Here is a 72089-nt window from a genome sequence, read left to right as displayed (position 1 = left end):
CAACTATGGAAGCAACTTTCAGCCTTCTGGTTTTCCAGTGGTTCGCCTCAGAGGTCTCCCTTTTGACTGCACTGATATTGACATACTTAAGTTCTTTGCCGGACTGGACATTGTGGATGTGCTATTGGTTGACAAGAGTGGGCGATTCTCGGGGGAGGCATTTGTGGTGCTTGCTTCAGCTGTGCAAGCTGACCTAGCCTTGAACAGAGACCGACAAAACATGGGCCGTAGATATGTGGAAGTTTTCCGGTGTAAGAAACAAGACTATTACAATGCTGTTGCTGGAAAAGTAAAGTATGAAGGAATGTATGACAATGACCGTCCAACCTCTCCTCCAGGTCGATCTAGGAGGTCTGTAGACAAGGATCAATTAGAGTACACTGAGATCCTAAGAATGCGTGGTCTCCCTTACTCTGTTACCAAGGCTGACATACTGAAATTCTTTGGAGATTTTAATGTGGCAGAGGATAAAGTACATATAGCAAGCCGAGCAGATGGAAAGGCTACTGGTGAGGCATATGTTGAATTTTCATCTTCTGATGAGGCTAAGAGTGCCATGTGCAAGGATAAGATGACTGTTGGTTCACGATATGTAGAGCTGTTTCCCGCTACACCAGAAGAAGCTAGGCGGGCTGAATCAAGATCAAGGCAATGAGGAGAATAATGTAGCTAACTGTTTCAGTTCTGTTGTTTTCAGTTGCTAGATTGAGTTTACTGTTTTTGTTTGCTGTTATTACATATAGAATTGTACTTGGCCAGTTTGTTAGAATAGACTTAAAATTGTCACCTACTTTAGGTTTTCCGCTTCATAATACAAGGGTTTAAATTTGAGGATTTGTGCATGCAGTTTATGGTTTGTTTTTCTTGTTAATTTTTCTGGTGGTGTCTAGCTCGAAGCTTAGACTGCAGCTGCAATTATACTTGTGTATTTTGTACAAGCAAAGGTACATGGGTAACTGTCTTTTGTCATGGCTATTATTCATCGTTGTATAGGTATTTGGGTATTTAGTAACATGAAAGAATGATGATGCTTATTCTGGTACTCCGTATTCATGTATGGTTGTTGGTTGTGCCATACATGTATCATTGGCTAAAAATTACAGAAATTATGAAGTTAACAATTCTTAGTATATATTAATTTCATAGTTCATACTTCTATTTGGAGTTCATGTTATAACTAGAACATTTCATAGCCTAGTTAGTTAAGCTCCAGTTGGAAATAACAACCACTGATACTGTGGGCTATCTTTGCTCTGAGTTTCATAATAGACATTGATGGTCATGGCGATGTAGAGATTGAGCCCTAGCGATTCCACAATTTTTGATTTTGCGTTGGAGTAGAGTATTTGTGCGCTCAATTGTTCATGACATGCATATATTAACTAATTTATTTGCTAGTATCTGAGGATGGAGAATGATGATACTTATTAAGTTACTCAGCTTGATTGTGTTGAAGATAATTATCCCTGCATCCCTTACAGATTGCATGTAACTATGTAAGTCCTCTTTTAAAAGAGGGAATAACGATTACACCCCTTTGGAAATGACAAATTAACAATCCAATTTTTCACTTTATTTTTTGCACACGGCTACTGACTAGTGAAGTAGTGAGACCGCACAACTTTGGTCTGCATAAATTACACTTTACAAACTTCCAAATTGCACTTTACCTTTATGACTTTTCAAACTACTCCCTTTGTAAACGTTCTTTACAATTCCTTTTATGTTACTTCCTCCATTCTTTATTAAATGACACAATTGTACTTTTGGCACTATTCATATAATATACTTTGACCATCAATTGTGATTTATACTTAACAAAAAATATAGTCATGTGGGGTCTTGTTATAATCGTCTCATCCTATAGATTTATAATATCAAACTTTTATAATTTTTAACCATTGATAATAAAAGGTATTAATGGTTGAAATATTGCATTGGCAAACGTGACAAAAAAATTGTGTCATTTAATAAAGAATGGAGAAAGTATTATATAAATGTTTTAATATTCTATCAAAATTTGTGTTCAATGATTATTTTAACCAATTAAATTCATTGGGTCATTTAATCTCTCACTTTTTTCTATTGGGACATTAATTTTTTTTTCTCATTTTTCAATATCAGAATTTTGATAAAAGTGAAAACATTATAAAATAAACATAATTTTTCTTGTTTAAATAAAAAACAGAGGAATCTCAATGCACATTAATTAATCGTTAATAAACGTGCAAAAGGCCAAACGTAAAGAACAAAAAGAGACGGAGGGAATAATTTTTTTCGTATAAACTTATACTACTCCGTAATACTACCTTCCTTCCTTAATACTCGCACCGCTTTCCTTTTCGGGTCGTCCCTTAATACCGCACCGCTTCTATAAATGAATTTTTTTTACCTATATTAGATTATTTATCACACTTACCTACTAACTCACCTACTCCGTACAAACAAATTATTTAAAAATTCGCATCCCCCACTCACCACTCCCAACCCCTTACACATTTTCCACTAACTATATTAAAAAAAATACCCCACTATCAACTAACACTCATTAAATTAATAAGTCAATTCAAGTGTTTTAAATATTAAAAGGCGTTTTTAGTGATCTGTGTGCCCCGTATATCTCTCTAATCACTAGAACATTGCTATGTCATTTCTTTAGCAAAGAATATGTACCGCATATAACACATATGTTAAAAATATTATCAATAAGATTGGGACATGGATCTGTCACCTGTTAGCCAATTTTGAGATACAATCATTATTGTACATAAATACATATAACTTGAAACATCTAAACATATACTCCCTCTGTCCCTTAATACTCGACCTGTTTTGACCGGACACGTTTGCCAATGCACAACTTTGACCACCAATTTCTTTAACTACATATTATAAAAACTTATAGAAATATTAATATTTTGAAAATATATATTAAGATGAAACCAACAATATATAATATATTAACATTTATTTTTATATACTATAAATAAAATAGGGTCAAAATGAATTATGTAAATAGTACAAAAAATCAAAATAGATCGAGTATTAAAGGACGGAGGAGTAATACAAAAATATAAACTAACATTTTACATAATAAATACTACAATATATAATGTTCAAAGTAGTAATTAGGGGAAACGTCCGGACCAAACATTAGTTTATGAGGGTAGAGTAGTACAATTATGCAATATGTGTCTTGCCACACAAATTATTATTCCGTGTGAAATACTCCCCTTCGTAATCATCAGCAACTTGTGCGCACCCACTTGTATGCTCTAGGTTGGCCATCGACTCTTTTTTCTTAAACTTTATTTCATTATCTATCAAAGTAGACTGCTCACAAGGGAAAAAAACAATACTCTAGCAATTTCACATGGCTAAATTATACAAGTACACAATATCAAAGTACTCCGTATCGTACAATACATGAAGTGTGTCAAATATTGGGCAATCTCGTATCATTCTCATTAATAACATACGTATATATAGTACAACTCAGTTACCTAAACCCTAGGTACACATTAGGTAACTCACCATAGTTAGGACTCTACAGAATATTCACAGAATAATATCTAATATCTTAACATATCTTAACATCCCCCCTCAAGGTGGAGCATGTAGATCTCGAATGCCCATCTTGTTCAAAAAAAACTCAAATTGCGCCTTCCCCAACGCTTTGGTGAAGATATCTGCTAACTGAACCTTCGTCGACACGTACGACGGACTGATGATCCCTTCCTTGATTGCATCTCGAATGAAATGACAATCTGACTCGATGTGTTTTGTCCTTTCATGGAACACCGGATTCTGTGCAATATGCAACGCAGACTGACTGTCGCAATACATCCTCATGCCTTGGTCGTGTGTCACCCCCAAGTCGCGTAGTAGTTGTTTCAACCACTTCAACTCACACGTCAGAGCTGCCATCGACCGATATTCTGCCTCAGCAGACGACCGAGAAACAGTATGCTGTTTCTTGGTCTTCCAAGAAACTGGCGACATACCAAGTGACACAAACCATCCAGTCACCGACCGACGCGTCATTGGACACCCTGCCCAATCCGAGTCGCACCACCCCTCCAACTGCAACGCACTGTCCGACCGAAGTAGTATACCTTGACCCGGACACTTCTTCAAATATCTCACTACTCGCAAAGCTGCTTCCCAATGTGCCTCCTTTGGTGCTTGCATAAATTGAGATAGGACATGTACAGAGTAGGCAACGTCTGGTCGCGTGACAGCCAAATAAACCAGACGTCCGATCAGACGCCTATACTGCTCACCGTCCGACAGGTCTGGCCCGTCTGCCAATGCCAACCTATGATTCTGTTCCATGGGAAAGTCCACAGGCTTTGCTCCCAACAATCCGGCCTCTGAGATGATGTCGAGGGCATATTTTCTCTGACATACATAGAACCCTTGACTACTTCGTGCCACCTCTAACCCAAGGAAGTACTTCAGAGCCCCGAGGTCTTTCATTTTAAAACACTCCTTCAAGTATGCCTTAAAACTCTCAAGCGCAAACTTGTTATTGCCCGCGATAATCATGTCGTCCACATAAATGAGCACACTCAGCTGCAACGTACCTTTAGACAGAGTAAAGAGCGAATAATCGGACAGCGACTGTCGAAATCCATAGTGCGTCAATGCCGTCGACAACTTCTGGAACCAACATCTAGGTGCTTGTTTCAACCCATACAACGACTTTCTCATTCGACACACTTTGTCAGAGTGATTCTTCTGGAATCCAGGAGGAATCTTCATATAGATCTCTTCCTCCAAGTCACCGTGCAAGAACGCATTGTGGACGTCCATCTGATGCACGTCCCACTGTTTGACAGCTGCGACAGCTAGGAAAGTTCGAACTGTCGCCATCTTCGTGAAGGAAATAATGCCCTTGGTCCAAGTATGCATTCTATGTTAAGTCTAATAAATGCGGTTCAGTATTAATTAACAAGTTAATAATTCAGTGAGATCAAGTGAGCTGAATGCCTAGCTAGAGGCCGCTTCAGTTCAAGTGGAATTAATGATATTAATCCACAGCTTACTCTTGACTGAACCCGTAGGGTCACACAAATAGTACGTAAACGGATCAAGTATTTAATGGCATTAAATACTCCATCTATGAATATTCGGAACCGACGGATCTTGGTTTCAGTGGGAGCTAAGATCGTCACAGGCAAGAAATGAATACTCCGGAAACGATGATATTGCCGGAAACGGAAATATGGATCGTATCGGAAATATGAATATTATCCAAGTCGTAGATGTTGCCGGAAACGGAAACATGGTACGAATCGGAAAATATTATTGGAAATGGAAATATTACCAGAATCGGAAATATTGCCGAAAACGGAAATATTGTCAGAATCGGAAATATTGCCGGAATCGGAAAATAATTCCGGAAACGGAAATATTAAATATTTGTTCGAAACGGAAATTAATTCCGGAATCGGAAATATTAAATATTGTTCGTATCGGAAATAGATTCCGGAAATGGAAATTTAATCGGAAGCGTATCGTACGAATTAGCATCGGACGAGGCTTGCCGGACGAAGGCCCAGCACGAAGCCGGGGCCATCGCCCAGCAAGCATGCGCGCCACAAAGCCCAGCCAAGGCAGCGGCCAGGCCTACCGCAAGGCAGGCCCAGCGCGCGCCAAGAAGCCACGGCTGCGTGGGCCGTGCTGCGCGGGCTGCTGCTCGCACGCATGGGCAGCCCTTGTGGCTGCCGTGTGTGTGTGAGTTTGTGCTCATGCATGATTCCTGAATCTGCAAGAGTCAGTGTATGATTAAATGTCTATTCCTAATTGGATAAATTAATTAAATAGAATTCATGGAGGATTCTAATTCCAATTAATTCGCATCCTACTAGGATTACGATTCCTTTTCCATAACTCTATAAATAAAGGCCTAGGGGTCATAATTTATACACAAGTTTCAAAGTATTCAAAAGTGAGTTTTTTTGAGAGAAAATTAAAACACATCTTGCTCATAAAAGTGCCGAATTTTCTAGTACCTTAAGGGCGGTTCTAGTTGGTCAATCTTAAGGCGGATCCGGACGTGCTGTGGACTATCTACGGAGGGACGACACTTGGAGTCCTAAAGACTTGTTCTTGTTCGGTTCGGGCGCAGCTAGGGAGGGCACGCAACAAAGAGTATGCATCTAAATTATGCTATATGATTATGTGTAAATAATATGTTTCCTGGGTTAATGGTTGTTTCCGCATGATCTATGTAAATGTCATATGTATCATAACCTAACAGTGGTATCACGAGCCCCTTATTATTTTCATAATCTAAATTGCATGAACATGGTTAAATATTACAAATTTGCAAAATTAAAAGGGGTGATTAATTTTCGTAATTGTTAATTAATTGCAAATTGCGTTTATTTAATTATATGTACGCAGTTTTTCGGCAGTTTCTTCATTACTCATCCGAATTGAGTGATTTTTGTGTCAATTCCGCATGTAAAAGGCATTCTAAAATTTTGACAAAAATAGTATTTTTCTGCCGAACCCAGAATTCTCAAATTCGAAGCCTAACTATGACTTTTCGAAGGTTTTAGTTTTTCGAATGCAAAATTTCGTAAATTTAAGATGTTAAATTAAATATTTGCGATTCCTGTTGATAAATCTTGAATTTTTGATTGACCTACTGCATATGTTTAACAAGTTTGAATGCCTAGTCTTGTTAATTATGCAATCTAATTTGTTATTATGATTAATTTGTTGAAAATTAGAATAATTTAGAATTAATTTGATTTTCATAATTAATTGTAATTTAATTAGAAACCTATGATTAAAAACCACCATAAAAATTGTAAATTTACGATAAATTTTAAATTTTTATGACCTAGACTTGAATCCATAACAATCGGAAATCAATTGGATAATAAATTTTCGATTTTTCGCCCTAAAATTATGAAATTAATAATATTTATTAATTTGTCATTAATTTTAAATATAAATTTTAAATTTTTATGCGATTCGTTCAAATAACTTGCACGCACGAAGCAATGGACGCTTCGTGTTACCCTTAAGGGGTGTTGTATAATGCGGGCATGCGACGACGAGCAAGGGAGCTCGTCGCCCGTGCGGCACGAATGCAATGAGCAAGGGCGTAGTGCACGAGCACAAGGCAGCAGCCCTGCCTTGTGTCGTGTGCCACGAGCAATGAACGAATGGGCATGGGCGAAGGGCGAGCCAAGGCAGTCGCGTGTGGGCAGCAAGCGAGCTGCGCCACAACGCGCGCTGCCTCGCACAAGTGCGCGCAGCCTCGCGCGCAGCGAGCGCAAGCTCGCGTGCCACGAGCGCTGCGCCCAGCACTGCTCGCGCGCGCAGCGCGCGATGTCGCTCGCCCAGCGAGCGATGTCGCGCACCAGCGAGCGATGGCTCGCGCCAGCGAGCGATGGCTCGCGCGCGCAGCGCGCGATGTCGCTCGCCCAGCGAGCGATGTCGCGCCCCAGCGAGCGATGGCTCACGCGCACAGCGAGCGAGCCAGCGCGCCCAGCGAGCGATCTCGCGCGCGCACTGCGAGCGATAGCTCGCGTGCGATGGGGCGCTGTGCGGAGGCTTGCGATGAGACAGCAGCAGCTATGCGACGAGCGCATGGGCTGCGCGCACATGGCCAGCAATGGCTGTGTGCGTACGGCCCATGGGCGTGCAACGCATAGGGTGTTTGCGTTACGATTAGATCGTTTTGAATGTTTAATTTGAAAATTTCAGTTCACGTAATTTTAATTAATTTTAAAATTAATAATTTGAATTAATTTCTTGGATTTTAATTTTGAATATTATAATTATAATAAATGGAATTTATTCTAATTATTTTACTAAAATTAAAAATCATGAATTAATTTAAATGCGACTGAAATTAAATTAAATTTTTGGATTCAATTATAAATTTATATGAGCTTTAAATTTTAATTAAATTTGTATGTTTCCGGTTGGACTAGAAATACATTTTTATGTTTAAAATTAGTAAAGCATATGAATTTATTGGTTTGAGTGGGAGCGCTTTTTAGTCATAAACTCTTGATTAGGTCTACAAATCCTTAAGGTTAAAACAACTCGATTAGAATTAATAAGGACTGAATAATTGGTAGATTATTGGTGCCCTTGATTAATTGCTGCAAATGTTTACGTGATGCATAATGTGTTTTACTAACCAGCTATGTGGGCCATTCATGATAATGAATGGGTGAATGGTATATATTGTATATGTACTGTTTTGCAGGTTATGAAGTGACTAGTATGGCCCAAATAGGATAGAAAATATGGTCTGCGTACCATTAATTTGAATGTAATTGGTCTAAAGCACCAAAGTTATTTTTCGATTCAAATATGGTCTGCGTACCATCAAATAGTTGTAATTAGTTATAGCTTATCCTATTTGAAGAAAATGGTGCCTCCCACGGAGATTTTCAAGACGGACTTTGAAGTCAAAGCTTCAAGATGAAGTCGGGCCATACTAGATCACAAATATCTTATGCATGTTTTAAGTTATTTATTGCTTTAAATATGTCTTAAAATGCATGAGATCAAAAGCTTGATTATGTTGCATGATTAAGGATTTTAGTTCACTTAAAATCTAACCAACATAGTAAGAGCCTTAAGTTCCAAACTTAAAAATTGAGTTAAAAGGTGCCATGCCAAAATATACACTTGCTTGGATATCCTTTACATCAATCTAGTAATAGTTTTCGCTCAGCGAGGTGTTACTTATTGGTCCTAAAGGGGCAAGGTACACAAATAATTGTGAGTACATGTTAGTTTTGGTGAAACTCAACGATATAAGTAAGGAGTCCTTTTATGTCGTGGCAAATTCGATAGGTTTACCTAATAAGTTCTTAGACGTACCTATCAACCAAGAATAGTTTCTAGACTATTAGCAAAAGGCTTTTGCTTACCTAAGATGTTCTAGGATTAAGTCGACAAACTGTGCTTAGTTCTTCAATGATTTTAGGATCTTGGAATCATTTTATTCACACCTGCCGGAACACATAACTTGAATAAAATGCTTAATAAACATTGAATTATGCATGTATGCTAGAATTTAAGTTTATTAAGAGAAACTGTGAATGGTTATTTATTTGTTTATTCTTTTCAATTGTAGTTTTTAATATGGCAAACAACAATTCATTCAACATTCGATCAATTCTCGAAAAGGAGAAGTTGAACGGGAAAAACTTCCTTGACTGGCAAAGGAACTTGCAAATAGTTTTTATGCAGGAAGAAAAGGAGTATGTCCTAGATGAGGCGATGCCCGAAGCTCCAGGCGACGGGATCACTCAGGCAGCCCTCAATCGTTGGATTGATGCCAACAAGGATGTGAAATGTCTAATGCTCGCCACCATGAGTGCAGATCTGCAGAAAACGTTCATCAACTCAGATGCTTTCACAATCATCAGTGAGTTGAAGAACATGTTCCAAGATCTGGCTCGAGTCGAAAGATTCGAGACTCATAGGCAAATTCTTGATACCAAGCTTAAGAAAGGCGAGCCCGTAAGTCCACATGTTCTCAAAATGATTGGACTCATTGAGAATAAGAGTCGGCTGGATCAGCAATTTTCTCAGGAAATGGCTATAGACACCATCCTCCATTCTCTTCATAGCGGGTATGATCAGTTCAAACTGAACTACAGTATGAATAGTCTGGACAAAACGCTCACTGAGCTTCACGGTATGCTGAAGACCGCTGAAAAGACGCTCAAAAGTGATAAGCAGGATGTGCTTATGGTGCGTGGGGGCAAGTTCAAGAAATCTGGAAAGAAGAGGAATGCTAAGAAAGGTGGCAACAAGGCCAGCCCAACTAAGCAAACTGGCGCCAAATCTGCAAAGAGGAAGGTCAGTCAACCCACTTCTGAATCCGAATGCTTCTACTGCAAGAAGAAGGGGCATTGGAAGAGAGATTGCTTGAAGCTAAAGGAAGATCAGAAGAACGGAACAGTCGTTCCATCTTCAGGTATTTTCGTTATAGACTGTATACTTGCTAATTCAACTTCTTGGGTATTAGATACAGGTTGTGGCTCACACTTATGTTCCAATCCACAGGGACTAAGAAGAAGTAGAAAGTTAAGCAAGGGAGAAGTCGACCTACGAGTGGGAAATGGAGCACGGATTGCTGCATTAGCCGTAGGAACTTACTATTTGTCGTTGCCCTCCGGGCTAGTTTTGGAACTGGAAGAATGTTTCCATGTTCCAAGTCTTACTAAAAACATCATTTCAGTTTCTTGCTTAGATGCTAAGGGATTTTCCTTTATAATAAAAGACAATAGTTGTTCGTTTTATTTTAAAGAGATGTTTTATGGATCTGCTAGATTAGTCAATGGACTTTATTTATTAGATCACGACAAACAAGTATATAACATAAATACCAAAAGGGCCAAAAAGGATGATTCAGATCTCACCTATCTGTGGCATTGTCGATTAGGCCATATAAACTTGAAACGCTTAGAAAGACTTCAAAGGGAAGGAATTCTAGAACCATTTGACTTAGAGGATTATGGTAAATGCGAATCATGTTTACTTGGCAAAATGACAAAGCAACCTTTCTCTAAAGTTGGAGAAAGAGCAAATGAACTATTGGGTTTAATCCATACAGATGTATGTGGACCAATGAGTACAAATGCTAGAGGTGGTTTCAGCTACTTTATCACTTTCACTGATGACTTCAGTAGGTATGGTTATGTCTACCTAATGAAGCATAAGTCTGAATCCTTTGACAAATTCAAGGAATTTCAGAGTGAAGTAGAGAATCAATTAGGCAAGAAGATTAAGGCACTACGGTCTGATAGAGGCGGTGAATATCTGAGCTATGAATTTGATGACCATCTGAAAGAATGTGGAATTCTATCAGAATTGACTCCTCCTGGAACACCACAATGGAACGGTGTGTCAGAACGGAGGAACAGAACCTTGCTAGACATGGTCAGGTCAATGATGGGTCAGGCCGAACTTCCATTAGAATTTTGGGGACATGCACTAAATACAGCTGCACTCACTATAAATAGAGCTCCGTCTAAAGCTGTCGAAAAGACTCCATACGAATTATGGTTTGGAAAACCTCCAAATGTGTCTTTTCTTAAGATTTGGGGATGTGAAGTATACGTCAAACGATTAATTTCAGACAAACTTCATCCAAAATCTGACAAATGTATCCTTGTGGGCTATCCAAAGGAAACAAAGGGGTATTACTTCTACAATACATCTGAGAACAAAGTGTTTGTTGCTCGAGATGGTGTCTTTTTGGAGAAGGATCACATTTCCAAAATGACAAGTGGGAGAAAAGTAGACCTCGAAAAAATTCGAGTCGAACAACAAACTCTAGAGAATGCTCAAGATGACATTCAGGATGAAACTCAGAGATCTTTAGAAGAATCTGGTGAGAATCATGGTCAATCTAGAAATGTTACCCCGCGTAGATCGCAAAGATATAGATCTCAACCGGAAAGGTACTTAGGTATTTTGACGAACGAGAGCTATGACGTTCTATTACTTGAAAGTGATGAACCTGCGACTTACAAGCAAGCTATGACGAGCCCTAGCTCCAAGCAATGGCAAGAAGCCATGCAATCTGAATTAGACTCCATGTCTGAAAACCAAGTATGGGATTTGGTCGATTTGCCAGATGGCTACCAAGCCATTGGAAGCAAATGGGTTTTCAAACTGAAAAAGGACAAGGATGGGAAACTTGAAGTTTTCAAAGCTAGATTGGTTGCAAAAGGTTACAGGCAAGTCCACGGTGTGGATTACGATGAAACCTTTTCACCAGTTGCAATGCTGAAGTCTATTCGAATAATGTTAGCAATCGCTGCATATTACGATTACGAAATATGGCAGATGGATGTCAAAACTGCTTTCTTAAACGGCGTTTTAACAGAAACTGTGTTTATGACACAGCCTGAAGGTTTTGAGGATCCAAAGAATGCTAAAAAGGTATGCAAGCTAAAGAAGTCAATCTACGGATTGAAGCAGGCATCCAGGAGCTGGAATATACGTTTTGATGAAGCAGTCAGTGACTTTGGTTTCATCAAGAACGCGGACGAATCTTGTGTATACAAGAAGGTCAGTGGGAGCAAAATTGCTTTCCTAGTATTATATGTCGACGACATATTGCTTATCGGAAATGACATTCCTATGTTGAACTCTGTCAAGATTTGGCTTGGGAAATGTTTTTCGATGAAGGATCTAGGAGAAGCACAGTACATATTGGGCATCAAGATTTACAGAGATAGATCTAAAAAGATGATTGGACTTAGTCAAAGCACTTATATCAATAAGGTGCTTGATAGGTTCAAGATGGCGGACTCCAAGCGAGGCTACCTACCCATGTCTCATGGAATAACTCTAAGCAAGACTCAGTGCCCAAAAACACTTGATGAGCGTAGACGAATGAATGGGATTCCATATGCATCATTGATTGGTTCAATAATGTATGCTATGATATGTACACGCCCGGATGTTGCGTACGCACTTAGTGCTACGAGCAGATACCAGTCAGACCCAGGAGAGGCGCATTGGACTGCTGCCAAGAACATTCTGAAGTACCTGAAAAGGCACAAAGATGACTTCCTGGTCTATGGTGGAGATGATGAATTAATTGTTAAAGGCTATACGGACGCAAGTTTCCAAACCGACAAAGATGATTTCAGATCACAGTCTGGGTTTGTCTTCTGCCTCAACGGAGGAGCAGTAAGCTGGAAAAGTGCTAAGCAAAGCACCATTGCGGATTCTACAACTGAAGCGGAGTACATTGCTGCACATGAAGCAGCAAAGGAAGCTATATGGCTAAGGAAGTTCATAGGAGAACTTGGTGTAGTCCCCTCCATTAAAGGACCAATAGCCCTGTATTGTGATAATAACGGAGCTATTGCACAGGCAAAAGAGCCTAGACACCACCAGAGAGTCAAGCATGTACTTCGTAGATTTCACCTTCTACGAGAGTTCGTTGAAAGAAAAGAAGTCGAGATAAGCAAAATTGGAACTGATGACAACATATCAGATCCATTAACTAAACCTCTGCCGCAAGCGAAGCACAACTCGCACACTGCAGCTATGGGAATCAAGCATATTGGAGAATGGCTTTGATGTCTCTGTTTAATCATTCACAATAAATGAAAGAAATTCATTTTTCCATTTAATTTGTGGTTTATTAAATGATGAGTCCCTTCAACTTGACGATATATTCAAGATAGACTGTCAGGACCAGTCCTGTGACTAAGAAATGTCTATCAAGTGAACTTGAATGTCAAAGGTTGAAAATGGTCCCTAATCGGAGTTTTCTATAAAATTGGACGCATAGAAAACGTTAGACGATTAGAATGCAAGATGACTAGTAGTTCTGTTTCTTGAACTATGTGGACATGGCAATGTCATAATCATTTGCATAGATACTTACTTTGGGAAGACTAGTATCGGACAAGACCTATGAAACTTTACTGTAAGAGATGAAAGTCTGTCATAAGTAAATTTCATTAAATTATTAGACACTAAATCCTCAATACCTGAGTGATTTGAGATTACTTGTTTGAGAACTGGTTGCTTTGACGTTGACCAACCGTCGCACCGTAAAAGGAGGCTATAAAGGCAACGCTCAGGTAATCACCTATCAAACGAAGTTTAATCTCAAGATCGCAAGATTGGGATTGTCCTCCCATAAATCGGGATGAGATGCTTAAAAGTTGTACAAGGCCACTCGGAGAGCTAGAAACTGTGAAATGCATGGCCGTGCTCGGATGAATCATAGGCTATGATTATCTGTTTATTTGATCAGTTGAACTCTGAAACCGAGGAACACCTCTGGACATAATAAGGATGACAACTCCTACCTTATGTTCAAGAGCAAGCATCGAGCGACAAAGGAATTAGGAAATGCACACTTGTCCCTAAGGACAAGTGGGAGACTGAAGGAAATAATGCCCTTGGTCCAAGTATGCATTCTATGTTAAGTCTAATAAATGCGGTTCAGTATTAATTAACAAGTTAATAATTCAGTGAGATCAAGTGAGCTGAATGCCTAGCTAGAGGCCGCTTCAGTTCAAGTGGAATTAATGATATTAATCCACAGCTTACTCTTGACTGAACCCGTAGGGTCACACAAATAGTACGTAAACGGATCAAGTATTTAATGGCATTAAATACTCCATCTATGAATATTCGGAACCGACGGATCTTGGTTTCAGTGGGAGCTAAGATCGTCACAGGCAAGAAATGAATACTCCGGAAACGATGATATTGCCGGAAACGGAAATATGGATCGTATCGGAAATATGAATATTATCCAAGTCGTAGATGTTGCCGGAAACGGAAACATGGTACGAATCGGAAAATATTATTGGAAATGGAAATATTACCAGAATCGGAAATATTGCCGAAAACGGAAATATTGTCAGAATCGGAAATATTGCCGGAATCGGAAAATAATTCCGGAAACGGAAATATTAAATATTTGTTCGAAACGGAAATTAATTCCGGAATCGGAAATATTAAATATTGTTCGTATCGGAAATAGATTCCGGAAATGGAAATTTAATCGGAAGCGTATCGTACGAATTAGCATCGGACGAGGCTTGCCGGACGAAGGCCCAGCACGAAGCCGGGGCCATCGCCCAGCAAGCATGCGCGCCACAAAGCCCAGCCAAGGCAGCGGCCAGGCCTACCGCAAGGCAGGCCCAGCGCGCGCCAAGAGGCCACGGCTGCGTGGGCCGTGCTGCGCGGGCTGCTGCTCGCACGCATGGGCAGCCCTTGTGGCTGCCGTGTGTGTGTGAGTTTGTGCTCATGCATGATTCCTGAATCTGCAAGAGTCAGTGTATGATTAAATGTCTATTCCTAATTGGATAAATTAATTAAATAGAATTCATGGAGGATTCTAATTCCAATTAATTCGCATCCTACTAGGATTACGATTCCTTTTCCATAACTCTATAAATAAAGGCCTAGGGGTCATAATTTATACACAAGTTTCAAAGTATTCAAAAGTGAGTTTTTTTGAGAGAAAATTAAAACACATCTTGCTCATAAAAGTGCCGAATTTTCTAGTACCTTAAGGGCGGTTCTAGTTGGTCAATCTTAAGGCGGATCCGGACGTGCTGTGGACTATCTACGGAGGGACGACACTTGGAGTCCTAAAGACTTGTTCTTGTTCGGTTCGGGCGCAGCTAGGGAGGGCACGCAACAAAGAGTATGCATCTAAATTATGCTATATGATTATGTGTAAATAATATGTTTCCTGGGTTAATGGTTGTTTCCGCATGATCTATGTAAATGTCATATGTATCATAACCTAACACTTCGCGACGGGAGCAAATGTCTCATTATAATCCAACCCTTCCTCCTGATGATTCCCTAAACATACCAATCGAGCCTTCAGTCTCAACAAATTCCCATCCTCATCACGCTTCTCAGTATACACCCATTTACTCCCCAGTGCTTTCTTCCCTTCCGGTAAATTTTCCAACGTCCATGTCCCCTGTTCCTCCAACGCGTCGATTTCAGCAGCCATTGCCTGACGCCACCCCTCATGCTGCATCGCTTGTTTAAAACTCTTAGGAACTTGCCCTTCTTGCAATGCTGCTATATAATGCCTGTGCTTTGACGAAAAACGCTCATAATTAACAAAATATGTGATAGGATAAGGAGTACCTGAGAGTGATGACGCCGTAGGTGTTTTGTCGGAAGTACTATATTTTTCCCGTATTGTATGTATCACACGGTCTTTCAGCTTTGTCGACGGAAACTTCACACGCTTCCCCCTTCCTAACTCCGTATCCTCCACACACTGCCTTGTCTCACTCTCGTCACTACCCGTCGTCTCCTCTACACCTGTCTGTGAGGAGACGACGTCTGAATCCACTCGACTAGGTGTTTCATGTTGTTGTTCCTCCCTCACAGGCGACGACACTCCCCTGTCGTCACCACTGGTCAATGACACCCCCTCATCAGCTCCCGGAAGCGACAACACTCCCTCAGTATCACCTGTAGGCGGCGACACCCCAGCAGTATCACCTGCAGGCGACGACACGGTCTCAGGACCCGTAGTCCCACTCTCATCCAAACTCCAATGGTCAAGCCCCCCATGACCATCATGCACCGGTGGAAACACATTCGATTCATCTACAAAAGGAAACGTCCCTTCATGAAACTTGACATCCCGTGAGACGAAGAACTCATGTGTCTCTAGATCATAAAGTTGCCATCCCTTCCTGCCAAACGGATAACCCAAAAACACACATCGGCGACTCCGAGACTCAAACTTATCCCCTTTACACCGGAGATTATATGCATAACACAGACACCCAAACACGCGGATAGGCACATACGATGGTGGTTTACCAAACAACATCTCATAAGGTGTTTTATTGTCAAGGATCGGGGTAGGTGTATGGTTTATCATGTAACAGGCGGCCAAAATACATTCCCCCCAAAATTTTATTGGAAGATTTCCTTGAAAACGTAACGCCCTCCCAACATTCAAAATATGTTGGTGTTTTCTCTCGACTCTCCCATTTTGTTGAGGCGTCCCAACACACGACGACTCAAACAGAATCCCATGTTGACGAAAATAATTTTGTAAGCAATTGAATTCAGTACCATTATCACTGCGTACTACTCGAAGGGATCTATTAAACTGACACTTAATCATGGCAACAAAATTAAGAAATGTCGATGCAACTTCCATTTTATTATTCAGTAAATAAATCCACACACCTCTAGAATAATCGTCAACAATGGTAAAAAAATACTTTGCCCCACAAGACGAGGGAGTCTTGTAGGGTCCCCATAAATCAAGATGAACCAATTCAAATGTGCGACTAGCACGACTAACACTAACTGGAAAACTCTCCCTACATTGTCTCGCCCGCGGACATACATCACAAATTGTTTTATTCTTCCTAATCTTATGACTCACATGAGGAAGTAACTGCAACACTTTTTCCGACGGATGCCCCATCCGTTGATGCCACAAGTCGACCACACACTCCACTGCTAGCACACGAACCTTTGGAGCCCCACGGAAAAAATATAGTCCTTCCTGTCGATCACCTACGCCAATCACCATCCTCGTCGAGCGGTCCTGAAGAACACACATTTTGTTAGTAAATTGAGCAGCACAATGTAATTCGTCACTTAATTGAGTTACAGAAATTAAATTGCAGTTCAATTTAGGCACAAATAGAACATTATCGAGCACGAAACCATCCTCCAAGACCACCGAACCATATTGGTTTGAATTTGCAGGTTGACCGTCCGGCAACACAACCTGTTGATTTCTTGATGTCTTGATATTTCTCAGGATTGAAATATCACCCGTCACATGACGTGATGCCCCACTGTCAACAATCCAACGTAAATCAAGATTACCTTGCAACTTGGTTGAAGGTCGTGACAAGATGTCAACTATTTGCTGGACTTGCTCCTTCGTCACCCCAACAAGCTCATGATTGGTTGTCGTCACTGCACCATGCGATCCTTCTCCACTCGTCACAATGGTTGTCGCCCCTCCTGTGGCATTGCTCACGGCATTGGCACGAGCGACACCACCGGTCGACGACGCTGCCCCGCGAGCTACTCTGCCTCCTCTAATCGACGTCCTGCCTCCTCGACCAGGCCCTCGTCCACCTCGTTTCTTCTCATCCCACCATTCAGGAAATCCAATCAGCTGATAACAAGTTTCTTCCTCATGACCCTCACGATTGCAATGACCACAAAATCTGCCACTGACATCTCCCGACCTCGACCGAGCCTTAGTCTCGACCTTGAACGCCATGACACTCTCCGGACCTCTCGCAGCCTTGGCGCGCATGGTCTCGGTATTCATAACCGTCTGGTACGCCTCGTCGAGTCCTGGCAACGGCGATCGTGCTAACAGTTGTGCACGAATGGCTTCATAGTGATCATCCAGGCCAATTAGGAAATAGTGCAGACGATCTTCATCGTGAATGTCCCCCACCTGCTTCGCTATATTACACGTACAACCCGCACATACACACCTGGGAACTCGTGCATACTGTACGTACTCCTTCCATACCTTCGACAAGCGGCCATAGTACTCCATGACGCCCTCAGACGTGCCCTGCTTGCAACCACTCAGAGCCATCTTAATATGGCAGACCCTGGTGCCCGACACGACGCAGTACCGCGTCCTCAAATGACTCCACAACTCGTGAGCAATATCAAAGTCCTCCAGATTCGAACGCAAACTCTCGTCAATGGTGTTTGTGATCCAAGACACCACCATCGAATTGACCGCAATCCAATGTTTCATCTTCGTCTCGTCCGTAATGGGCTCCTTCACAGACCCATCAAGAAAACCAAATTTGAATTTTGAAATCATCGAGCGACGAACGGCTTTGGCCCATTCATCGTAGTTCGATGCTCCTCTCAGTTTCACAGGGGTGATAACAATACCGGGGCCGTCGCCTGACCCGAGATAGTAGTCTAGGTCGACGGCGGCGGCGATGACCTTTGGTGGTGCCTCCTCATCGGAACTCATGGTGATACTTAAGGAATTGTTAACTCCTAATCTCAATACTCAACAAGCGAAGAAAGTCGCTGTTCTCAATACTCGGCTACACTCTCTCAAATTTCTTGCGGAAAAAAAAATCTAGGGTTTTTAACCTAGGCTCATGATACCATGTCAAATATTGGGCAATCTCGTATCATTCTCATTAATAACATACGTATATATAGTACAACTCAGTTACCTAAACCCTAGGTACACATTAGGTAACTCACCATAGTTAGGACTCTACAGAATATTCACAGAATAATATCTAATATCTTAACATATCTTAACATATCTTAACAAAGTGTCTTATTGGATCAGAACTCTGCATGGGTCAATCCGTCCGAGATAACAGGTTAGACACTTCGAGAGCAGAGGCGGAGATAGGGGGGGCGGCCGCCCCCCAACAATTTTAAAAATTCCTAATATATAGTAATAAATACTAAAATATATCACTAAATACTAATTGTCTCAATGGTTATTTGCCACTGTTTGCCACTAGGCCAAGGCATTGCTTGGTGTATAATATATGAACTTATTAGGCAATTGTATAACCAACACAAGTTGGTCAAGTTGGTGGAAACTTATCCCGTGGCTTGGAGGTTATACAGCCGACTTCTATACTAATTAAGACTGAGATTCTATGTACAATAAGTCTTAAGTTCGAATTTCCACCCTCATATGTAATTTGTATTTGTCTTGTACCTCATTCCCACACAAAACTTTAGATAGATTTTTATACGAGTTATGATTATGATGACCCGATGTGATACAGCATACGAAGTGTAATTTTAGTCATCGTAATCACACAGTGATAGTGAAAAGGACAAATATGCTAAAATTAATATTTCCTTGAAATTATAAAACGCCTAATACAAAATGGAGTTGACCGAAAAATAAAGGTGAGAGTATTTCAACCGTATATAGTCAGGAAATGGACAAACTTCACAGTTCACACCAATACTGTACCTGGGAGAGTCGGAGGTCGAAGAATTTTCAACATAGTTTCTCCATTTTCTCTCTCCTCCGTGATAGCCACCACCAATGTTGCTCAACTAAGATGACCAACGAGATTATATTTTGAAGCCAAATTCTTCAGAAAAAACATAAACGGGTTTAGAAATGGGTAATTTGATGGGCTGCTTTGGATTGTCCGCTACGCCTGATTTACTCCCTGAAGAAATTCTCACACCTACTTCTTCAGGTGCTCTTTTCTTTTTCTTCTGCAAAATGGTTTCATTTATTAGTGGGTGTGTAATAGTTGTTGCAATTTTAGTTTCTAAAACTTTTTTCCTTGGAATTTGAAGTTAATTGACTTAATTCCTTATATTTTTGTATGAATATCCAATTATCCAGGAATATCTGTTAGAAATTCATCAGGTAAAGGGTATTCATCAAGTAAAGGGTATTCAGAGAGCAGTAGTTCAGGAAACAGTGGGTTTTCCTTTGGAGATCAGCTGAGTTTTGGGGAAACATCTCCCAGTGGAGAATTACTGGAAAAACCCAATTTAAGGATTTTTAGTTTTGCGGAACTAAAGAATGCTACAAAGAATTTCAAGACTGAAACACTTCTGGGCGAAGGAGGATTTGGGAGGGTGTACAAGGGTTGGATCGATGAGAAGGCTAATGTGTATTCTAAGAGTGGGGTTAAAATTGCGGTGGCGATTAAGAAGTTGAACTCTGAGAGTATGCAGGGTTTTGAAGAATGGCAGGTAATCAATTGATTTCGTTCTGCATTTTATCGGTTTATGATATTTTCAAAGAATGGTACTTCGTATTAGTTTAGGAATTTATGACAAAATCACGTGTTTGATGGTGTTAATATGTTTTGCTGATGCTTAATATTTTAACTTTTAGCATTTTATGGTTGTATACATTAGTCAGTAGGAGTTTTAGATGCTTCCGTTGGGAATCAGCAAGCAGCCAAGCATTGTTGTTGAGGGTGTGTGACGGACCGCTAGGTTGTGATAATGCTTCAATGTTTTAATCTTTATATTTGATTCAAATCATTCAATAATTGTGTTTTAGCTAGCAATTGTTCAATTGTAAAAGGTTTTAAGAGGTGTAGGTTAAAAGTTGTAGTTAGGACTTCTATGCCAAATAGAAATTAGAAAGGTACCTCTTGGATAGTTGGTGGGTTAATGGAGAGGCAGTTAGTATTGTCCCACCCTCTTTTGTGACTTTGGTTCTTTATGCATGTTGTTGCTGTGGCTTGTTTTCTCAAGTTGCATTTTTATAAAACACTTAGTTGCATTTCTTAATCTTGACGACTTTGATTCAATTTCATTGTCGTCAGTAGTTGAACAAAAGCTAAGACCTTGGTATCACCATTTGGAAGGTGGGGACTGGGGAGTACCGGAACCTCTGATCAGGGTTAATGTTTGACAATTTCAAGATATTGAATGGCTAACGTCTTGCTGTTTAGTTACATATATGTCGTAAGTCTGTAAACTGATCATGAAAGTGACCATCCTTTACTACTGATAACTGTTCTTTTGAAATACTAAATAAACCAAGATGGTTGAGCTACTCTGATATGCCAATTTTGCCCAATTTTCACAATGGAGTAGAAGAGATCCGGAAAGACTTTCTGCTTTAAATCAACCATCATATAACTGAAATGTCTCATGTAGTATTTCAACTGATGCTGCTATTGTGCTACCTTTTGTCTGTCAATCTGGATTTAAAGAATGGAATAGAAAATTTTACAATTATATATTTTTTCATAAGCTCTGCATTAATCCTGCTGTTGAATAGACATGATCAGCAGGAACATCATCGTAATGCATTGGTCTTTCTTCATAGTTGAATTATCTGACAGGAAAACCTTCCTATTGGGGCCGTGTCTTATTTGCTGCTTCTGCTTATAAATGCAGTCAGAGGTGAACTTCTTGGGAAGGTTGTCCCACCCCAACCTTGTTAAGTTGTTGGGATATTGTTGGGAGGATAAAGAATTGCTTCTTGTGTATGAATACTTGCCGAAAGGAAGCTTGGAAAACCATCTATTCAGAAGTAAGTTTTTGAAATGATGATTGTCGACAATATTGCACTTTAAAAAAAAATGCTAAGCTATCTCTTAATATGTAGGGAATACCTCCATGGAACCACTCAGCTGGGACAGGCGTATGAGCATAGCTTTGGGAGTAGCTCGAGGCCTGGCTTTTCTGCATAATTCAGACAAGCAAGTGATATATAGAGATTTTAAGGCCTCAAATATACTTCTTGATGTGGTATTGTGAACGATAATATGCTGTTTTCTTGATTTTAGTCTGGCTTCTGTGGTAACATGTTTAGATGTTCGGTAGTAATTACTAGCAAATGACAACAAGGAAAGAAGCATGCAACTTATAGTTATGACCTCATTGCTTAGGCCGTCTTTCATTAGAAAACATCTTATCTTAAATCTCCTCTACTGATGAGAAAATTTGAAATATTTTGTTTTGAACTATATGCCATGGATTTCTGCACACAAATGATGTGACAACAAGGAAAGAAGCATGCAACTTATAGTTATGACCTCATTGCTTAGGCCGTCTTTCATTAGAAAACATCTTATCTTAAATCTCCTCTACTGATGAGAAAATTAGAAATATTTTGTTTTGAACTATATGCCATGGATTTCTGCACACAAATGATGTGAACTATATTGTCCAGTTACTTTTTTTTTTCTTCAGAAAATTGCTTGTCATGCTCTTTCATCTGTTCCCTTTTACCCTGAACACAGAATTATGATGCAAAGATATCAGATTTCGGTTTAGCTAAACTGGGACCATCTGGTGGAAACTCGCATGTGACAACCAGAGTCATGGGAACATTCGGGTATGCTGCTCCAGAGTATGTTGCAACAGGTAATGTTTTCACACATGACAAATGTTAGAAGCAATGAATGAATGAGGGTAAAGACTAAAGACCGGCTTATACTAAAACTTAGTTGTAAAAGTTGAGCTGAACAAAGCCTGATTGGTACCCAATGTTTTTCAGGTCACTTGTATGTGAATAGTGATGTATATGGATTCGGAGTTGTGCTGCTTGAAATGTTAACTGGATGTCGAGCAGTTGATTTGAACCGACCAAAAGGACAGCAAAATCTTGTAGAATGGACGGGGCCTTATCTTTCAAACAAGAAAAAGCTGAGAATCATCATGGATGCACGGCTTGAGGGTCAATATTCACTCAAGGCAGCGTTTGAGTTGGCTCAACTCACTGTAAAATGTCTCCGGGTAGATCATAAAGCCCGCCCCAACATGAAGGAGGCAGTACAAGTGCTACAAAAAGTTGAAGCCGTCAAGGTCAAGAAAGAAAACAGAGCACACAGTGGAGCAGCTAACAACAAAAACTCTGATAATTTTCGTCGTTCTCCTTACCATCCGCAGCACCATGACCCAAGGACAAGAATGGAATCTCAGTCACCACAGGTGCGGTAAAACTGCACAATATAATCTAAGGATTAAGACAGGTTTTTTTCATGAATTCCCAAAATACATGATGGTGATATCTTGTTTATGAGCGATTTTTGTTAATGATGGTGTCAAATTATGTTGTAAATTGTTCGGTATAATGAATATGTTGATTATCTATGTGATAAAGTCACTTGCCTTGCTTTATCTTCAAGCTTCATCTTAATTGATTGCTAGAAGTTTAGGTTATTTAATTTGGTTGTCTGTCTAGTTCAGCTTAATTTTCTATAAACGGTGGATATTTCAGTTGGACGACATTATTTGATACTGTAACCTCTATGGTCGTACCTATTGTAATTCATGTAAACTGGTTGATTAGTCGGGAGAAGAAAAAAAGTTAGAATTTTGTGGTTCTCTGTTTGCATAAAAATAGCATGACAGAGAAGAAAGCAAGGGCAACTGCCGCAACTTAAATGTTGATTACAATGATTGATGCAATTTAGATTCCAAAAGTGTTAAAACTTTGTGTAACCAACTATGATTATTTGAGTAGGGCTACGAGTTATAGTGACGTGCCGTTTAGAAAGAGCACCAAATTAATAACGTAAAGATTGGTGGTTGAGATTACATGCAACTAAAAGGAAGTAGTCCGTATTTATTTAGTCAATCTCCTTAACAACAGAATGTAGTATCTATGATATGAGTAGAGCAGTAATGTGTGTAGTTGGCAGTGATAATGATCGGTTGTATTAGCATGATCACTATAACTAGCTGCTGTATCATAGGAGGATCCATCTGTACGGTGTATCCATGAAAATGTGACTAGGACAGCAACCGGGTCATGTGCATACTTCAACTTATTCTATGGAGCGAGGGTATATACCTACGCGCGGATGGTGCATGGGCCTGCACGTAGATCTATGTGCACCTGCACCAAAACGCAAAAAATAACAAAAAGAACATAAGAAACTAAACAGAAAGAACATACTAGAGTAAACGAAAAGAATATTAACCAAAAGCTGAAAAGAACACTAATGTTAAAAAACTAAAGAAAATGTACAAAATTGAAAATAACATATTCTCTCTCCTAATACACTATAAAAAGAACAACTATTTTGCAAAAAGAACATCAAGTGAAAAATGCAACAGAAAAACAAAACGAAAATATTATCGATAATATTAAAAAAAAAATTAAAAAAAAGTAAAAAAAAAGTTAAAAAGAACACAAAATAATTAAAAAAAAGAACAACAAATTTTTTAGAAAACACAACAAAATCAAAAGAAAAATAAAATAACAAAAACTCAAAAAAATTTAAGAAAAAGACAACAAAAAAAAGAACAAGAGAACAAAACACATGAAAATGAACAACATTTTTTTTTTCCTTATCAAAAAAAAGAACAGAATGAAAGGGACGAAAAGAACAACAAATCTATGTTCTTTTATTAGTTGTATTTGTTCTTTTCAAACCACTTAGTGTTCTAATTAAAAAGACAAAAACGACGATATTTTGATGCACTTAAAACTAGATCTATATTTTTGTTTAAATGTATTTTTGTTCTTATCCAACACATCAGATTTATGTTCTTTTATTACGTGTTATTTGTTCTATTCAAACGATTTTATGATCTAATTAAAAAAAGACGAAACGACGATTTTTTGATGCACTTAAAACTAAATCTATATTTAAAAAAAAAAAAATTTGTTCTTTTACCACGAATTAGACTATGTTCTTTTTTAAGTGTTATGTGTTCTTTTCAAACCATTATATGTTCTTTTTTAACAATTTAATCTATGTACGTTGATATAAAAGAACAAACTATGTTGATTTAAAAGAACAAACTATGTTGATGCCACAGTAAAAGTAAAGTTGTGAAAAGAACATTACAATTTGAAAAGAACATTAGAGGAAAGAACAAGGAAACGTACCTAAACACTTGATCAACATTTATCAGGAGCATCAATATCTTTTAATAAATCTTCAAAAATTGATCTCAATCCTCGGAAAATATCACGCTCTCCAGATATTCTCTTGCTTCGAAAACTAGCCAAATTGAACTAGTGTTTTTCTTAATTCACTCATTTTTCGACAAAGGAGAAACATTCAGAAGGAATTTTAGAGAGAGAATAAGGAGAAAATATATTTTTTACTCTTTCACTCACCATCTCACTCTTTCTCTCTCAAAAAATCTCTCTTATGTTGAGAGAATATAAATCTTCTCCTCTTTCTCTCTCTAAAATGTATTTATAAAATGACTAATGGTTGTGATTCATAAGTACAATTATTATATATATAGTTGCTGAAAAATAGAAAATGAAAAAATAGGAAGTAGAATCAAAGAATAACAGAGAAGGAGAAAAGAAAAATTCTTAAAGAGTGCATAATGAGAACTATGCACGTGTTTTTATTTTGTTCTTTTAACTGAATATTATAAAAAGAACAAATGAAAAGACTAAAAGAACAAATAGAGAGACTAAAAGAACAAGTCAAGTACCTTGTTCAACAATAATATATGATTCGGAATCATCATTTTCATCATTCTGTTATGAATTATCAAGCACATTATTCATAATATCTGAAAAAATAATAGGTTAACATGTATAAAACCAAGAAAAAGAACGCAACCAAAAGAACAAAGGATAAATAAAAAGTAAGAAGAAAAATAACACAATAAAATAAAAAGAACAAGTTATGAAACCCAAATGAAATTGAAAATAATAAAAAAGAAGAACACAATAGAATGAAAGAACAAATTATGAAACGCAAATGGTCTATTTTTCTACTATAATGAAACTGTTCTTTTAATACGAGCATAAAGAAAATGTTCTTTTAATACGAGTATATGTTCTTTTAATACGTAAAACTGTTCTTTTCTGGAAAAAAATCGTAATTACATAATCCAAATCTTCAAAATCAGCGATTTCAACGAAATCAGCGTGTTGTTACATAATTTGATTCATAAAATCATCAAAACCATCAAAACTCGATTATTACAAAAACAAACTCATCAAAATAATCAAAATCATCAAACACACGATTATTAAAAAAATCAAAATCATCAAAACCTAGAATTTATTGTTTCAAAATTGGAAAATTACCTCCCAAAATCTGATTATCAGCTGCAAAATTCAGATTTGAAGAAGAAGAATCGATTTAATTTTATATTGAAGCAGAAAAATCAACGAATTTTTGGGAGTTTTCACTACTTTATCTCTCTAAGAACCATTTTAGAAAACCTAGTTCATATTTTCTCTCTCCTCTTCACAATTTGAGTTCAAAAAATAAAATCTAGAAGAATATATATCGCAAGAAGAAAGCAAATCGAATAAAAAACGCGAAAAACAGAGCTGAAAAGAACATAGCCTTTAATGTTCTTTTGTTCTAAGGTATTGTTCTTTTGTTCAAGGAAAATGTTATTTTATTCCCGGAATTTAATGAAACACGCGCGTTTTATGTGTTTTATATGTCGTTTTGTTTCTGGTGCACCTAGAACACGGTGCACACGCCTGCACCATCAAATTTGCGCTAGTATTTGATGATTTACCAAGAAAGGAGGGGAACTGCCACTGGAAAAGTGGAAAGTGACCAGGCACAAGTGGAAGTCTCAATTATACATACATGCACCAATTTCACATTCGTCCATGCTGATTAATTAGGGTACGGGTATATCTGTTGGTAAGGGACTAGGATTAGACCTCTCAAAAATCGAACCGACACGAACCCGACCCGACCCCAAAATACTGGGTCTTGAATAAGATTTTGTGACCCGTAACCCAATTTTATCCGAACTCGAGCAACCAGAAAAGTAATGGGTCAAAACCCGACCGAACCCGTTTTGGACCCGAGCGATTGAAAATCATTGTATTTATAGTTGAATTTATGAGAAAATTTATGCATAATAAACACGTTATTTTTAATATTGTTGTCTGTAATATGATTTTAATTTGAATTGTACACCATATTATGGTTGAATTTGACTAAATATAAACCTTTGTAGGAAAATTTGTTAATTTGTGCCTATATTTTGTATATTTATCACCTAAATTAATGAAAATATAACGCGCATCTTAAAATCTCTCAACCCATTGAGTCGACCCGAACCCGAACCGAAAGTTTTGGATTTTAAACAAGCATTTGTAAACCCGAACCTATTCAACCCGAACCCGAAAATAATTATTTACAACCCGATCTGACCTACCCGTTTGACAGGTCTAACCAGGACCATACCAAGATGGTAAAAACACCTACTCAAAGCTCAACTGGGCTTGGATTTCAAAGACAACACCATAAGATTAGCCAATCACCTTGATATATTTTGTCCTATATACAAAGTATAACTCTGGAGCTTGTTCACCCGATTCTACTCAAGTGGAGTCCGTTTGAATTTATGAAAACCCAATAATTAATGCAAGTATCAAAATATTTTCTCAACACCTAAAATCAACGATATGACTATATGAGTATTGGTTACTACAAGTGCATTGTTTGAGTTAATCATCATATTAACTACAAATGCGTTGACAACATGCTTATAGGCAGACACTAGTATAGAACCCGTGCAATTGCACGGTTTTATAAAGTTATACTGATATTTTAAATAAAATCATTCAAATGAGTGATGGTAAAAATCCGAATTGTGCATATCACACGTAGTAAATAATTAACAAATTATAGTTTTTATGACTATTTGCAACACACATTATTAATCTTTCACATTTTACTATTTCAAAGATCATATTTACTCTAATTTTTGTTTCGTATCACACATTATGTATAGGTTTTAATAGATTAGTTTGAAGATACAACCTCCACATTATGTTCCTGTAAAAAAAAGTGTATTAGAATCAAATTAAAAACAAAATCTTACTTTGAACGTAACGCATTATTTTGAGTATAGTTTTGTAAGTTATAGGAATTACCTCCACGGTAGGATTGACATCCATAAATAGGTTGATCAATTGCTCATCGTCACTAATTTTAAGCACAATGTATTTTTCCTAGTTTTTTTCAAGATTGTACTTAGAAATTTGAATCTTAAACAAAAAGCTTTCATTTAAGAGCATATTGAATTCTTCGGGAAATGAATCATTTTTATTATCCTAAAAAACAAAATATACAATGTAAGGGTATGTTAGTATAGGATGGGAAATTGGTACTTGGTTAGTAAATTATTTACAAGTACACGATAATATAAAGATGCTACCAAAAATATCTTACCCAAAACATGTCTTATTTTAAAATAAGAAATAAATTACCTTGCGCGACTTATTTTTTAAATCCATTGAAGATAATTGAAGTATTTCAAAAATTTCTCGATAAAAAATGATAAAGGTTGCAAATCTATTGTCGTCTTCCACTGTTACGGTGACCTTGTACCTGATACAACATCATTCAGTATTTGTTAAATACTAAAATAATTTGTGTTTCGTACAAAAACAATTACACACTAATTGTTTCTATAGAAAATATTCCTTGGTGGTGCAGATTTAACATGTGAATCACACTTTGAGCACCAAAACGTTCCACCTCCTTCACAATCAACTTTCTTGTTACAAAGTTTGCATGAATTATAATACTGTTTGGTTTCATTTTCTATAGAAATAATGGACGCAAGTACCACGCAATAACATTCCTGCAAAATTTATAAAAATAGTAACTACGCAATAACATTATTCCTATTCGGTAATATTCAAATATAAAGTAAATGGAATTGTTTGCAATAACATATATTGTAACACCCTAATAATTCCTTGCTTTTATAAAACCATTTTCCAACTTAAAATAAAGGAATCACTAAAGTATTACCGCCACCGTGATAACGGTTAAGGCTAGTACCAGAATTACGCAACGGAATTTAATGTCAATTAACTTTTAAAACATAATAAATGCAATATCGAGGCCTCCTACAATTTGGAACCATGACGGCCCAAAAACCAAAGTATAAAAAGTTCAACCATTTCAAACATAATTAAAATATCATTAAATAGTTCAAAATACGAAAACATGCAACTCTCTCGATCATCCCAAGCCACATGATTCCGATCTACCAACCTGCTATATTATTCTACTCCCCATCAATGCAAGTGCAAATGATAGATGATCATAGGGTCATTAAGGCAAAGGCCATGACCAAAACACACAAAGCACGTAGTCAGCAAAAACTGAGTACTTACAAGAATAGAGTGAAATTAAACTAAAGACATGCATCACTCACTAAGTACTAATCAACATGCAAAGGCCATATAATAATTAACAAACACATCATGAATACAAGACTCGACTCTTAACTCGACTCTTGACTCACAATTTAATTAGAATAAGCTTCGAACGGGCCAAAAGAATGTTCCATAAAGGAAAGGTGATTGGAGCCAACCATACACCAAATAATAAATAATAAAATCGGGCCATACCGAGTGTCGGGCCATACCGACGGAATTCCTGCGCATAATATAAATGAAACAACGTCTTGTATCATTAGTAGGAGTACGAGCTTTCAGGCAGACTCCCCCCATTGTTCATACTCAAGGTATATACGTTCCAAGAGTTTTGAAGCTTGTTCTGGTTGCACTTTACGTTTATTAATATTTTATTAAAGGTGAACTCAAGACTCAACAACGTACACACATACAATTAATAAACAACAACCAAAACAATCTTATTTTAAGTCTTAGGACTTGTGATCAACCAAGCAAGACTCTTGTGAAATTACTACCATGTTCCTCCTCACCAAAGTGAGATTCCACATCATGCCCATTAACATGAGGGTTGTGCCCTTGCACGACAAATGCTAATTCATTTCGTACAAAATATTCCCAACTGATCGAACCCTACATGTGCGGTGGCTTACGTGAGCTAACCCTTCACATGTGGGAACATAAATAGTACAACGAAGTACGAATAATTGGCTCGAAGTATGCTAGACATCCCGTACAATAGCATACAAATAAATAATCCACCAATTGCATGTGAAACAAACCATACATGCATAAATATTGAACAACATGATTGACAATGAAATCCATACTCATAATAATCTCAACATGCTTGTTCAATCAACAATTCAATAATTCCAATAATATTAATCCACATGATCGTTCACCAAAGCATATATGAATCCACATAATATAATTCACATCAACAACAATCATGTAATGTCCTTGACAAAAGTGTGGTCGCCCTAGACTTGTACGTACCTTGAATACCTAAGCGTAGGGGCCACTTTGCAATAACGAGCACTCACTCAGAAATCACCTCCTATCATCAAAATAATGAAACTTAAATTATTTCCATGTTCATTAAATTTCCAGCAACTTTATAAAATTTAAAACCTCATTTAAACTTTAGAATTCAATCGTTTTTCAATAATATAATTGTCTCAATTTGTAAAACCAACCCCTAGTACGAAAACATACTTTTTCCGCCTTTAAAATCAATAAAAATTAACACTTTAAGCCTTTATTCAAAACTGAAAATATAATTGATTATCGTAATTAAAATCATCACCTAATTATGCTAATCAATTGACTCATTAGGTCTAGGTTAAAACCCTAACTTGAAAATCCCATTAAAACCAATTTATCGTCATAAAAATCAATCCTTTATTAGATAAACAAATCTGAAAATTCATCCTTTAATAATTAAAACAACCCTAATGAATCACAACACGTAAATCCTCAAAGCACGGTGTTCACAACCGATTCCCAGCATTTTAATCATTCAAAACAATAATAATATTATAATTTAAAATACGAAATTGAAATATAATAGGTAAGGAAGAAGAGAATTATACCAATTCGGCCTATAGCACGGAACAATCACGAATTAGGGTGATTGGGCGAAAAAGAATTGAATAACAAACACGAACAACACACACACACACGTCCGTGTGTGTGCGCGCACAGCAAGGGGCGACGAACAAGAGGGGCAGCGCGCACGGCTGGGCGCAGCGTGCGAGCGAGAGAGGGACGAGGCAGGGGTGTGCGCTGAGAACACGAAGCAAGGGGGACGAGGCAGGGGTGTGCGCTGAGCACACGAAGAAACATCAGGGGCACAACCGCAGCGTAGGGCACGAGTGCTCGCTGCGGGCTGCGGGCAAGAGAGGAGAAGCGAGAGAGTGTGGGCGAGAGACGGGCGAGCACGAGGGCACGAGGCCGTGCTGGCGTGCGGGTGTGCGGACGGGCAAAGAGAGAGGAGAGGGAGTTGGAGTGAGGGGCAAGCAAAGCAAAAGAGGCTTTATGAAATTTTAGGGGTTCATTTAATGATGAGGAGTCCTATTTATAGGCTCCCTATTTTCAATGGGCTAGGCTTAGGAAAATAGAATTTGGCTTAGGGAATTAAATGATTGGGCTAGCTTATGACTTGAATTAAATTCTGAAGGAAATAATGCCCTTGGTCCAAGTATGCATTCTATGTTAAGTCTAATAAATGCGGTTCAGTATTAATTAACAAGTTAATAATTCAGTGAGATCAAGTGAGCTGAATGCCTAGCTAGAGGCCGCTTCAGTTCAAGAGGAATTAATGATATTAATCCACAGCTTACTCTTGACTGAACCCGTAGGGTCACACAAATAGTACGTAAACGGATCAAGTATTTAATGGCATTAAATACTCTATCTATGGATATTCGGAATCGACGGATCTTGGTTTCAGTGGGAGCTGAGATCGTCACTGGCAAGAAATGAATACTCCGGAAACGATGATATTACCGGAAACGGAAATATGGATCGTATCGGAAATATAAATATTATCCAAGTCGTAGATGTTGCCGGAAACGGAAACATGGTACGTATCGGAAAATATTATCGGAAATGGAAATATTACCAGAATCGGAAATATTGCCGGAAACGGAAATATTGTCAGAATCGGAAATATTACCGGAATCGGAAAATAATTCCGGAAACGGAAATATTAAATATTTGTTCGAAACGGAAATTAATTCCGGAATCGGAAATATTAAATATTGTTCGTATCGAAAATGAATTCCGGAATCGGAAATTTAATCGGAAGCGTATCGTACGAATAAGCATCGGACGAGGCCTGCCGGACGAGGGCCCAGCACGAAGCCAGGCCATCGCCCAGCAAGCCAAGCGCGCCACACAAACAGCCACGCCAGGCCCAACGCAAGGCCAGGCCCAGCAGGCCGTGGCAGCGCGCACAGCGCGCGCAGCGCGCGCGGGTGCTTGCGTGGGCTTGTGGCTCGCGCAGGCCTCGCTGCGTGGGCTGCTGCTCGCACGCACGCATGGCCGGCCCATCGTGGCTGCCGTGTGTGTGTGCGTAAGTGTTTGTGTTCGTGCACGTTTCCTAAAACGTGCAGAGTTCGGTTAATGATTAAATTCCTAATTCTATTTGATAAATTAATTAAATTAGAGTTCTTGTAGGATTCTAGGTTTAATTAATTTGTATCTGAATAGGATTCCAATTCCCTTTCCATAACCCTATAAATATGTGGCCTGGGTTCACAATTTATAACGAGTTTCAAAGTATTCAAAGTGAGTTTTTGAGAGAAAAATTCAGCCACACATCTTGCTCAAAAGTGCCGAAAATTCTAGTACCTTAAGGGCGATTCTAGTTGGTCAATCTTAAGGCGGATCCGGACGTGCTGTGGACTATCTACGGAGGGACGACACTTGGAGTCCTAAAGACTTGTTCTTGTTCGGTTCGGGCGCAGCTAGGGAGGGCACGCAACAAAGAGTATGCATCTAAATTATGCTATATGATTATGTGTAAATAATATGTAATCCTGGGGTAAATGGTTGTTTCCGCATGATTTATGTAATATCATATGTATCATAACCTAACAGTGGTATCACGAGCCCCTTATTATTTTCATAATCTAAATTGCATGAACATGGTTAAATATTACAAATTTGCAAGAATTAAAAGGGGTGATTAATTTTCGTAATTGTTAATTAAGTGCAAATTGCGTTTATTTAATTATACGTACGCAGTTTTTCGGCAGTTTCTTCGTTAATCATCCAAATCGAGTGATTTTTGTGTCAATTCCGCATGTAAAAGGCATTCTAAAATTTTGACAAAACTAATATTTTTCTGCCGAACCCAGAATTCTCAAATTCGAAGCCTAACTATGACTTTTCGAAGGTTTTAGTTTTTCGAATGCAAAATTTCGTAAATTTAAGATGTTAAATTAAATATTTGCGATTCTTGTTGATAAATCTTGAATTTTTGATTGACCTATTGTATATGTTTAACAAGTTTGAATGCCTAGCCTTGTTAATTATGCAATCTAATTTGTAATTATGATTAATTTGTTGAAAATTAGAATAATTTAGAATTAATTTGATTTTCATAATTAATTATAATTTAATTAGAAACCTATGATTAAAAACCACCATAAAAATTGTAAATTTATGATAAATTTTAAATTTTTATGACCTAGACTTGAATCCATGTAAATCGGAAATCAATTGAATAATAAATTTTCGATTTTTCGCCCTAAAATTATGAAATTAATATTATTTATTAATTTGTCATTAATTTTAAAAATAAATTTTAAATTTTTATGCGATTCGTTCATAAAACTTGCACGCACAAAGCAATGGACGCTTCGTGTTACCCTTAAGGGGTGTTGTATAATGCGGGCATGCGACGACGAGCAAGGGAGCTCGTCGCCCGTGCGGCACGAATGCAATGAGCAAGGGCGTAGTGCACGAGCACAAGGCAGCAGCCCTGCCTTGTGTCGTGGGCCACGAGCAATGGACGAATGGGCATGGGCGAAGGGCGAGCCAAGGCAGTCGCGTGTGGGCAGCAAGCGAGCTGCGCCACAACGCGCACTGCCTCGCGCAAGAGCGCGCAGCCTCGCGCGCAGCGAGCGCAAGCTCGCGTGCCACGAGCGCTGCGCCCAGCGTTGCTCGCGCGCCCAGCGAGCGATGTCGCGCGCCCAGCGAGCGATGTCGCGCGCCCAGCGAGCGATGTCGCGCGCCCAGCGAGCGATGTCGCGCGCCGAGCGAGCGATGGCTCGCGCGCACAGCGAGCAATGGCTCGCGCGCACAGCGAGCTATGAAGCGCGCGCAGCGAGCGCTGGCGAGCGCGCACTGCGAGCGATGGCCCGCGTGCGACGAGCGCTGGCGCGCGCGCAGCACCACAGCGTGCGATGGCTTGCGATTGGTAGAGCAGCAGCTATGCGACGATCGCATGGGCTGCGCGCATATGGCCAGCAATGGCTGTATGCGTGCGGCCCATGGGCGTGCAATGCGTAGGGTGTTTGCGTTACGATTAGATCGTTTTGAATGTTTAATTTGAAAATTTCAGTTCACGTAATTTTAATTAATTTTAAAATTAATAATTTAAATTATTTTCTTGGATTTTAATTTTGAATATTGTAATTATAATAAATGTTATTTATTCTAATTATTTTACTAAAATTAAAATCATGAATTAATTTAAATAACGACTGAAATTAAATTAAACTTTTTGGATTCAATTATAAATTTATATGAGCTTTAAATTTTAATTAAATTTGTATGTTTCCGGTTAGACTAGAAATACATTTTTATGTTTAAAATTAGTAAAGCATATGAATTTATTGGTTTAAGTGGGAGCGCTTTTTAGTCATAAACTCTTGATTAGGTCTACAAATCCTTAAGGTTAAAACAACTTGATTAGAATTAATAAGGACTGAATAATTGGTAGATTATTGGTGCCCTTGATTAATTGCTGCAAATGTTTACGTGATGCATAATGTGTTTTACTAACCAGCTATGTGGGCCATTCATGATAATGAATGGGTGAATGGTATATATATATTGTATATGTACTGTTTTGCAGGTTATGAAGTGACTAGTATGGCCCAAATAGGATAGAAAATATGGTCTGCGTACCATTAATTTGAATGTAATTGGTCTAAAGTACCAAAGTTATTTTTCAATTCAAATATGGTCTGCGTACCATCAAATAGTTGTAATTAGTTATAGCTTATCCTATTTGAAGAAAATGGTGCCTCCCACGGAGATTTTCAAGACGGACTTTGAAGTCAAAGCTTCAAGATGAAGTCGGGCCATACTAGATCACATTTATCTTATGCATGTTTTAAGTTATTTATTGCTTTTAAATATGTCTTAAAATGCATGAGATCAAAAGCTTGATTATGTTGCATGATTAAGGATTTTAGTTCACTTAAAATCTAACCAACATAGTAAGAGCCTTAAGTTCCAAACTTAAAAATTGAGTTATAAGGTGCCATGCCAAAATATACACTTGCTTGGATATCCTTTACATCAATCTAGTAATAGTTTTCGCTCAGCGAGGTGTTACTTATTGGTCCTAAAGGGGCAAGGTACACAAATAATTGTGAGTACATGTTAGTTTTGGTGAAACTCAACGATATAAGTAAGGAGTCCTTTTATGTCGTGGCAAAATCGATAGGTTTACCTAATAAGTTCTTAGACATACCTATCAACCAAGAATAGTTTCTAGACTATTAGCAAAAGGCTTTTGCTTACCTAAGATGTTCTAGGATTAAGTCGACAAACTGTGCTTAGTTCTTCAATGATTTTAGGGTCTTGGAATCATTTTATTCACACCTGCCGGAACAATAAAATCGAATAAAATGCTAATAACTTGTTTGAATTGCATGGTTGCTTTAATTTCAAGTTATTATTCATGATAAATGTTTAGACTTTGCATGCTTCAATGTATGTTTTAATTATTGTTTATAATTAAATATCTTGCACTGCAATAAATCCTTTTAGAAAGGTAACAGTAAATTTCCTCGATTGGTAGTGAATCCAAGAACGATTCACGGAAAAGAGAGAAAGTGAGCAATTTAAAATGTACGTTTCTTATATCGACTTTTATGGTTGTTTTCGAATATCAAAATCGAATGGCAAACCAATTGGTGCTTGTGAATTCAAAATACACTGTAGTTTTGAGATCATAAAGCATTGAGCTTAAACGCTCAGCTTTACCAATGGTTAACAACCTAATATCTTTGTCCATTTAATTCTCGAATAAGTCTAGTCCCTAGACATTCGAATAGATCAATGCTTAGAGAACTTTAGAAGCTTCTGGTAAGAATCATCTAGTTGAAACAAAATATTCAACATGAATTAAAATGGTAAAGAACCTTGTGAGTGACATTGGACATGTCTAACAAAGTATAAAAGTCAACACTAAAGAATTCAATTCTTAAGACTATAAGAAAGGGTACAAGAAATAGGAAAACGAGGAACAAATGAAAGGAATTTACGATTCCGTTTCTACCTATAAGTTTATGTTTAAAGAGAAGTGACCTAGCAATCAAACTTCCTTGGTATCATATACCGCTTGAGGTTCTTACTTCGATAATAACTCAAACAATGGAAGCTAGGATACACTAATGACCTACAAGTGGGAAATGAAGAATGGCAATGCTACATTAGTTGTAGGGTCATCTAAGTTTGTTTTAAGTCCTTTCAAAGGCTGGAACTTAATGGCTATTTTGTTCCATAATCAGCATACCTAAATTTCTGCTTCAAACACAGAAAGACTCACATTCAAGAAAAACAAAAACAGTTTGTTTGTTTATTTGAATGAAATGGTCAATTACAGGTTGAGTCAATATGCTTGATTAAAACAAACAACTCTTTAAAGAACTTTATTAGGTTCAAATCAACCCCTTGATTTGAGTTCCACTAATCTTTGGCATTGTTGCTTAGACCATATCAACAAGTTAACATTCATAAGCTCTATTTTGATGGACTTTTTGAAAGTTGGTTGATTTCTAGATCAACTTAAGACAAGCTAGTCTTACTTGTTGAAAGTAACAAAGAATATGAACTATTGTTAGAACGCCTAGACGATAGGGTTCAAAGCTAAAGAAAGGTTTTATGACTTTATTATTTCACATGGATTTGAGTGAATATAGGTTTATCTACTCAAATGTGATATAAGTTGAATCTGTTTGGCTAGTTCAAAGATTCAGAAGTATAAAATCCACTTGGCAAGAAATCATAAAGATCTAGGTTAGATCATGTTGATGATTACTTGAGACCAAATATGATCATCAATGATTGTGTGTTGTAATTTCACAATCTAGCTCCATAAGATATGGCATATCTTAATTGGAATAATCGAAGTCAATTGGTACTTAATTCGATTAATGATGAATCATAAAAACTTTTCCTATAATTTCTAAAACAAAATGCTCAACTACCACCAAACTAAACCAAATTCGTCAAAGCTATTGAAAAGTAATTTCAGGATATCTTTTCAATTATATATATCTAAAGAGTTGCTAAACTCAGTGGGAGCTTAGTGTTTGTTATTCAACAAACTAAGGCCCAAGTCTAGATATATGTTTCATTGTGATTTATTCAAATGAGACACAAGGGTATTGTTTCTACCACGAATTTTTGAGAACATAATGTTTGTTTGCTCGAAATAATGTCCTTTTGGAGATTCGTTTCCAAAATGACAAGTGGGAGAAAATAGACCTCGAAAGTTTTCGAGGCGAACAACAAACATAAACGGACATTCCGGAGGCTTTTCGAAGTGCTTCAGAAAATCCGAACGTATTCTTTAAGGACTTTAGAAGTGGCTTTAAAGAATAGACATCTCTTAGAAGACTTTACAAGTGCTTCAAGGAGAACAGAATATTCAAAGGACTTTCAAGTGGCTATTGATATTCTATTGTTTGATGTTCTATACCCTTGTAGGCATAGAGTTCAAGTTACTGAAACTATGAGATTCTTCTATTAGATAGTGAAGAAACATGGAGTTCAGGTCACTGAAACTATGCAATTCTTCTATTAGATAGTGAAGAAACCTACAACTTGCAGTCAAACTATTATCATGTAGATTAATGAGTTTGTGACTTGTAAGAAAGCTATGACGAAACCCAGATTCCCTAAAATGGTTAGAGGCCATATATAGACTCAAATGTTTTAAATGGTTAGAGGCCATAAAACATACTCAATGTTTTGATGACAAAATTGAAATTTTGTTGATTTGCAAGAATAGTTTCACACCTATTGGTTGCAAGTTTGTTTTAAGGATAAAAACCATCAAACATGGAATTGTGTTCACGCACAAAGCTAGATTAGTTGCTAAAAGGTTACAAACAAATTCATGGCATGGATTGTGTTGAAACCTCATGCATAATCGTAATTCTCAAGTCTATAATTCAAGCAATGATTGCATATTGGTACATATGGCAATTGGATGACAAAACGTCTTCCTCAATCAAATGTTGGAATATAATATGTACATGGTATGTCATAGAATTTGTGGATCCAAATAAATGCTTAAAAAGGAAAGCTAGCTTATAAAATCTAAGTACAGATTTAAGCAAGCAATTGGGAATTGGAACTGTATTTTTAGTGAAGCTAATAAGTATTTTAGTTTCATAAAATATACATGATTCTTATAGATATATAAGAAGTTTAGTGGGAGTACATAAAACTTATTTGGTCCTATGTGTATCACACATATCTCTCTATTGTGAAATAACATTCAAATGCTAATGAATTAGGTTTGAAATTATTCATCAATGATGGACCAAGGCGAAACTTAGTACATACTGGGTATTAAGATCTATTTACAAAGATCTTATGATATTGTTTTGGATTAAGTAATGGCATTTACTAAATCAAACACGAAAGACTCCATTGGAGATATTCGACCCATATGAATAAATCTAAGTAAAGGATGTTTGAACTATGTATAAGCATTTACTAAGTTAAACATCAAAGGATCTAAGTAAGATTCTTAACCTATATTATATGTCAAAGAATTTAGCTGAATTTAGTATCTACTGAAACTAGATAAGCTAAAGTTACATGAATAGAATTCAATTGGGAATTATTCTGCAAAAGAATTTATCATGTATGATATAATATGAGGATCGCCAAAAACGTATCGTATGACTTTAGGCATGACGAACATATACCAATCTCTATTGATCTAAGTGAAGATCAACTAGATTGAGATCAAGAATACTTATGGTACTTGAAAAGGTACATAGGAATAGTTCTTGATTCAAGGAAATAAAGATATGCTAAATATTGATGCTACACGCATAAACACTGGCAAAGGATCAAGCAAGACCCTTTGGAGTTAACCATTGATAAGGACGAGCTATAGAGCATCGTGTTTTGAAATGGCAACATGGGTTGGAGACCATGAGTTGTTGCGTGGGAAATTAAAATAATAATCTCTATGTTCTAAGATATAGTTGGAGAGTCTTCCACATATCTATGAACTGCTTGGATAGGTAAATCCAAACAAAGCATCACTAGCAACCTATACAGTTGAAGTAAAAGTAATTATTGCCTAAGAAGCAATAAAACAGGGTTGTTTAAAGTTCTTCACTGAACTTGGGTAGATCACCTATCTGCTGGCTTGATGGTTCTTCATTGAAAAATGCGTAAAACCACTCTTGAAGCAAGAAAAACGTCTGCTAACTTGATGGTTCTTCATTGCAAAATGAGTAAAACCACCATCGAAGTAAGAAAGACTAGATCACATAATAAACAAACTCGAAAAGATCTTATCATCATATCTCGAAGAACATTCGATGAAAAGGATATTAAGATTGGTAAAGCATGATAACTAAACCTATGCAACAAGTGAGAAGCAACACTCACGTTGTAGCACTGGAAATCAAGCATAGCTTTGAATTCCATGAATTGTTTTAGAAGATGTGTTTGAGGCCCATGGTTGTAAAACATTGGGGTTGAACATTTATCAGATATGAAATGCATTTTCATATTCCATTTAATCTTGGTTTAGTATTAAATGATGAGTCCCTTCAAATTTGACGATATATTCAAGATAGACTGTCAGGACCAGTCCTGTGACTAAGAAATGTCTATCAAGTGAACTTGAAAGTCAAAGGTTGAAAATGGTCCCTATTCGGAGTTTTCTATAAAATTGGACGCATAGAAAACGTTAGACGATTAGAATGCAAGATGACTAGTAGTTCTGTTTCTTGAACTATGTGGACATGGCAATGTCATAATCATTTGCATAGATACTTACTTTGGGAAGACTAGTATCGGACAAGACCTATGAAACTTTACTGTAAGAGATGAAAATCTGTCATAAGTAAATTTCATTAAATTTTTAGACACTAAATCCTCAATACCTGAGTGATTTGAGATTACTTGTTTGAGAACTGGTTGCTTTGACGTTGACCAACCGTCGCACCGTAAAAGGAGGCTATAAAGGCAACGCTCAGGTAATCACCTATCAAACGAAGTCTAATCTCAAGATCGCAAGATTGGGATTGTCCTCCCATAAATCGGGATGAGATGCTTAAAAGTTGTACAAGGCCACTCGGAGAGCTAGAAACTGTGAAATGCATGGCCGTGCTCGGATGAATCATAGGCTATGATTATCTGTTTATTTGATCAGTTGAACTCTGAAACCGAGGAACACCTCTGGACATAATAAGGATGACAACTCTTACCTTATGTTCAAGAGCAAGCATCGAGCGACAAAGGAATTAGGAAATGCACACTTGTCCCTAAGGACAAGTGGGAGACTGAAGGAAATAATGCCCTTGGTCCAAGTATGCATTCTATGTTAAGTCTAATAAATGCGGTTCAGTATTAATTAACAAGTTAATAATTCAGTGAGATCAAGTGAGCTGAATGCCTAGCTAGAGGCCGCTTCAGTTCAAGTGGAATTAATGATATTAATCCACAGCTTACTCTTGACTGAACCCGTAGGGTTACACAAATAGTACGTAAATGGATCAAGTATTTAATGGCATTAAATACTCTATCTATGGATATTCGGAATCGACGGATCTTGGTTTCAGTGGGAGCTGAGATCGTCACTGGCAAGAAATGAATACTCCGGAAACGATGATATTACCGGAAACGAAAATATGGATCGTATCGGAAATATAAATATTATCCAAGTCGTAGATGTTGCCGGAAACGGAAACATGGTACGTATCGGAAAATATTATCGGAAATGGAAATATTACCAGAATCGGAAATATTGCCGGAAACGGAAATATTGTCAGAATCGGAAATATTACCGGAATCGGAAAATAATTCCGGAAACGGAAATATTAAATATTTGTTCGAAACGGAAATTAATTCCGGAATCGGAAATATTAAATATTGTTCGTATCGGAAATGAATTCCGGAATCGGAAATTTAATCGGAAGCGTATCGTACGAATAAGCATCGGACGAGGCCTGCCGGACGAGGGCCCAGCACGAAGCCAGGCCATCGCCCAGCAAGCCAAGCGCGCCACACAAACAGCCACGCCAGGCCCAGCGCAAGGCCAGGCCCAGCAGGCCGTGGCAGCGCGCACAGCGCGCGCAGCGCGCGCGGGTGCTTGCGTGGGCTTGTGGCTCGCGCAGGCCTCGCTGCGTGGGCTGCTGCTCGCACGCACGCATGGCCGGCCCATCGTGGCTGCCGTGTGTGTGTGCGTAAGTGTTTGTGTTCGTGCACGTTTCCTAAAATGTGCAGAGTTCGGTTAATGATTAAATTCCTAATTCTATTTGATATATTAATTAAATTAGAGTTCTTGTAGGATTCTAGGTTTAATTAATTTGTATCTGAATAGGATTCCAATTCCCTTTCCATAACCCTATAAATATGTGGCCTGGGTTCACAATTTATAACGAGTTTCAAAGTATTCAAAGTGAGTTTTTGAGAGAAAAAATCAGCCACACATCTTGCTCAAAAGTGCCGAAAATTCTAGTACCTTAAGGGCGATTCTAGTTGGTCAATCTTAAGGCGGATCCGGACGTGCTGTGGACTATCTACGGAGGGACGACACTTGGAGTCCTAAAGACTTGTTCTTGTTCGGTTCGGGCGCAGCTAGGGAGGGCACGCAACAAAGAGTATGCATCTAAATTATGCTATATGATTATGTGTAAATAATATGTAATCCTGGGTTAATGGTTGTTTCCGCATGATTTATGTAATATCATATGTATCATAACCTAACAAATTCTTTTGATTGGGCTCGCTAAATAAAACGAATTGGACTTTTCATTTAAAACCGGAAACTTTTAAAATTACTTGCAACCCATTTAATTTCCCGACTCAAGAATTAAATTCGTTTCGTAATTAATTAAAATAATAAATATTCTAATTAAATAAAATACATTTAAATAATATTTAAATGCGAAATAAATTCCAAAAATCGTAAAATGCTTTATAAATATAATAAAATATACTTATAAATATTATAAAAATACGAGGTATGACATATATTTAAATGAAACTGATGTGTTTGACAATATATAGTTGATGTATACACAATAATTTTATTTCCAAGTCAATTGTTGGAGACACATATTATTGCGGAAGTACGACAAGAGCAAAACGTTGCTCTTGTGCTATTGTCAAACACTTGCTCGTGCAATAACATATCATTACCTTATTTTTTTCCGCATATCTCACCCAACAGTATAAGTTCGGACAATACTAAGAACTCATCATATATGGAATGCGATTTTTGACTTGACAAGTGAGTTAGTTTTGATGAGTGACAATCTCCATCGGAAATACTATATAAAAGAAATAATAATAATAAAGTAACAATTCAATATATGGTAAATTATGAGTATGTCCTATAGAATACCTTTTCTTGAACTCATCCATTTCGGGCATGTCCTCATTGACCAGTATTTTAGTTGCAAAAAGTGAATTTGAATTTGAAACTTCACCTACATCAAATACGTTATTGTAATATAAACACGACATATATAATTTTAATATGCACTATGGTTAATAAAGACAGTCTACGTCCGTTACAACTTTTATTACCTTTGAAAACCTTGATTTGAGAAAATTGAATAACAACGATAATGCGTCCATAATGACTTTCGTCTTGTTTATAGGCAACCATTTGTTGAGCATATTTTCCCCATAATGCGCATTTTAACGTGTTATTGCTACCAAAAAAAATTAAAGGGATTGTCATATGAAATATAAAAATATAATATAAAATTATTAATTTAGAAACTTGGGTAATTAAATTTTTTACTGCATATCTTCAATTTCAAGTTGCAAAAACCAGTTTGGGGTGTTGGTTGTTGATTTATCTACCATATCACCAACGTCGGAAACTTCTCCAATTACATCTGCAAACATATAAACGTGGAGATTAAATAATCAAACCAAATGAACTATACATGCGAAATAAACAAGTCGAAATCATACCAACTAAAATCGCATCATCAACTCATTCTGAAGTATTTTGTCAGAAGGGACAAGTTCCAAACCATATAAAGGGAGTTCATCATCTCCACATTCATTGACTATAGTCTTGTAAAAGAAATTAATTATGCAGGTATGGATAGTTGGCCTATGTTTTCCCAAATTTGATTATACTCCAAAATTAGCAATAATGCGCGAAGATCCTTCTTTCATAAGATTTTGATATTTTTCAATGAATGATTTTTTTTTATGATGGCTTGAATTTTAGACCCCTGAGACCTAAAAAAGATTACGAGAGTGATAATAAACAACATGAAAAACCTACAACAAAGATACTTTGTCACATAAGAAATAATTAAAAATATCTTTTCATCAATCAAGACCATTTCGATGGCCTTAATTTCAGTTTTTTGTAGTATTCTGGTTTTTCCCAAAGCCGGATAATTTTAACTTTTATTTTCCAGTTCTCCTTAAGCGGAGTTATATCACTAATCATAGTTAATGAATGAGCCATCTATAACCTATTAAGTATGTATACGATATTGTTTTTAAATGTATGGTTATATTGTGTCTTAGATGACTTATATATTGATGGACTATTGATATATATGATATAAAACATACTTATATATGTCAATTATATTCTTAAAATTGTGTAGACCAAACCTGAACTTTTGAAGGTAATGTATTATGCTTAACAATGATACGTTATCCGTGCAATCATCAAATCCATTTTAGTATTTTTTTAATGTTAGCATATTCTCAAAATTATAGCTATTAACGTATATATATGTGTATATATGTGAATTAAATTTAGAATAATTTAGCTATTAACGTATATATGTTTATATAGAATAATTTAGAATACTAAATTATAATTCTTTAACTTAGTTAATAGCTAAATTTAATAGTTTAGTATTGCACGGCCTTAAAATTATATTCTCTGAATCTTTAACATACATAGACATATATACATAAGAATATTTAGAGTTTAGGTATACGTAAGAATATATATATGTCTATACTTAATTAATTTCCGTATATTTTTTTAATGTACAAATCTTTAACGTATACTCCGTAATAAGTATATTTTCTTTGATATGCACAAATCTTCAACGTATAGTAAGTATATTTATTGTCAGTGTATATATTTTAATCAATCAAATCTGATTAAGCGTATTTTAACATTAATTACTTACATAGTTGAGTTAATTTATTTAGGAGAAGGGAAAAGAGCGGGATTTTTTATAATGACAGAGCGATATGTGTTATCTTAGGTTTTAGGGGCTTCTCTTTTAGTATAGTTATAGATATTCGTAATACGGAATACTATTTCTTGATTTATTCTTATCGACTTCACTGAGTCATCAGATCGACTGCTTATTCAGGTAATTATATGTATTCATCTTAGGCTCAATCTACAGAATGTTTCAACTTTCAAGTATGGTGTTTGCATTTCGTGACAATATTCCCCTTTTGGATCAAAGCCCATTTTCAGGTGCTTCGCCATTAACTCATGATTTTTTCGTCTACTATACTTCTCCTATATTATCCTTGCTATTTATTTCATTAATATATATGTTCGAAATTATATATCTGAACCGTCTCGAACTGATCTTCATTCAAAATCGAAGTAACCTAAACTAAAAATAACTATAAAATTTAGCCTGAATAGGTCCAATCTGATATGAAGAACAACTCAAATTTACTAATACTTTGAACTAAATAACACATTTTTTTTAAATGTTGACATAGTTATTACTTGTGATAATGTGAAAATATAACCCTTATTTTTTACTGTAACTTTCAAACTATCCGAACCTTATACGTTTAACCCTTAATTATTTTGTAAGAAATAGTAATACATTATAATAAATAGAGCATTTTTATGAATGACACTCAAATATAATGCGAAATAACCTGATCAAAACTCGAAACCAAAAATAATTACCGAACACGAAAATACCCGATCTGCTATAAGCCGAGCCGATATTGACCCGAAGTCCATACAGTGGCGGATCCAGGATTCAAAACTTAGTAGGTCACCTTTTAATACGCTCTTTAGAAAAAGCCAATTTTTTTTCCTCACTTTTAGATACTACTCCTATAAATCAAAATAACGTGGAACTTGTTATATGCTCCGTATGACCTAAAATAGCATCAATATAGATATAATATAATAATGTGCATTTCACATTCAAATGTAAGACAATGAACGAATTACCTATAATATAATTCAACTTTATAATTCACCACAATTACAACTAGCAAATACATTAAATAATACTTCGTACATAGTATATGTTTACTAAAAGAATGAGTTAACTAACAAAACTAAACACCTTTTACTTTTTGCAACATTGATAAATTCGTCTTCATAAGCATATTTTTATTTTTGAATAACCATTAATATAGTAAATAAATAAATAATGAGAAACGCGTAAAAGAATGGGGATACTTTAACAGTTTAACAACAACTTATATGAAATAAAGAAGGAAAACAAAACAAGGGCGGAAGGAAAAAAAACGTGAAAAAAGGTTAAATTACACTACGAAGATAGTATATGTTTACTAAAAGAATGAGTTTACTAACAAAACTAAACACCTTTTACTTTTTGCAGCATTGATAAATTCGTCTTCATAGGCATAATTTTGATTTTTGAATAACCATTAATATAATAAATAAATAATGAGAAACGCATAAAAGAATGGGGATACTTTAACAGTTTAACAACAACGCATATGAAATAAAGAAGGAAAACAAAACAAGGGCGGAAGGAAAAAAAGGTAAAATTACAGTTCAATGGGTATCGAACCCTGGTTAAATGGCGATGAGATGTTGAGTTTGAGCGGCAAAAGCCAGTGAGGCAACTTACACTTTATGATACAAAAGGCACATAATATTATGTTATACTGGTTTTTTAAATTATTTTTCGGGAATGGTGGGTCCTGTGACCCACCATGTCCTGCAGTAGCTCCACCACTGAGTCCATATCCAAATGGATCAAACCCAACCCGATCAAATCATTAGAAAGTCGAATTATATCCGGAATCCAAATAAACCCGAAACATATCCGATCCCAACCCTAAGTAAAAGATGACGACCCAATTAATTAATCTGATCTAAATAGACCCGACTGCCAGATCTAAGTTATGTAACCTCGAAAGACGTCGCTTTTTTTGTTACTTAAATTAAATCAAAAGCTGAATACTATTATTAGGTTCGTGTACATAAACTAAACCACCAAAACCGAAGGTTGGCAATTGTAAAAGCATTTGTCTACTTTTCACTACAAATAGTTAAATACCGAGTTTTGACCAATTAGACAACTTCCTCAAGTATAGTGTTCAACTTTAATACTCCATTAGTCATCTTAAAACCATGGGCGGAGGCTACATCGCCACCTTCACCGCCGGTGCCGGATTCTTGACAGCACCGGTGAAGTGGTTTCGAAGTCTATCAACTCAGCGTTCGGCGTCTGTTGTTTCAGTCAACGCAGAGCATAAGGTAAATCCATGGCCGAAGTCCACAACAACAACAACAACAACAACAACAACAACTACGATGCCGACTGTAGGAGCGGCGATGACTCAGGAGGATAGACATATCAATGGAAAAGCTGTAGTTGCAGGCGCGGTGGAAGAGGATCAGGAAGTTAAGAGGAATTGGAGAGATTACTTTGAATTGGCGAAGTCCATCATCAGATCCGACGGTGGACATGGCTCTGGCCCGCCCCGTTGGTTTTCTCCGTTAGAGACTGCGAGCAGAATGCGCAACTCTCCTCTCCTTCTCTACTTGCCCGGTCTGTTTGTCTTTTCTGACAGGGAGTATTAGCTCTGCTGTGCTTTGATTTTTTTATTATATTTTTTATTTTAACGTACAACTGATTTTTAGCCCGTGCAATATATGCGTTTTTTTAATTGTAACAAAAGTAAGAGAAAAAACAGGAAAAAATTATCATTTTACTTGCTCCATCTTCAAAAAAAAAAAAAAAATCAATTATAAAAGTTGATCTTGGAACAACTAAAACGTGACGGAAAGAATATGAAGTGCTCGTATAGTTACATTGTCGAAAATAATGGTTCTTATTCCACATGAATGCGGAGTACGTTTTTTGACGGGAATAAAGATGATAATATAACAGTATATAAGTAGCGCCAAAACCCAAATAATGCACTATTTTTATCCCAACAAAGTGTTTGTTTTTAGTGTATTTTGGCATGTTAAGGGAGGCTCCCATATAGCCTTTAAAATTAGAAACTCGAGCCCAAACCTCTTTTCCAATCCGCTAATTACAAGACACAACAACTTCAAACCTCTAATCTGAACCTCTCTTCACCAACCAGGCAACCGGGGTGGTTTGAATTTTTATCCTTTTATGAACTTTTATGAACTTTTATGAACTCATGACTTTTCAGGACTTGATGGCCTTGGATGTGGACTTGTTTCACAACAACAGAAACTGGGCAAGTGAGTATTACATGCTCCATTACCAATCCTATTATTTGCTGATTTACAGCTTCGTCAATCGTCTCAATTGCATGTTGTTGTTGGATAGTTGGAAGAATGCCTGTATTAAAAATTGAAAAGATTTTCTGTGATCTACTATTATTATCTGTATAGGTTGATGCTAAAGAAATGTTTATGTGTGTGGTTTAAAACACGTAAATTGAGCTTACAACTTTTGGTAATTGTTGCTTTTACCATGCCTGAGTGCCCGACTAATGGAATACTGTCTTCTTTGTCAAGGATTTTTGATGTATGGTGTTTGCATATACCTGTCAAGGATCGAACTCCATTTCAAGGTTAACCTTTTTTCTCTTTTTCTTTTTACACACATTTGAATGCTTATAGTCATGTACACCAAGTATTGGTTTTAATGAAATAAGAAAAATTATGAATTAAAGTCAAATGTATGTTCATGTTGACCACATAATACAATCTATTACTCTCGTTTTAGCCCCCTCTCCCATTTGTATTATAATCTGTGATTACTGATATACAATATTATTTACTACTGTTTTTCCTCCTATTTAGAATTGGTACTACTGGTTGAGGAAACTGTAAGGTCAGAGAATTATCGATCCCCTGAGAGACCCATATATCTTGTTGGAGATTCAGTTGGTGGGTGTCTTGCATTAGCTGTTGCAGCTCGGAATCCTGATATTGATCTTGTACTCATTCTGGCTAATCCCGGTAAGAATTATTTGTTTGTGTAAGGGCTTGTAGGATTTCCCTTGTAAAAAGGTTAACTGGCATCAATCTTGCTTCAAGTTTCCAATACCATTAAGCTGTTTCTGCTAAAAGACTCGGTTAATATGTTGCTCACTCTGTGAACTTCAATCAAAATTTAGAGGGTATCAATATGTTTTCATCTATTCAAAAACTTTGCCTCCGTAATCCACAACAGACAAAATTTACTATTGTTGATAGAGAATTGCAAGGACTAAAATATCCTTGATCAATGGAAGATACCCAAGAGAATGCAGGCTGGATATTTTGATAGAAACATCTCTCATATCCAGGAGATTAGAACATTGATTTCATGATGGTATTCATGTTCTTGCCAGATTTTAAAAGTTGAGGTTATTTGATTCTTTACCAAGACCATATTCACCAGTTTCAGTTAACCATCACTCTAACTCTTGAAGTCATAGACATAACGATCATGAAGGAGGTTGCTGTCATTTATCAGGCAGGCTACTCCATGGTGGCCAAATTTTACAGTGGAAACGAAATTAAATGTACTTTTTTGTATTTAATTTTGTTTCCTTTCAAGAACTAGTAATAGTATATTGTTGATATTGGTCTTGCAGCTACAAGTTACAGCAAGTCACACCTGCAATCTCTTTTACCTCTGTTGGAAGTCATCCCCAGTGATCTTTCTCTGATTAGTATACCATACACCCTCAGCCTAATGACAGGTTTTGGTTCCTTCTTAATAACTCATTACCTGACTGTATTTCTTTATCTCTATGCTGATGCAGTCTGTATGCGTGCTGAAGACTGGATAATATCGCCTGCCATCTTTTGTCATTTTAGTCAAAGAACCATTCATACCTCTTTAGTTAAGCACTTGGACTAAGTGGTTGTGGTCTTTTTCTTTTGTTTCTTTTCTGTATAAGTTCGTGCAAGATCAGCTTTAATCGTAATTAAATGGCCTATACCATAGAAGGGTGTAAGGGTAAAAAGTCTTGCTGGCTATCTGTGACTGTTATTGGCTTTTGTGTTCCATATTCTCCGTTTCTATCGTCACTTAAATCATGTGGGGAAGCAATACCAGTTAACATAGCCTCTGATGTATATCTTATATGTATTTGGAGAAATTTTCATCTAAAGTGATTTTAATTTTCCAGTAATTTTCCCATATCAGTAGCGGATATTTTTTTGATTATAATTTTGAGAGATCAGCAGGGAGTATGTTGTCAGTAAGTGGAGTATGTTGTCTTAGTCGACTCTCAGAAATATACTTTCTTGGAGGTTAAAAACAAGCCTGTTGAGTTTTAATGCTTAAAACTTAAAAGATGGTTGGGTACTGGGCCCTGAAAAACTGAGACCTAAACTTTCCATTGTTGCAAAGTGCTAACGTTGCAATGTCGAAGGAGTGCTATGATTTCTGATAGCTGATGAAACACTGATATTCCAGTAGGAACACTGACAAGAGGGGGGGGGGGGTGAATTGTTTCGTTGAACTGAGGAATTTAGAAATTATAGGAACAGCTAACAAATTAATACGAAGAATGTGAAAACTGAGGAAACTTCTTGATCCTTATCAAGAAGCGAAAACCTCAAACTCTTTTATATATTGTAATCGCTCGAATACAACACACTCAATAACTCGAGTTCCACTTGAACACGAGTTCCTCACAGCAATCCCCGTTGGTTACTGTGCTTGCTCCTTTCACACTCTCTCGCTGACTTGACTCTAAGTCACTTTAAGGATCACTCAACCCTTACACTCAAAACTCAAGGATCACTTGATCCTTAACCCCACAACTCAAGGATCACTCGACCCTCACACTCAAAACTCAAGGATCACTTGATCCTTAACCCCACAATTACAACTCGAATTATGAAAACTCTAGTATTTAATAAAGCTTATGTACAATAAAGGAACTTTAGGAACACGCTCTTTTGCAAACTGACTTTTATAAAAACTCTTAAGTTCTTTAGAAATATTGCACGTTGTCAGTTGTAATTTGAGAAATGAAAACCTTTTCCTTTTATAGAAGAACTTTCTTGGTCAGTTTCCCATGTTCCCCTCAACTGCCACTAACAGTTACTGGGAGCAGTAACGTGCACGTTGATTGAGAGAAACAGGGAGACTTCTTCAAACCACTTTTAACACGTTCAATTTTAGAGAGAATAGTGGGAGCAGTTTTAGGAACAAGTAAAATCTTTTCTTGGAAAACAAGGAGTTCTGAATCAGAATCCAATGTTGATTTTATTAAAAGCGTTTTATTTATTTTCCAAAAGATTTTTGCTTTATAAAACTTTATTCTATTTACAAAAACTATTTTCTCAAACGTATTAAAACACACGTGTTCCTTTTGTTCCATATTATGCATAAACGTTATTAAAATACTTACATAAAATCTAAACATAAACTCATATGTTGTAGCTTCTATGTTGGCACCTTTTGAAGCTTCGCTTGAACGCTTCATGCATTGTTCCTTCTCCGAAACATTGATGATCCTTATAATATATGAGGAACACCTTAATAACTTGCTTAGGATCAGCCGTTGAGGACCAGCCTTCTTTAGGAACAGCCGTCTTTGGGAACAACCGTCTTTGGGAACAGCTGTCTTTGGAACAGCCGTCTTGGGAACAACCGTCTTGGAAACAACCGTCTTGGGAACAACCGTCTTGGGAACAGCCGTCTTGGGAACAGTCGTCTTTGGGAACAACCATCTTTGGGAACAGCCTTCCTTGGGAACAACCTTCTTTGGGAACAACCTTCCTTGGGAACAGCCTTCTTTGGGAACAGCCTTCCTTGGGAACAACCTTCTTTGGGAACAGCCATTCTTAGGATCAACCATCTTTATATTTGCAAACTTGATCGATTTTTTAGGATTCCCTGCATTGCTTGGTGTTTGTTCCACATGCTTAGTTTGTCCTACTCAAGCACTCCCTAACTTTGCATTACAAAAACACTTAAACAACGATTAGGAAGTTTGCGTTGTCATCATCAAAACTCAGAATCAACAAACACTTTTATAAACAGTGATTTTAAAGTAAAGGAGAGGCTGACTTACATAATCATCCTAACATAGTTTAGGAAGTAAGGAACTGAATTGCTGTTAGTGAAATTTGTGATCTGGCTCCCTGACCATAGAGCTTTGAAAACTGTCACTACTCACCATCATTAATGATAGACCTTCAATGTGGCAAACTTTCTGAATAATGTGATTTCTTCTATTCATGTTGGTTTTAACTACTAGGAGTGGACTATTTAATTTCTGGTTAGCAAATATATCTTGCAATTGACTATTTCTTCACAATTTCCCAGGAGAGCCCTTTAACCTGTTCTCATCTAGTATGAAGAAAGGGCTTGGACAGCAAGTAACATTTGAACAACTTTCTGAAGGTCTCAGTGAGCTGTCAGCCTACTTTTCTGTAAGGCTCAATACTCATAACCACTTGTTTTTTACACTTCTGATATGTACATATTTTGGTGTATTGTTTAGCTTCTAGCTTGTGCTTTACCAAGGCTTTTAAGCTTATCTGTTTATTGTTGCCGAAAGAAAAAAAATCCCTTTTATGTTGCTCTTTAACTCTACAGTCAACATGTTTCTGATGTTTTAAGATTTGTTACCCTTCTTGCTTGTTTTGAAAAAGCATTGTCATTTACCTTTTTCCTTAACATACCAATTCTCTAATGTTGGCATACTTCGTGACTGTAATTCAGATAAATTTGAATTACTGATTAATATTGGCATCAAAATGCTATACTTGTTGTAATTTTACAACCGAGGACTTACTAAGAAATGAGCTGAATTGATTCTGCGTTGGTAGTTTTCTTAAACTGGGCATTTGTCTTCTAAGTTTTAATGTATCAATTCTCAATCTAATCTGCACAATTTGGACAAGTGTAATGATCGAGTTGTTAACTGAATACATCTGTAGTTTAACGAGCTATAGCCTCTCATCAGTTTAAGAATTGAAACCATTTAATTTTTGTCTATTCATAGATTACATTCTTAAAAGAAATTCATGATTAAGGTCACAGGTCTTGGCTGATATTCTTCCTAGAGACACACTTCTATGGAAGCTGCAGATGATGAAATCAGCTTCCTCATTTGCTAATTCACGTTTACATGCTGTTAAAGCGCAGATTCTGATTCTTGCCAGGTGGTCATTCTTGTCGTTTTTTCTTTTTATTTGAGAGGATAGTCAATCTTTCTTTTCTGATAGCCTGATAGGAAACATTTCTTTTGCTCTTTTCTGCAGTTTTCGTTTTCCTTTCTGATTTTCATCTTTTTATTTTTATGGCATCTTAGTGGAAAGGATCCCCTATTACCCAGCTTGGAGGAGGCTGAAAGGATTCGTGGAGCTTTACCAAAACAGGAGGTTCGCGTGTTGAAAGGCACTGGTAAAATGCCAAAGTGTGAGATCCGTAAATTCCCGGATTCTGGTCATTTACTCTTCCTTGTAAGTTTAACCTTGTCCTTTCTTTAAGTTCAGGATTGCATGTGCGAAATCTGATGCAATTGTAAAAGTTCAAAAATCTTTGATAAATTTGTGTTGGCGTATCGCAATATCATTTTCATGGGGAGGGGAAGTCATCCCAGGTATAAGATTTCTGAAATATCGCAGATTCATTTTGTGCAAATTACACAAAAATTTAGATTCATTTTCTGAAACACGCATGTTCATGTAACCCATAACCAGGTGCATGGTCTGTGCGCAATAGTGCAATAGTGCTAGAGTTCGATTTGTCGCCCAGCTCCCCCTCCTCCCATATACTTCGTAGTACTTGATTTCCGGGTTTGCTCATTCATTATATACCTCTGAACTCAAATGTTCTACGTCTTCTGCTTCTAACTTGTCTTGTAGTTGAGATTTCAGATACTCTTGTCTTGGCCTGAATGCATGATTCTTTACTTTCATCCTTTTTATAGTCTGTAGACTTTGTACTACTCAAGTAGTCATGACGCTTTAACTTACAGGCAGATGGTGTTGATTTGGTAACCATTATAAAGGCAACAAGTCTTTATCGCCGTGGTAAACTCCACGACTATGTTTCTGACTATATGCTTCCCACAGACGCTGAATTCAACAAAACATCTGATTCATTCAGGTAAATAATCATTTTCAGACATATATCATCTTAAATAAACAGCAAGCAAACCAAATAAAAAATATAAGGGAGAAAGGAGGAGTTGCAAGTCATTCTACAATATTAATGCCCCATTAAACATCATATTATAGGTAGTGCAATATATATATATGTATGTGTGTGGTTAAATTGACGTATATTTTGAAACAGAGGAAGCATTCAGGAACAGTTTTTACATGGTTTAGTGTAGAACTGTAGATCATGAATTGTTTTAAATATCATCATTTTTTGCAGGTGGCTTAACATTGCTACTGGACCGGTAATGCTCTCTACTTTGGAGAATGGAAAAATAGTGCAAGGTCTTGAAGGAATTCCTAGTGAAGGCCCTGTTATATTTGTTGGCTATCATATGTTACTAGGTTTGGAGATTTATCCCCTGGTAATTAAGTTTATGTCAGAGAGAAATATCCTCCTGAGAGGACTTGCGCATCCTATGTTATTTGCAAAGCTGGAAGAAGATGAAATGGATCTATCTATGTTTGATTCATATAGAATCATGGGTGCAGTTCCCGTCACAGCCAGTAACTTCTACAAGTTACTTTCTTCAGGTTCACACATTCTATTGTATCCAGGAGGAATGCGTGAAGCTCTTCATAAAAAGGTTCACCGTCTCATTTAAATTTGCATCTTTCTCATGTTAGCACTGTTCTAAGGTAGTATTCTTCAAATTTCATGTGGAGACTTGTGACCTTGTTGTTGCAAACTTTGAATTAGTTCAAATGTGTACATCCTTCCTCATTACTATGCTAACCTATTAGAGAGAGGTTCTCTTCGAAAGACCTGCTGTGATTGAGAACATGAATTGGCCAATATTGAATTAGAAGTAACTCAAGCAAGTTGGCAGAAAATAATTTTTAAAAGAGGCAGGGCCAATAGTAATACTTGGAAAATCTTGTAACTCTAACAATGTATGTTAGCTACAGAGAATAGCTACAGCATTTTGTTTACTTTCCCTTTGTTGAAGCTACTGCTGGGAGTGGGAGTAAACACGTGCAAGAACTTTGAGGAAGAGTCTTCTTGCACCACCTATGAAACTACTCCGTAGGTGGTGCAAGAATACTACATTAGCATGTGATGTACGATAACGAAGCCTCAATTGCAAAGCCTGTTTGTACTTTGTACAGAACTCTTAACAGTCATGAACATAATTACATATATAAATATATCTTAAAGTTCAAAACAAATGTGTAAATGAAGGTATTGAAGATGCCAGAAACAAAGTGTTTAGAAGTTTTAAATGAATAATTAGTTGGTTACAAAATTTAGGTGTCTTGTATTCAGTTTCCGAAGACTGCACTGATATACCTAGAATTTATAATTAGTTAACACCTTGTTTTTCGTGTAGATATGTGGGCTAATTGCATTCTGAGCTACAAATTAATAATCACTGCAGACATGGTGGTGATGCTACATGTCTGAAACTCCACCTCCCTTTACGGATAAAAGCATTCATATAAATGCGCCAAGTTTTAATTCTTTCCATATTTCCAGGAATTAACCAACTTTGTATTTGCATGACTGTGTTGAATGATTCTCTTGACATTCTCTGACAATTACAAATTAATTCGATAAAATAATGAGTCATGCAGGGTGAGGAATATCAGTTGTTTTGGCCCGAAAGTTCCGAGTTTGTGAGAATGGCTGCTAGATTTGGTGCAAAAATTATACCTTTTGGTGTTGTTGGAGAAGATGACATATGCGAGGTTAGTTTGTGCTCCTCTGTAATACTCTATGATTAATAATTATGATTGTCCATTGTATGCTACAAGTCTACAACAATAAGCTGAGACAAACTCATCTAAAGTTTCATTCATATACTCTTTGCATATGATGCAATACTTTGGCATACTGAGTTATGCGATTTCTCAACAACCTCTTCCCTGTAGATGTTTCCTGTAATCATTATGAACAAGTTTTTTCCTTTAGGTCCAGTTCAATATTTAAGATAGTTGCATTTTTCCAGATTCTTCTTGACTCTGATGATCAGATGAAGATTCCTTACCTCAGGCAAAGCATAGAGAGACGGACTAGTCAGATTCAATTAAGGTAATCCTCGTACTGAAACCTGATTTGGCAAGAATTGGTTTGGCTAATAGCAGGGCCGTCCCTAACATTTTGGTGGCCCGGGGCGAAATAATAAATTAGGGCCCTATACATTTAAAAATATGTAGCAAATAAAAAATATGCTCGTAAATAGGATGACTTAATTTTTATTTGAAAGATTGATCTATAAATTATCGATTTTTCACCTTTTAATACTACTTTGTTAATTAAACTTTCTTCTGTACCATTAAAAAAATGAATTCTAATATTTCAAACTAATTAACATTAGATAATTTCATAACAACTTAACGGTGACATATATACGACACGCAAAGTTAGGTAAAAAAATGAGTTTTAGCAGAAGTTGATGTAGCAGTAGATACTAGATAGTCAAAGATTTTAATAAGACGTGACATGTGATTAAATTAACAAATTAAAAGAATAATATCATACTTCTGTTATAATGGAAAAAAGAAATTGAAATCTACCGGGAGAGGGTTCGAACTCGCGACCCTTAAATACCCAGTAGAAGAGAATCACGTTGATAAACCAGTTGAGCTACCTTGTTTTTGGTTCTTCTTTTACACGAAAATATATCTATACATTACTATAGGAGTTTGTTACAGGATTTTGGGCCTTTTTCTTTGGGCCCAGGGCGACCGCCCCTTATGCCCTGCCGTAGGGCCGGGGCTGGCTAATAGTTATCTTTATATGCCTTGAAAGAAAGGCTTGCAACATGAAAGCATATGCATGCCTTATCCAATCTGCACATCTACGAGCTAACCTTTGTGAAATGTAATGATAGGACTGACTTGAAAGGGGAAGTTTCAAATCAAGTTGCGTATTTTCCAGGACTTTTACCAAAACTTCCTGGCCGTTTCTATTACCTGTTTGGTAAACCAATTGACACAACAGGTATCTTCCTGATTTTCTTTGTGAAGCTTTGTTATGTTCACCTTATTATCACTTATTTTAGGAAGAATAAGTTGAGGAAAAAAGGGCTACCTAAGTACAATTTATAACTAAAATTAGTTGTGATAAGTTGAGTAGAACGCACTCTTTATCTCAAGTTGAGTGCAGTGGTCTTTTTCCAAGTTTTTGAAATTGTCAACACAAGTGGAAGTGTCATTATTCATGTGCTATTATCTTCCTGGCTTCTCTATTCATGCATTTATCAGTCATCAAAGCTTTGATAATATAATAAGATTCTGTTGTGTACCATAGGAATGAAGCAGGAGTTGAGAGACAGAGAGAAAGCTCATGAAGTTTATTTGCAAGTGAAGTCAGAGGTTCAGAGTTCAATTTCATATTTAAAGGAGAAAAGGGAAAAGGATCCATACCGGAGTCTTGCTGCTCGAACATTATATCAAGCCACGCATGGTTCTGAAGCTGATGTTCCCACGTTTGACCTATAGTTATTATTTAAATACAATATGGAAGTTTACCCAATTACAGAAATTCATCCGGTATTTATTACAGGATTGTGTATATTCGTTGTTGACAATACAGATAATGGTAGACCTCTCACATATTATACCATATGGTCTTATTGCTTATTCACATAATTTTTTTTTCTAGCACTTTTCGCCACCATATTAGTTGGGCGTCCCTCAAAAATCAACACTGAGTCCTGCAACCTTTCAAGCTAGCTTTACCCTGCAAACATCAACACCTGAATTTGTGTCTAGAGTTACAAGTAGATACCATGGTAATATCAGTCACCGCATTGCTACAATCAGTGACAATAATACAATGGTCCCAATTCTTTCCTTCTTAAATACCCACCCGCTCGGCCATATACGCATCATGAGCGTAGCAGGCTGCAGCTTGCCCTTCCAACCGCTCACCTGAATGATTTCTAGCTACAGCAGCCAATCCCGAGTTTGAAGAAGAAGAAACAAAAGCGACGTCCGAGTTGATCTTAATGAAGCCAACTTTTCATCGCAACCCTTTTCTAAGGCCATGTTTGGTTCATTATTAGTAACGGAAAGGAAAAGAAAGAAAGGGTAGGAAAAAGAAAGGAAAGGGAGTGTAAGAGAAGAAAATGTAAACGACAACTTTTAATTTTTTCTTTCTTTCAAATTCCTCCAATTTTGGGAGGAAGGAAACTGAAATTTTTATAAAGGATTTTTCCTCTCATTTCCTTTCTTTTCCAATCAAATTCTATGCTATTTATCTAATCAAACATGGAAACATAATTAAAATTATTTCCTTTCTTGTGTGTTTGCCCTCCCTACAAATAAATTTTCAATTTTAATTTCCATCAGCGTATCTATCCACATTACACCACGGGGAAATAAAATAACTCCACACAACACTTTATCCCCGTGTACACAATAATTTTGTTTTTCAATTTTCTTTGTAACAAAGCTACCATACTTGGTAAAGGTACTCAATTTAAACATTATATCACTCGTAAAGTTAGATCACGTAGAATTTTACGGAGTAATTGAAAATGACAAGGATATATATTTGGAAAACTTCAAAGTTATACCAAAATCACTACATATTTACCTTATGCGATCCCTACTTTATACAAGTACTAATCAAATATACGACATTTTACTTTAGAATCGCCGGTCCACCATACATAATTATCTCGTTATATAAATCAACTCTTAAATAATTTGATGTTCAAAATGCCCTTAAATTTTTTGTACTTTCTAAATTTTTTATTTTCCAATGTTAATATACTACTCCCTCCGTAATTATTTAAGAGATACACTTGGTCGGGCACGGGTATTAAGAAGAAAAATTGAATGAAATAAAATAATAAAGCAAGTGGGGTTGGATAAATATTTTAATAATTAAACAATTGGGGACCATGTCATTTTGGTGGGTGGGAGGTAGGGTGGGTTTATGAAATTATTTGTTTAATAGGATGGTGGGTCATAGGGTAAATTAGATGTATTATTTAATTAGATGGTAGGGTTGATAAGTAACTAAATATGACAAGTGTATCTCTTAAATAAATATGGCCGGAAAAGGCAATTATATCCCTTAAATAAATACGGAGGGAGTAAGAGTTAATGCGCATGTGTTGTTGTTGTTGTACTGAAGTAAAGGTGCATCAGTATATGCATTTTAAAGAGGAAGTTGAAAGTATAAACGAAAAACATTCTTTAGGGAAAATGATTTATATGGAAAACCATTCTCAAGAAGAAACACTATGATATATAAAATAGTTTCACAACTCTCATTTACAAGCGGTGTACAATAAATATTGTATACCGACACTAAAAATTAACTTTAAATGTTTAAAAGTTACCCTCAAATATATGTAAAATTTATCTATCTTTTAGTGATAAAAAATTTCATTAAAAAAAAATTGTTTATTCAAAGTTACTAATAATCATCATTATCATTACCCCATTGCCTCAAAGAGGCTCCCGCAAGAAGCGGGGTAAGGGGGGTCGGACATACATAACCTTACCCCTGCAATTGCAAAGAGGTTGTTTTCAATTGACCCAAAAGTGATAACGGGACGACAACGGGACGACCATCTTCAAAGTTACTAATAATGTATAAAATTAATCATTTGACCCTTAAAAATGTTTAGCAATCAATTTTTTTTAATATAAAAGTTAATAAAAACATATTAATAATTACAAAAAAAAGGTAAAAGTTATAAAAAAAATTGGGTAAAAGTTATTCTGGTGTACAATAAATTTATGGTACACCTTGCACTGTAACACCCTAATAATTCCTTGCTTTTATAAAACCATTTTCCAACTTAAAATAAAGGAATTACTAAAGCATTACCGCCACTGCGATAACGGTTAAGGCTATTACCAGAATTACGCAGCGGGAATTAATGTCAACTAACTTTTAAAAACATAATTAATAAAATATCGAGGCCGACTACAATTTGGAACCATAATGGCCAAAATCAAAACATAAATAGTTCAAACATTTCAAACATAATTAAAGTATTATTAAATAGTTTCAAAGTACGAAAACATGCAACTCTCTCGATCATCCCAAGCCACATGATTCCGATCTACCAACCTGCTATATTATTCTACTCCCCATCAATGCAAGTGCAAATGATAGATCATCATAGGGTCATTAAGGCAAAGGCCATGACCAAAACACACAAAGCACGTAGTCAGCAAAAGCTGAGTACTTACAAGCCTAGAGTGAATGAAACTAAAACATGCATCACTCACTAAGTACTAATCAACATGCAAAAGCCATATAATAATAAACAATCAATCATGAATACAAGACTCGACTCTTGACTCACAATTCAATTAGAATAAGCTTCGAACGGGCCAAAAGAAAGTTCCATAAAGGAAAAGGTGATGGGAGCCAACCATACACCAAATAATAAATAATAAAATCGGGCCATACCGAGTGTTGGGCCATACCGACGGAATTCCTGCGCATAATATAAATGAAACAACGTCTTGTATCATTAGTAGGAGTACGAGCTTTCCGGCAAGACTCCCCCCATTGTTCATACTCAAGGTATATACGTTCCAAGAGTTTTGAAGCTTGTTCCGGTTGCACTTTACGTTTATTAATATTTTATTTGAAGGTGAACTCAAGACTCAACAATGTACATTCAATTAATAAACAACAACAAAACAATCTTATTTTAATGCTTTAAGACTTGTGATCAACCAAGAAAGACTCTTGTGAAATTACTACCATATTCCTCCTCACAAAAGTGAGACTCCACATCATGCACATTAACATGAGGGTTGTGCCCTTGCACGACAAATCCTAATTCATTTCATACAAAATATTCCCAACTGAACCTTACATGTGCGGTGGCTTACATGAGCTAACCTTTCACATGTGGTAGAATAAATAGTACAACGAGGTACGAATAATTGGCTCAAAGTATGCTAGACATCCCGTACAATAGCATACAATTAAATAATCATCCCTTGCATGTGAAACAAACCATACATGCATAAATATTGAACAACATGATTGACAATGAATTCCATACTCATAATAATCTCAACATGCTTGTTCAACCAACAATTCAATAATTCCAATAACATTAATCCACATGATCGTTCACCAAAGCATATATGAATCCACATAATATAATTCACATCATCAACAATCATGTAATGTCATTGACAAAAGGTGTGGTCGCCCTAGACTTGTACGTACCTTGAATACCTAAGCGTAGGGGCCACTTTGCAATAACGAGCACTCAACTAGAAATCACCTCCTATCATCAAAATAATGAAACTTAAATTATTTCCATGTTCATTAAATTTTCAGCAACTTTATAAAATCTAAAACCTTATTTAAACTTAAGAATTCAATCGTTTTTCAATAATATAATCGTCTCAATTTGCAAAACCAATCCCTAGTACGAAAACATACTTTTTTCGTCTTTAAAATCAATAAAAATCAACACTTTAAGCCTTTATTCAAATCTAAAAATATAATTGATTATCATAATTAAAATAATCACCTAATTATTCTAATCAATTGACTCATTAGGTCTAGGTTAAAACCCTAACTTGAAAATCTCATTAAAACTAATTTAACATCATAAAAATCAATTCTTTATTCAATAAACATGTATGTGTAATGTATTGCAACGACTTTTGGTGTTGCCATAAACATATATTTGTACAGTGAATCAAAAAGTTATGGCAACGACAAATTTAACGCAACGGAATACGTCGTTGCGTAAAACATATTTTTAGCAACAACAAAAGTCGTTGCAAAAGCCTTTGGCTACGGGCTTACGGGCAAATGTCGTTGCTGAAGGAAATAATGCCCTTGGTCCAAGTATGCATTCAATGTTAAGTCTAATAAATGCGGTTCAGTATTAATTAACAAGTTAATAATTCAGTGAGATCAAGTGGGGTGAGTGCCTAGCTAGAGGCCGCTTCAGTTCAAGTGGAATTAATGATATTAATCCACAGCTTACTCTTGACTGAACCCGTAGGGTCACACAAATAGTACGTAAACGGATCAAGTATTTAATGGCATTAAATACTCCATCTATGGATATTCAAAATCTACGGATCTTGGTTTCAGTGGGAGCTGAGATCGTCACAGGCAAGAAATGAATACTCCGGAAACGATGATATTGCCGGAAACGGAATTATGGATCGTATCGGAAATATAAATATTATCCAAGTCGTAGATGTTGCCGGAAACGGAAATATGATACGTATCGGAAAATATTATCGGAAATGGAAATATTGCCGGAATCGGGAATATTGCCGGAAACGGAAATATTGTCAGAATCGGAAATATTATCGGAATCGGAAAATAATTCCGGAAACGGAAATATTAAATATTTGTTCGAAACGGAAATTGATTCCGGAATCGGAAATGTTGAATATTGTTCGTATCGGAAATGAATTTCGGAATCGGGAAATTAATCGGAAGCGTATCGTACGAATTAGCATCGGACGAGGCCTGCCAGACGAAGGCCCAGCACGAAGCCGGGCCATCGCCCAGCAAGCCAGCGCGCCACAAACGCACCAGCCAAAGGCTGCGCCAGGCCAATCACAAGGCAGGCCCAGCGCGCGCCAAGGCTACGGCAGCGTGTGGGCTTGCGGCAGTGGGCTGCGAGCACGCGGGCTGCGCGCGCGCGCATGGCGCCCCTCGTGGGCTGCTGTGCGTGCGTGTGTGTTTGTGTGCTACTCGAATCCTAAAGCTACCGGGATTTGTCATATGATTAAATCTAATCCTAAAAGATTTAGTTTATTTAATTAGAGTCCTAGTAGGATTATAATTAAATAAATTAGTATCCTAATAGGATTCCAAATCCTTTTCCATAACTCTATAAATAGGTGCCTAGGGTCACATATTTACATCGAGTATTCAAGTATTCAAAGTGAGTTTTTGAGAGCAAAATTCAGTCATACAATTGCCTATAAAGTGCCGAAAATTCAGAGTACCTTAAGGGCGATTCTAGTTGGTCAATCTTAAGGCGGATCCGGACGTGCTGTGGACTATCTACGGAGGGACGACACTTGGAGTCCTAAAGACTTGTTCTTGTTCGGTTCGGGCGCAGCTAGGGAAGGCACGCAACAAAGAGTATGCATCTAAACTATGCTAAATGATTATGTGTAAATAATATGTTTTCCTGGCTTAATGGTTTTTTCCGCATGATTTATGAATTGTCATATGTATCATAACCTAACAGTGGTATCACGAGCCTCTTATTATTTTCATAATCTAAATTGCATGAACATGGTTAAATATTACAAATTTGCAAGAATTAAAAGGGGTGATTAATTTTCGTAATTGTTAATTAATTGCAAATTGCGTTTATTTAATTATACGTACGCAGTTTTTCGGCAGTTTCTTCGTTACTCATCCAAATCGAGTGATTTTTGTGTCAATTCCGCATGTAAAAGGCATTCTAAAATTTTGACAAAATTAGTATTTTTCTGCCGAACCCAGAATTCTCAAATTCGAAGCCTAACTATGACTTTTCGGAGGTTTTAGTTTTTCGAATGCAAAATTTCGTAAATTTAAGATGTTAAATTAAATATTTGCGATTCTTGTTGATAAATCTTGAATTTTTGATTTACCTACTGTATATGTTTAACAAGTTTGACTGCCTAGCCTTGTTAATTATGCAATCTAATTTGTAATTATGATTAATTTGTTGAAAATTAGAATAATTTAGAATTAATTTGATTTTCATAATTAATTATAATTTAATTAGATACCTATGATTAAAAACCACCATAAAAATTGTAAATTTATGTTAAATTTTAAATTTTTATGACCTAGACTTGAATCCATGTTAATCGGAAATCAATTGAATAATAAATTTCCGATTTTTTCGCCCTAAAATTATGAAATTAATATTATTTATTAATTTGTCATTAATTTTAAATATAAATTTTAAATTTTATGCGATTCGCTCATATAACTTGCACGCACAAAGCAATGGACGCTACGTGTTACCCTTAAGAGGTGTTGTATAGTGCGGGCATGTGACGACGAGCAAGGGAGCTCGTCGCCCATGCGGCACGAATGCAATGAGCAAGGCCATGGTGCACGAGCACAAGGCAGCAACCCTGCCTTGTGTCGTGGGCTGTGAGCAATGGACGAATGGGCGAGGGCGAAAGCAAGGCACAGCAGCCGCGTGTGGGCAGCAAGCGAGCTGCGCCACAGCGCGCACTGCCTCGCGCAAGCGTGCGAAGCCTCGCGCGCAGCGAGCGCAAGCTCGCGTGCCACGAGTGCTACGCCCACCGTCGATGCCTCGCGCAGCGAGCAATGGCTCGCAGGATCGAGAACTGGCAAGCGCGCGCAGCGAGCGCTGGCGAGCGCGCGCAGCGAGCAATGGCCCGCATAAAGTGAGCGTTGGCAAGCGCGCGCAGCGAGCGCTGGCTCGCATGAAGCGAGCGCTGGCGAGCGAGCGCAGCGAGCGATGGCTCGCGTGCATCGAGTGCTGGCGCGCGCAGCGAGCACCAGCTCGCGTGATGCCTTGCGAGGGAAAGCAGCAGCAGCGATGCGACGCAGCGCATGGGCTGCGCGCACATGGCCAGCAATGGCTGTGTGCGTGTGGCCCATGGGCGTACGTTGCGTGGGGTTGTTGCGATGCGATTAGATCGTTTTGAAATTTTAATTTGAAATTTTCAGTTTACGTAATTTTAATTAATTTTAAAATTAATAATTTAAATTATTTTCTTGGATTTTAATTTTGAATATTGTAATTATAATAAATTTTATTTATTCTAATTATTTTACTAAAATTAAAATCATGAATTAATTTAAATACGACTGAAATTAAATTAAACTTTTTGGATTCAATTATAAATTTATATGAGCTTTAAATTTTAATTAAATTTGTATGTTTCCGGTTAGACTAGAAATACATTTTTATGTTTAAAATTAGTAAAGCATATGAATTTATTGGTTTAAGTGGGAGCCCCTTTTAGTCATAAACTCTTGATTAGGTCTACAAATCCTTAAGGTTAAAACAACTTGATTAGAATTAATAAGGACTGAATAATTGGTAGATTATTGGTGCCCTTGATTAATTGCTGCAAATGTTTACGTGATGCATAATGTGTTTTACTAACCAGCTATGTGGGCCATTCATGATAATGAATGGGTGAATGGTATATATATTGTATATGTACTGTTTTGCAGGTTATGAAGTGACTAGTATGGCCCAAATAGGATAGAAAATATGGTCTGCGTACCATTAATTTGAATGTAATTGGTCTAAAGTACCAAAGTTGTTTTTCAATTCAAATATGGTCTGCGTACCATCAAATAGTTGTAATTAGTTTTAATTATAGCTTATTCTATTTGAAGAAAATGGTGCCTCCCACGGAGGTTTTCAAGACGGACTTTGAAGTTAAAGCTTCAAGATGAAGTCGGGCCATACTAGATCACATTTATCTTATGCATGTTTTAAGTTATTTATTGCTTTTAAATATGTCTTAAAATGCATGAGATCAAAAGCTTGATTATGTTGCATGATTAACGATTTTAGTTCACTTAAAATCTAACCAACATAGTAAGAGCCTTAAGTTCCAAACTTAAAAATTGAGTTATAAGGTGCCATGCCAAAATATACACTTGCTTGGATATCCTTTACATCAATCTAGTAATAGTCTTCGCTCAGCGAGGTGTTACTTATTGGTCCTAAAGGGGCAAGGTACACAAATAATTGTGAGTACATGTTAGTTTTGGTGAAACTCAACGACATAAGTAAGGAGTCCTTTTATGTCGTGGCAAAATCGAAGGTTTACCTAATAAGTTCTTAGACGTACCTATCAACCAAGAATAGTTTCTAGACTATTAGCAAAAGGCTTTTGCTTACCTAAGATGTTTTAGGATTAAGTCGACAAACTGTGCTTAGTTCTTCAATGATTTTAGGATCTTGGAATCATTTTATTCACACCTGCCGGAACACATAACTTGAATAAAATGCTTAATAAACATTGAATTATGCATGTATGCTAGAATTTAAGTTTATTAAGAGAAACTGTGAATGGTTATTTATTTGTTTATTCTTTTCAATTGTAGTTTTAAATATGGCAAACAACAATTCATTCAACATTCGATCAATTCTCGAAAAGGAGAAGTTGAACGGGAAGAACTTCCTTGACTGGCAAAGGAACTTGCAAATAGTTCTTATGCAGGAAGAAAAGGAGTATGTCCTAGAAGAGGCGATGCCCGAAGCCGCAGGCGACGGGGTCACTCAGGCAGCCCTCAATCGTTGGATTGATGCCAACAAGGATGTGAAATGTCTAATGCTCGCCACCATGAGTGCGGATCTACAGAAAACGTTCATCAACTCAGATGCTTTCACAATCATCAGTGAGTTGAAGAACATGTTCCAAGATCTGGCTCGAGTCGAAAGATTCGAGACTCATAGGCAAATTCTTGAGACCAAGCTTAAGAAAGGCGAGCCCGTAAGTCCACATGTTCTCAAAATGATTGGACTCATTGAGAATATGAGTCGGCTGGATCAGCAATTTTCTCAGGAAATGGCTATAGACACCATCCTCCATTCTCTTCATAGCGGGTATGATCAGTTCAAACTGAACTACAGTATGAATAGTCTGGACAAAACGCTCACTGAGCTTCACGGTATGCTGAAGACCGCTGAAAAGACGCTCAAAAGTGATAAGCAGGATGTGCTTATGGTGCGTGGGGGCAAGTTCAAGAAATCTGGAAAGAAGAGGAATGCTAAGAAAGGTGGCAACAAGGCCAGCCCAACTAAGCAAACTGGCGCCAAATCTGTAAAGAGGAAGGTCAGTCAACCCACTTCTGAATCCGAATGCTTCTACTACAAGAAGAAGGGGCATTGGAAGAGAGATTGCTTGAAGCTAAAGGAAGATCAGAAGAACGGAACAGTCGTTCCATCTTCAGGTATTTTCGTTATAGACTGTATACTTGCTAATTCAACTTCTTGGGTATTAGATACAGGTTGTGGCTCACACTTATGTTCCAATCCACAGGGACTAAGAAGAAGTAGAAAGTTAAGCAAGGGTGAAGTCGACCTACGAGTGGGAAATGGAGCACGGATTGCTGCATTAGCTGTAGGAACTTACTATTTGTCGTTGCCCTCCGGGCTAGTTTTGGAACTGGAAGAATGTTTCCATGTTCCAAGTCTTACTAAAAACATCATTTCAGTTTCTTGCTTAGATGCTAAGGGATTTTTCTTTTTAATAAAAGACAATAGTTGTTCGTTTTATTTTAAAGAGATGTTTTATGGATCTGCTAGATTAGTCAATGGACTTTATTTATTAGATCACGACAAACAAGTATATAATATAAATACCAAAAAGGCCAAAAAGGATGATTCAGATCTCACCTATCTGTGGCATTGTCGATTAGGCCATATAAACTTGAAACGCTTAGAAAGACTTCAAAAGCAAGGAATTCTAGAACCATTTGACTTAGAGGATTATGGTAAATGCGAATCATGTTTACTTGGCAAAATGACAAAGCAACCTTTCTCTAAAGTTGGAGAAAGAGAAAATGAACTATTGGGTTTAATCCATACAGATGTATGTGGACCAATGAGTACAAATGCTAGAGGTGGTTTTGAAGGAAATAATGCCCTTGGTCCAAGTATGCATTCTATGTTAAGTCTAATAAATGCGGTTCAGTATTAATTAACAAGTTAATAATTCAGTGAGATCAAGTGAGCTGAATGCCTAGCTAGAGGCCGCTTCAGTTCAAGTGGAATTAATGATATTAATCCACAGCTTACTCTTGACTGAACCCGTAGGGTCACACAAATAGTACGTAAACGGATCAAGTATTTAATGGCATTAAATACTCCATCTATGAATATTCGGAACCGACGGATCTTGGTTTCAGTGGGAGCTAAGATCGTCACAGGCAAGAAATGAATACTCCGGAAACGATGATATTGCCGGAAACGGAAATATGGATCGTATCGGAAATATGAATATTATCCAAGTCGTAGATGTTGCCGGAAACGGAAACATGGTACGTATCGGAAAATATTGTTGGAAATGGAAATATTACCAGAATCGGAAATATTACCGGAAACGGAAATATTGTCAGAATCGGAAATATTGCCGGAATCGGAAAATAATTCCGGAAACGGAAATATTAAATATTTGTTCGAAACGGAAATTAATTCCGGAATCGGAAATATTAAATATTGTTCGTATCGGAAATAGATTCCGGAAATGGAAATTTAATCGGAAGCGTATCGTACGAATTAGCATCGGACGAGGCTTGCCGGACGAAGGCCCAGCACGAAGCCGGGGCCATCGCCCAGCAAGCATGCGCGCCACAAAGCCCAGCCAAGGCAGCGGCCAGGCCTACCGCAAGGCAGGCCCAGCGCGCGCCAAGAGGCCACGGCTGCGTGGGCCGTGCCGCGCGGGCTGCTGCTCGCACGCGCATGGGCAGCCCTTGTGGCTGCCGTGTGTGTGTGAGTTTGTGCTCATGCGTGATTCCTGAATCTACAAGAGTCAGTGTATGATTAAGTTTCTATTCCTAATTGGATAAATTAATTAAATAGAATTCATGTAGGATTCTAATTCCAATTAATTCGCATCCTACTAGGATTACGATTCCTTTTCCATAACTCTATAAATAAAGGCCTAGGGGTCATAATTTATACACAAGTTTCAAAGTATTCAAAAGTGAGTTTTTGAGAGAAAATCAAACACACATCTTGCTCAAAAGTGCCGAAATTTTCTAGTACCTTAAGGGCGATTCTAGTTGGTCAATCTTAAGGCGGATCCGGACGTGCTGTGGACTATCTACGGAGGGACGACACTTGGAGTCCTAAAAGACTTGTTCTTGTTCGGTTCGGGCGCAGCTAGGGAGGGCACGCAACAAAGAGTATGCATCTAAATTATGCTATATGATTATGTGTAAATAATATGTTGTCCTGGGTTAATGGTTGTTTCCGCATGATCTATGTAATGTCATATGTATCATAACCTAACAGTGGTATCACGAGCCCCTTATTATTTTCATAATCTAAATTGCATGAACATGGTTAAATATTACAAATTTGCAAGAATTAAAAGGGGTGATTAATTTTCGTAATTGTTAATTAATTGCAAATTGCGTTTATTTAATTATATGTACGCAGTTTTTCGGCAGTTTCTTCATTACTCATCCGAATTGAGTGATTTTTGTGTCAATTCCGCATGTAAAAGGCATTCTAAAATTTTGACAAAAATAGTATTTTTCTGCCGAACCCAGAATTCTCAAATTCGAAGCCTAACTATGACTTTTCGAAGGTTTTAGTTTTTCGAATGCAAAATTTCGTAAATTTAAGATGTTAAATTAAATATTTGCTATTCCTGTTGATAAATCTTGAATTTTTGATTGACCTACTGCATATGTTTAACAAGTTTGAATGCCTAGTCTTGTTAATTATGCAATCTAATTTGTAATTATGATTAATTTGTTGAAAATTAGAATAATTTAGAATTAATTTGATTTTCATAATTAATTGTAATTTAATTAGAAACCTATGATTAAAAACCACCATAAAAATTGTAAATTTACGATAAATTTTAAATTTTTATGACCTAGACTTGAATCCATATCAATCGGAAATCAATTGGATAATAAATTTTCGATTTTTTCGCCCTAAAATTATGAAATTAATAATATTTATTAATTTGTCATTAATTTTAAATATAAATTTTAAAATTTTATGCGATTCGTTCAAATAACTTGCACGCACGAAGCAATGGACGCTTCGTGTTACCCTTAAGGGGTGTTGTATAATGCGGGCATGCGACGACGAGCAAGGGAGCTCGTCGCCCGTGCGGCACGAATGCAATGAGCAAGGGCGTAGTGCACGAGCACAAGACAGCAGCCCTGCCTTGTGTCGTGTGCCACGAGCAATGAACGAATGGGCATGGGCGAAGGGCGAGCCAAGGCAGTCGCGTGTGGGCAGCAAGCGAGCTGCGCCACAACGCGCGCTGCCTCGCACAAGTGCGCGCAGCCTCGCGCGCAGCGTGCGCAAGCTCGCGTGCCACGAGCGCTGCGCCCAGCACTGCTCGCGCGCGCAGCGCGCGATGTCGCTCGCCCAGCGAGCGATGTCGCGCACCAGCGAGCGATGGCTCGCGCGCGCAGCGCGCGATGTCGCTCGCCCAGCGAGCGATGTCGCGCACCAGCGAGCGATGGCTCGCGCGCGCAGCGCGCGATGTCGCTCGCCCAGCGAGCGATGTCGCGCCCCAGCGAGCGATGGCTCGCGCGCACAGCGAGCGAGCCAGCGCGCCCAGCGAGCGATCTCGCGCGCGCACTGCGAGCGATAGCTCGCGTGCGATGGGGCGCTGTGCGGAGGCTTGCGATAGGACAGCAGCAGCTATGCGACGAGCGCATGGGTTGCGCGCACATGGCCAGCAATGGCTGTGTGCGTACGGCCCATGGGCGTGCAACGCGTAGGGTGTTTGCGTGACGATTAGATCGTTTTGAATGTTTAATTTGAAAATTTCAGTTCACGTAATTTTAATTAATTTTAAAATTAATAATTTGAATTAATTTCTTGGATTTTAATTTTGAATATTATAATTATAATAAATGGAATTTATTCTAATTATTTTACTAAAATTAAAATCATGAATTAATTTAAATGCGACTGAAATTAAATTAAATTTTTGGATTCAATTATAAATTTATATGAGCTTTAAATTTTAATTAAATTTGTATGTTTCCGGTTAGACTAGAAATACAATTTTATGTTTAAAATTAGTAAAGCATATGAATTTATTGGTTTGAGTGGGAGCGCTTTTTAGTCATATACTCTTGATTAGGTCTACAAATCCTTAAGGTTAAAACAACTCGATTAGAATTAATAAGGACTGAATAATTGGTAGATTATTGGTGCCCTTGATTAATTGCTGCAAATGTTTACGTGATGCATAATGTGTTTTACTAACCAGCTATGTGGGCCATTCATGATAATGAATGGGTGAATGGTATATATTGTATATGTACTGTTTTGCAGGTTATGAAGTGACTAGTATGGCCCAAATAGGATAGAAAATATGGTCTGCGTACCATTAATTTGAATGTAATTGGTCTAAAGTACCAAAGTTATTTTTCAATTCAAATATGGTCTGCGAACCATCAAATAGTTGTAATTAGTTATAGCTTATCCTATTTGAAGAAAATGGTGCCTCCCACGGAGATTTTCAAGACGGACTTTGAAGTCAAAGCTTCAAGATGAAGTCGGGCCATACTAGATCACAAATATCTTATGCATGTTTTAAGTTATTTATTGCTTTAAATATGTCTTAAAATGCATGAGATCAAAAGCTTGATTATGTTGCATGATTAAGGATTTTAGTTCACTTAAAATCTAACCAACATAGTAAGAGCCTTAAGTTCCAAACTTAAAAATTGAGTTAAAAGGTGCCATGCCAAAATATACACTTGCTTGGATATCCTTTACATCAATCTAGTAATAGTTTTCGCTCAGCGAGGTGTTACTTATTGGTCCTAAAGGGGCAAGGTACACAAATAATTGTGAGTACATGTTAGTTTTGGTGAAACTCAACGATATAAGTAAGGAGTCCTTTTATGTCGTGGCAAATTCGATAGGTTTACCTAATAAGTTCTTAGACGTACCTATCAACCAAGAATAGTTTCTAGACTATTAGCAAAAGGCTTTTGCTTACCTAAGATGTTCTAGGATTAAGTCGACAAACTGTGCTTAGTTCTTCAATGATTTTAGGATCTTGGAATCATTTTATTCACACCTGCCGGAACACATAACTTGAATAAAATGCTTAATAAACATTGAATTATGCATGTATGCTAGAATTTAAGTTTATTAAGAGAAACTGTGAATGGTTATTTATTTGTTTATTCTTTTCAATTGTAGTTTTAATATGGCAAACAACAATTCATTCAACATTCGATCAATTCTCGAAAAGGAGAAGTTGAACGGGAAAAACTTCCTTGACTGGCAAAGGAACTTGCAAATAGTTCTTATGCAGGAAGAAAAGGAGTATGTCCTAGATGAGGCGATGCCCGAAGCTCCTGGCGACGGGGTCACTCAGGCTGCCCTCAATCGTTGGATTGATGCCAACAAGGATGTGAAATGTCTAATGCTCGCCACCATGAGTGCGGATCTGCAGAAAACGTTCATCAACTCAGATGCTTTCACAATCATCAGTGAGTTGAAGAACATGTTCCAAGATCTGGCTCGAGTCGAAAGATTCGAGACTCATAGGCAAATTCTTGAGACCAAGCTTAAGAAAGGCGAGCCCGTAAGTCCACATGTTCTCAAAATGATTGGACTCATTGAGAATATGAGTCGGCTGGATCAGCAATTTTCTCAGGAAATGGCTATAGACACCATCCTCCATTCTCTTCATAGCGGGTATGATCAGTTCAAACTGAACTACAGTATGAATAGTCTGGACAAAACGCTCACTGAGCTTCACGGTATGCTGAAGACCGCTGAAAAGACGCTCAAAAGTGATAAGCAGGATGTGCTTATGGTGCGTGGGGGCAAGTTCAAGAAATCTGGAAAGAAGAGGAATGCTAAGAAAGGTGGCAACAAGGCCAGCCCAACTAAGCAAACTGGCGCCAAATCTGCAAAGAGGAAGGTCAGTCAACCCACTTCTGAATCCGAATGCTTCTACTGCAAGAAGAAGGGGCATTGGAAGAGAGATTGCTTGAAGCTAAAGGAAGATCAGAAGAACGGAACAGTCGTTCCATCTTCAGGTATTTTCGTTATAGACTGTATACTTGCTAATTCA

The 72089-nt window shown here is 37.2% G+C and overlaps 3 protein-coding genes and 1 long non-coding RNA gene across 5 annotated transcripts in view; 3 read left to right on the top strand and 1 right to left on the bottom strand.

Annotated features, from left to right (window-relative positions):
* LOC110788369 (uncharacterized) overlaps window positions 1–831 on the top strand; it is a 1756-nt gene extending 925 nt beyond the window's left edge. For both annotated transcript variants that reach the window (XM_021993001.2, XM_021993002.2), the window contains exon 2: window positions 1–831. This exon is cut by the window's left edge. In XM_021993001.2, coding sequence (XP_021848693.1) covers window positions 1–655 — 655 coding nt within the window. In that variant the 3' untranslated portion in view covers window positions 656–831.
* A 15832-nt stretch (window positions 832–16663) lies between these two features.
* On the bottom strand, window positions 16664–17473 carry LOC130469115 (uncharacterized). The gene is made up of 2 exons (XR_008929489.1): window positions 17365–17473; window positions 16664–17077 (listed from the first exon to the last, which is right to left on the bottom strand). It is a non-coding gene; the product is annotated as an uncharacterized lncRNA (long non-coding RNA).
* A 1980-nt stretch (window positions 17474–19453) lies between these two features.
* Window positions 19454–23112, top strand: LOC110788370 (probable serine/threonine-protein kinase PIX13). The gene is made up of 6 exons (XM_021993003.2): window positions 19454–19712; window positions 19865–20220; window positions 21385–21520; window positions 21596–21738; window positions 22233–22356; window positions 22490–23112. Exons 1-6 carry the CDS (start codon window positions 19631–19633, stop codon window positions 22930–22932), a joined length of 1284 nt encoding a protein of 427 aa, XP_021848695.1. The 5' UTR covers window positions 19454–19630; the 3' UTR covers window positions 22933–23112.
* A 23139-nt stretch (window positions 23113–46251) lies between these two features.
* Window positions 46252–56987, top strand: LOC110788371 (phytyl ester synthase 2, chloroplastic). The gene is made up of 14 exons (XM_021993004.2): window positions 46252–46830; window positions 47447–47498; window positions 47778–47833; window positions 48066–48224; window positions 48845–48952; window positions 51538–51644; window positions 52258–52379; window positions 52529–52679; window positions 53198–53328; window positions 53602–53968; window positions 54957–55070; window positions 55331–55413; window positions 56216–56325; window positions 56635–56987. The coding sequence occupies exons 1-14, from the start codon at window positions 46410–46412 to the stop codon at window positions 56823–56825; spliced, it is 2172 nt and encodes a 723-aa protein (XP_021848696.2). The 5' UTR covers window positions 46252–46409; the 3' UTR covers window positions 56826–56987.
* The last annotated feature ends 15102 nt before the right edge of the window (window positions 56988–72089 follow it).

This window comes from Spinacia oleracea, chromosome 3, assembly GCF_020520425.1.
Source record: "Spinacia oleracea cultivar Varoflay chromosome 3, BTI_SOV_V1, whole genome shotgun sequence".
Taxonomy (NCBI): Eukaryota; Viridiplantae; Streptophyta; class Magnoliopsida; order Caryophyllales; family Amaranthaceae; genus Spinacia; species Spinacia oleracea.
Note: the sequence above shows the minus strand (reverse complement) of the source record. Positions and strands in the feature narration are given on the sequence as shown.

Excerpts from the sequence above, each read along its gene's own strand:
- LOC110788371 (XM_021993004.2), top strand. The coding sequence starts at position 46,410 with ATGGGCGGAGGCTACATCGCCACCTTCACCGCCGGTGCCGGATTCTTG. Across the intron at positions 52,680-53,197 it reads CTGGTCATTTACTCTTCCTT|GCAGATGGTGTTGATTTGGT; the intron begins GTAAGTTTAACC and ends TTTAACTTACAG. Across the intron at positions 53,329-53,601 it reads AAAACATCTGATTCATTCAG|GTGGCTTAACATTGCTACTG; the intron begins GTAAATAATCAT and ends CATTTTTTGCAG.
- LOC110788370 (XM_021993003.2), top strand. The coding sequence starts at position 19,631 with ATGGGTAATTTGATGGGCTGCTTTGGATTGTCCGCTACGCCTGATTTA. Across the intron at positions 19,713-19,864 it reads TCTCACACCTACTTCTTCAG|GAATATCTGTTAGAAATTCA; the intron begins GTGCTCTTTTCT and ends CCAATTATCCAG. Across the intron at positions 21,739-22,232 it reads CAAATATACTTCTTGATGTG|AATTATGATGCAAAGATATC; the intron begins GTATTGTGAACG and ends CCCTGAACACAG.